This window comes from Eleutherodactylus coqui, chromosome 2, assembly GCF_035609145.1.
Source record: "Eleutherodactylus coqui strain aEleCoq1 chromosome 2, aEleCoq1.hap1, whole genome shotgun sequence".
Lineage (NCBI taxonomy): Eukaryota > Metazoa > Chordata > Amphibia > Anura > Eleutherodactylidae > Eleutherodactylus > Eleutherodactylus coqui.
The window spans coordinates 137,051,380-137,123,468 of NC_089838.1; positions in this window are offsets into that span (position 1 = coordinate 137,051,380).

The following is a 72,089-nucleotide window of genomic DNA, read 5'->3' on the forward strand; positions in this document are numbered from 1 at the left end:
TTTTGTTTGTGCAATTTTGTACAATTTAAGCCATGCTCCTTTTTTGGATGCAGCAAAAATGTCCAAAAGTGTCTGAAATACAAAGTAAATGTTACACAAAGCTTGTCTGACAGTTTTCTGGTTCAATCGGTGCCAGTAAAGTATTGCATTTTCAATAGTAAATAAGACCCGCTGATTACACATTCACAGTGCAGGGAGAAAAAGAAGTGCGCTCTTTGGAATTAACTGGATTTCTGCATTGATTACTAATAAAATGTCTGATTGCTATCCAAATCTCAATAACAGAATAACACACTCTAACTAAACAACACAGGAACAGTTGTATTGCACATGGCTTTTATTGAGTAGATTGAGTAAACATCCACAGTGGGAGGGAGAAAATGCGAGTGAATTTCTGAATTCCCAAATTTAATGATCAGTAGATTCCCATCTTGTTCCTGTAGATCCCCTTTAGCAACAATCAGGGCTGGCAGACAGTAACAAACACTGTGGAGTTAGGCTCTGTCCGCTCTTCCATTGGCCTCATCAACCCATCCTAGTTATATTCCAGAACACGTTTTTCACAGGTTGCAGATGGCAGCTATTTTTATCATTTCCTAGACTGACCTTTAAAGCCTGTAGCTAAAGATGAGCGAGCATACTCGCTAAGGGCAAATACTCGAGCGAGTATTGTCCTTAGCGAGTACCTGCCCGCTCGTGAGAAAAGATTCGTGTGCCAGCGGGGGTGAGCGGTGTGTTGCAGGAGGGAGAAGAGAGAGAGAGATCTCCCCCCCCCCCCCCCCCGCCCCCTGAATCTTTTCTCACTAGCGGGCAGGTACTCGCTTAGGACAATACTCGAGTATTTGCCATTAGCAAGTATGCTCGCTCATCTCTACCTGTAGCCAGTTTATCTTCAGGACTTCCCTGTATTCTGCTGCATTTTATTAAACCTTTTCCTTCAAATATTTTCTTTAATAAAATAAAGCATTTTTTTCTTTTTCATTAGCTAAAAAAATAACTTTATATCTAATCAGTCTACAGCCTTTCCCATGCAAGCCATGAAAACCTGTCATAGTCTGTTGAGCTTCTTCACTAGTGCCCTCCTTGCACAGTTCCTGCACTATGAATACTTATATCTGTGACATATTCTTTTTAGGTATTGACTAGAGATGAGCGAGCACCAAAATGCTCGGGTGCTCGTTACTCGAGTCGAACTTTCAGTGATGCTCGAGAGTTCGTTTCGAGTAACGAACCCCATTGAAGTCAATGGGCGACTTGAGCATTTTTGTATATCGCCGATGCTCGCTAAGGTTTTCATTTGCGAAAACCTGGGAAATTCAAGAAAGTGATAGGAACGACACAGAAACGGATAGGGCAGGCGAGGGGCTACATGTTGGGATGCATCTCAAGCTCCCAGGTCCCACTATTAAGCCACAATAGTGGCAAGAGGCAGATCTCACACACATGAATTTATGAATGGGTTAGTGACTGCTGCCTCTCATTGGCTCAGCGGGACCAATCAGATGAGTGGCAGCAGTCACTCACCCATTCATGAATTCATGAATGGGTGTGTGAGTGAGATCTGCCTCTCATTGGTCAGGCTGTGACCAATCAGAGGCAGCTCATTCAGCAGCCGGGGATTTTAAATCCCCGGCTGCTGAATACTACTCACAGCTGTTCAGAGCAGTTCAGGAGGACTGCCGCCGGCCGCGCTGAACTCCGTCTGCCGGGACCAGGTGAGTATATATATTTTTTTTATTTTTACACATTTCTGGATGAATTGCAGGGAAGGGCTTATATATTTAAGCCCTTCCTGACAATTCATCCCGCGATCGCCGGCAGACTATTGTATTCAATGGACTAACATCGTTCTGCCGGGACAAGGTGAGTATATATTTTTTTTTATTTTTACACATTTCTGGATGAATTGCAGGGAAGGGCTTATATATTTAAGCCCTTCCCGACAATTCATCCCGCGATCGCCGGCAGCCCATTGCTTTCAATGGAGCCGGCTGTATTGCCGGCTCCATTGAATTCAATGGTCAGTGCTCGTTTAATCGAGACGAGTACTGTGTGGTGCTCGTCTCTAGTAACGAGCATCTCGAGCACCCTAATACTCGAACGAGCATCAAACTCGGACGAGTATGCTTGCTCATCTCTAGTATTGACCTATAAGCCTAGAAATCCCTGAAAAACACAGACATGTCTCATTTAGAAATGCTCACTCATAGATTTGCAACAGAAGCGTGCTTGTGATGTCAGTAGTGGACTGATCCACATTATACTGCGATATGATTCTCTGAAAATCCCTCCTGGCAAATTAGTGATTCAATATGGTTCCTCAATAGAACATGGAAAAGTCAGTTCTGCTATAAATCAATGGCTTGACTTTGACACTGCCAAGTTGCTATTCCCTTTCTCAGTTGTCAGTAAAGTGCCAATCCACCTTTGATCTAAACAGCTGGTGCTGTGTTTGTCAGGGATACATGGCCTAACAGAAACACCCTTTAAGATGGAACATTCAGGCAGCCATGACCGTAGTACTTATGGGGCTAGGAGGTTAGGTAATATTCACACCCCAAATGTCTGTATATCTCACTGCATATAAATAAATGTGTGGAAATATTATGCGGAGTACTTGAGATGAATAACTGCAACTGAAATGTTTGCTCTTACTGAAGTGTATCATAAGTTAATTGGTTGAGAATACTTGGGCTTATAAAGTACAGATTGATCTGTATAAGCTAACATTGGACATGGTCTTAATCATCCAGTAGGCAGTAAAATATGTAAACCCTTATAGAGCGATTCCTCTAACAACATCGGGAATGCTGAAAGTTTAACATTATCAATAACTCATTACAACTAGGCCTTTCTTTTGAAGTAGCACAAAGTATCTGACCCTGTATTTCGACTCTTGAAAGCCACTAATCTCACATGTTATATTCTTGTGAGGTTTGGTTGGAATCCCTGTAGTTGCTTTAAATATTTGGAAAGCATCATAAAACTAGACAATCTAAAAATCTGCGTAGCCCAGCAGGGGATAGTAAAAGACTTTATAAAGAACACATGGGGTAAGAATAAAAATAAAATGTCAAACATTTTTAAGAGATGTTTGAAAGCCAAATAATTGGGTAAAAGTACTATTCCTGTGTTATCATTAGGTCATAATGTATTCATCTACATGCCAAAAGTGCGTATACGTAAATATAATACATATGTATGTAAGCATCTCCCAAGAAGAAATATTAACACTTTTGGTATACTTTTATTGCTGTGGAAATTTCTTTAGATTCGTGATGCACACGCTTAGGCTATAATCAAGCCAGGTTTCCATTACCTACTAGTATATAACATTTTAAAAGCTTTTCAGTGAACCTCTTATCAATATGTCACCTTTAGGTATAACATTCTGCACTTACTAAATTTCTTAATATGTTTTATAGCTGTTAGCACCCTGTTTTTCTAAAGCAGAGCAGGAAATCTCCTGCATAGATATAGATTTAAGGGTTACAAAAACTTTGCGCATGAAAAATCAATACAGTTAACGTACTAAGTACTTGCAAAAAAAAAATGATGCACTTATCTGGAGGTTTTTTTTGCATTAAGTTTACCTTCTCATGCATTCAAAAAGCCTCATACTTAATATGCAGGCTCTGTTATATTCAGGTTCCTGGCTGGAGGCATTCCCAGCAGTATCAGGTGGTTTCTCTTGTGAAGGTGGAAAAACTCAGCTACCCCTCCGGCCTCCTCTTTCAAAGGCTGTGAAGCATATCCATGCCCACTCAGAACTACACAATGCTATCATTCTATCTATCTCTTTACTAGTGGGGAATAGATTGGTAGTAATGGAACAGATAAGCATGGTGTAGATGGTTACAATACAATGCTATCTCTAAATCAAATGACAATGTGGGGGGAGAGGAGCTGGACTAAAAGCTGAGCCAAAGGGCCTTTTATATGGGACAAAAAATTGCTCAGATCGAGCAGGAATCTCAAGATTACTGTTCAGTGTAAATGTATGCCTCGACTGAACGAGGAACAAGAATTAATCTGCTTCTTGTTCATCATTCACTTTCTGCATGCAGAAAACTAAAAAGCAGATTGGCCCATGTAAACACGCAGTTGTTCACTGCCTGTTTATTGTGAATGGAGGTGGGTGGGCCAGAGCGATCCCCGGCCCGCTCTGCCTCCATTCACTACTGAAGCTCGTTCTTGTGTAAAAGTACAGGAACGATTATCGCTAGCACAACCTGTAGGGCAGCTGCACCTAACAGATCATCCTGTTTCATCCTGATCATTACTGTCACTGCAGAGAGCCCCTAAATCGTCATGTCTGAGAAACCCCTCAGTAATGTGCCCCCCCCACCCCCACCACCACCACCACCACAGACAATGTACTGACTCTTTACTGTCCCTGCAGAAAGCCCCTGCATTGTCATGGCTCAGAAATTCCTTAGAGTGCAAGACGTCCCCGCTCACAGCAGGTTGGTTCACCAAAAGGCAGCAGGCTAGTGGAGGGGCTGTGCTACCCAAACCACTGCCTCCGTTTGCAGTGGTGTCGTGAATGATGAAACTGGACTGCTACAGAGTGGAACCAGGTTGTCTTCAGTGACATACAAAGGTTTGGTTTGGGCACTGACAGTGGTTTTGTTAATGTCTGAAGACATCAGGGTGAGCGCCTCAATCCTGCCTTTGCTGTGGAGCGCCACACTGCCCCCACCGCTGGTGTGATGGTCTGGGAGGCCATCGTATATCACAGTTGGTCACACTGACAGCTCAGCGAATATGTTCAGGACATCCTGCAGCCACATGTGTTGTCTCTCATGGCAGCTCGGTCGCACAAAGTAAGGGGGTTACAGGAATGCCTCCACAACATTATCACACTTTCATGGCCTGCCCAGTCTCCAGATTTATTGCCAATCGAATATGTATGGGTATGGACACCCATAAATCAATTAGGGCCGTGCCTGCAGTTACCTGCACTGACCACTAAATGGGAGATTTAGTGGTCAGTGCAGGTGCGGTGACTTACACTCCAAATACACAGAGGTCGGAGTAGAGACCCCCACGCCGATCTCCTATATAGTGGCCGCTGCTCTGTTACTGTGTCGCTGACAGATTGCGCTCACACAGCTGATTGGTCGAGGACCCGAGCGGCATACCCCGGCCGATCAACTATTGATGACCTATCCAGAGGATAGGTCATCAATAGTATTTTTGACTGGAAAACCTCTTTAATTATGATCATGCAGCTAATTATTCTAATCTGTAAAATAATTACAAAGTCTATAAATACTTTAAAAAAAAACCAAAAAAAAACCTCCATTAGGCCTTAGTCAGACGGGCGTTTTTTTCGCGCGATTTGCGCATGCGCATGTGTCCGGCGATTTTTTAAAACCATTGCTTTGCAATGGTATCGGACACATGAGCGCTTTTTATGCGCTCGTCCGATAAATTATAGAACAGAAATCGCAGATCGCACCTATCTGCGATTCCTGTTCTCTTCTCTATATGCGCTCAATGGGGCCGGCGGCAGCAGCGCCAACCCCATTGAGAACATATAGAAGACAAATCATTCTTCTCTGCCACAGCTGTAACAGCTGTGGCAGAGAAGAACGATGTTTGCCCATTGAATTCAATGGAGCGGCAATACAGCCGCCTCCATTGAAAGCAATGGGCTGCCGGCGTGCGCGGGATGAATTGTCGGGAAGGGCTTAAATATTTAAGCCCTTCCCTGCAATTCATCCAGAAAAGAGTTAAAATAAAAAATATATATATACTCACCTGCTCCCGACAGCCGGAGTTCCGTGCGGCCGGCCTGCAGTGGGTGTGAAGGGGGTGTGAGTCAGACCTGCCCCCTGATTGGCTCAGCGCTGAGCCAATCAGAGGCAGGTCTGACTCACACCCAGTGGGTGTGAAGGGGGTGTGAGTCAGACCTGCCCCCTGATTGGCTCAGCGTTGAGCCAATCAGGGGGCAGGTCTGACACACCCCCTTCACACCCACTGCAGGCCGGCCGCGTGGAACTCCGGCTGCCGGGAGCAGGTAAGTATATATATATTTTTTATTTTAACACTTTTCTGGATGAATTGCAGGGAAGGGCTTATATATTTAAGCCCTTCCCGACAATTCATCCCACACGCGCCCGCAGCGCATCGCTTTCAATGGAGCGGGCTGTATTGCCGGCTCCATTGAATGCAATGCGCTGGACAGCTCCGGCCCGTTTCTAATGAAACGCGGCTAGGAGCAGATTTTCAGGCGATTTTCGGGCACCGGTCACGCGATTTGCGGATGCGCATCCGTCATGCGATCCGCAAATCGCGCAAAAAAACGCCCGTCTGACTAAGGCCTTAGAGGTGTGGGCACTGGATATACTTAAGTTGTGTGTTTACAGTCTCTAGCAGTAGTACCCTACCTTGATCAGAGGTATTAAAGGGAGTAGCTGGGGAAGACTCTTAAGGGGGCACTTGGGACAGACCGTAAGGAGCCTCTGTGGGAAAAACACTACATGGGCATCCGTTACAGATCCTGCCTCCCTCTACCGCAGAAAGTCACGACATCCTGAGCTTTTTGCCAGCTGTTATGTTATATATAACGATGACACTATTCTGCATGGAAATATGCAGCATTTACTATAGCAGCAAAATAGACACTAAATACACACTAAATCTGTGTGTAAATTCACCTGTGGTGCGGATTGTAAATCTGCAGTATGTCAAATTGTGTTGTGGATTTTAAGTGCAGATTGGCATGCAATGAATGAAATCTGCAACAAATACAAGGTTTCTGCACAAAAACCCACCGTAGATTTTCTGCTGTGGATTTTCCACTGTGACAAATCTGCAGCAGAACTGCAGCATATGAACATACCTCCGTAAGGCAACTCCATAGATTGTGGTTTGGGCACTTGTATGAGCTTGTCCAAGTGGGTCTAAAATAAAATGGAACTTGTAGCTAAAGGAAAGGGAATTTATTCTATACTACTTCTGCGTGTCTACAAGAGACATTGTCAGATTCATGAGAAGAGTGAGATTCTCTGTTAATTGTTGTAGTCGCTCTTACAACTTTTTCTTCATAATTGTTTTTTTCCCCATTTAGAACCTAATATTAATTTAAATATATTATTTTTCATGGTTGGAAGGAGAGAATGTTTATAATAGCTATACACATATATACCCACTCTTGTACAAATACTCAGTGGACTCCAGGCAAAACATTTTTCCTGAATTTATTACATTTATTTTAGCTTTATGTGGAAAGATGTTTTGTAGAAAAATTATCCCAAAGTTTTATATGTTACAGCCTAATTAACAGTGGTGATGAGTAAACTTTTCAGAAGTTCAGTCTGGTTGGTTCACCAAATGACGACAAATACCGGAAGAGGAGAATGAGGAGGAAAAGGTATTTTAGTAGATATGCGCAAGCCAAACTTTTAGCAAAGTTTGACCCAAAACAGGGCTCGACTATTTTGGTTCAATCAACACTAATTAACAGGGCAAAATGGCACACAAAATTTAACACTTTAAGGACCAGGCTGTTTTGCACCTTAAGTACCAGACACTTTTTAGGGATTTACCCATGTGGTGGTTTTACTGCCCTATTTTGTTTCCTTTAGCTACCAAAATTATTTTTACTGCATTTTTTTCCGTGACGTATAAGGCGATTTTTTAAACATCTTTTTTACTGACTTTTTTTTTCGTTTTTAAGTTTTATTGGGGGGAAAAAACTAAAAAAATGATTTTCTTAACATTTATAGTTTTTTTTAAATTAGTATAATTATGCTAAAGTAAAGTATGGGAACAGGTTCCTCTATTTGTTTCGGACGTTTTGATATATAGTATGTATGGTTTTGGTTTACAGGGCCCATAAGGCGACGGTTTTTGTTGGCGTCGGCTTTGTGTTATTTTCTTTCTTATGTATATATTGTTATTTTATTCTGTAATTTTGTTTTATTTGTGTGTCATCATGTTTTTTTTACTATCTGTCCCCCATGATGTCACATAAGACCTATGGGGGACACTTTTAATTTGACACATTCCCACTGTAGCTGGGGCATCCATAGGAGCCCCAGTTACAGGGGAAAGCAACCCCTGCAGTGACATTAGTCACTGGCAGAACTGCCCAGGGTCTAGTATCACCCTCCAGCTCTGCTGTAGCAGGGAACCCCGGCGGTCACATGACACCCCCCCCCCCCCCCCCAGCTCCCACAGTGGAAGAAACCCTTCCACTTTCACTTTCCAGTACACAGTGCTCATTGAGCACTGTGTACTCGGGGAAGGAAAAGGCAGAAAGGGTTAAAACCCCCTCCAGCCTTCTCCTCCGGATTATCACCTGTCACTAACAGCTCATAACCCGTCTTGCCTCTAATTGATTGCAAAGGCAGGAGGCTTAAAGCGCCACCTTAATTTTACTATCGGTGGGGTCTTACGCCCATTAAGGACCAGGCACAGTAAATTTATGGTGTCTGGTCCTTAATGGGTTAAGAAAAAATCCTATGAAGAAAATTAAATTTTCCAATGGAAATTATTTACATTTCTAAAAAAAAGAATGTGAAGGAATTATAATCAACAGATACTAGAAAGAATGAAATGTCTCTGCATGTTTTACAATAACTACATAGAAGATGGATACATAATATGAAGCATATCGGTGCTAAAGCAATATCTGTAACAGGGCCTCCTAACTGCCATGTGCTATCTATAATGCTGGAGGGTGCACCATGTTAGTGCTGTACAGTTACCAGGAACCTTATGTCTATTGACGACTTTTAAGTTATTTGGTGTCTTCCCCCCTATTCTTTTTCTCATTGCACATTTTTGTGCATCTAATTTACTTTTTTGTCCTTTTAATATTCACTTTTACCAGTTTTCTGGTGTATACTATGGATTTTTTTCCCATCTTTCACACTTGCTGTTTTTTTATAGTCACACTAGTGTTACATGCACTTACATTTATATTTACACTTTTCTTCTCTTTTTCTTACCATAGTCATTATAATTTTTTTTTTCATTTCCTTCACTTTTTTTTACAACTTCACATTTTCTTGTATAATATTTACAACATGAATTTATATCTCTGCCATATTTGTTTGTTGATATTTGCTGTTTTTTTATTGGTGTTATATGAACTTGCATTATCTTTGATTATGGTGTAACTTATTATTATTTTAATTCATTCATAATACTGCATAGTTACCACGAACCTCAGGGGTATTTATATTTTTTGATATTTACTTCTTCCACTGTTATATACAGGGGGTGGACAAAAATTTGGAAAGCCCAAACACCAAAGCTGTAGTCTGCTTCTTTTTCATCACAACTCTACACAATGATTGTCTATCTCTGTCACCCAACACACATTCCGTCCAAGCTGGTGTTTTTCGGATGTGGTTTCTCCAGTCTTATTGTATATTGTATGTGGTCATAATTTTGGATACTGCGCTTTGTGATTCAGCAAAAACGTCAGCTACTTTTATTACAATGGCTCCCACCATACGGGACCCAACAATTTGACCACGTTGGAATTCCATCAGCTCTGCCATGATTCCTTCACAACTGTGCAGAATGCTGTCTCAAAGACAAATGATGCTTACCACGTGTTGGTGCTGTTATACAGATCATTGCATCAGGCAACAACTACAGCAATGTCTACTAATGTCTCTGTAGTACATATGTATGGATCCCGGAGCATTGGGGGGATCTGTATGGGATTTTAATCATTAGCACTGAATTAATTGATATACTAATTGAACCTTTTGATATAGTTAAAATATACTGGTAGTATTATGAAATATGATTTATAATCCCCTGTAACTTAAGGCATGCATTTTGCACAGCATTTCCATATTTTTGTCCACCCCTGTATATCCCCCATTTGGACTTGGCTTACTCACATTTTCAAGCCTTTATTTAATATTAGTCTCTGCAGTTTGTTGTACTTTCTTTGCATAGTTTTTATATATTACATTGTTCAGATTTTTTATACACCATAACTTTACACCAATTGGATCTGTGACTTTTATTGTAGTCTCATTGTCTATTGTTTTTATGTAGGTTTCATTTATGTTCCTAATAAAATATTTGTGATTTTATTGTGCTCTACTCATTTCCTTGCTGTGTTAATCTATATAGAGCTGTCAGTCATTTTTGTATACGAGAACCACTTCATGCTATTTTGTAGAGCTGCTAATTGCCTTGTAGAGCAGAACATAGAGCTGCCACTCTAAACATTTCATATCGTTTGTGTTAAGCCTACCACTCGTTTTTAACAGTGAAAGAAAAAAGTTTGCTATTAGAGATGATCAAGTTCTGAAAAGTTATTTTATAGCCTCTATTGCCTTGCCTGAGAAAAATATAATTAACTTATGGATATTCAAAGTTAATCACATCTCTACTTGATGTGCAGACAGGGGCGTAACTATAGAGGGTGCAGGGGATGCGGTTGCACCAGGGCCCAGGAGCCTTGGGGGGCCCATAAGGCCTCTCTTCTCCATATAGGGAGCCCAGTACTATGAATAAAGCATTATAGTTGGGGGCCCTGTTAGAGGTTTTGCATTGGGGCCCGGAAGCTTCAAGTTATGTCTCTGTGCAGCATGGTTTAGGTATGGGTACAGGTACAGATACAGATAGACGGGGGCCCCAGCTCACGTTTTGCATCAGGGCCCCTGAGCCTTTAGTTACGCCCCTGTGTGCAGATATATAGGTAAAGAGACAGCTATAATCCTAATCATATTAAAAGGATAGGCTCATCACAGGCAATCCCAATAATATGAGAACCGCTGGCTCCTGAGATCTCCAACAAACATCTGAGCTTGTCTGGTGAAGATTCAGCTGACTATATCTCCTCTGCAGTGGCTATGACAGGGCAAATTCTGTATTATGTAGAGCCTTGTGTGGCGCAGAGTGTTAAGGCAGCAGAAATGAAGGTTGCGAGTTCAATCCCAGTATGGTTCAGATAACCAGCTCAAGGTTGATCAGCCTTCCATCCTTCTGATGTCAGTAAAATGAATACCCAACTTGGTTAGGGTTAATAAATAGATTACCCCAAAGCGCTGCAAAATATGTTGGTGCTGTACAAATAACAAGATTTATTAATTTTATTACATGTAAAGCAATGATGGCTTAAATCTGCCATTGACAGACCCACTATCTTTCAGCAGCTTTCCTTTCTGGTTGACATGGCTCAACACAACATATAAACTCATAATGGTACCTATCAAATTCTGCCATGGTGAAAATGGTCAAAAACAATGGAATCTTCAACAGAGATTTCAATGCATATGTGATGAGCCTAATACATTGTTCAACCATGAATTTACTATAATAATTGTTTTAGTTGTGTATTTATTTTCTTGCTTCACATGTTTTGAAGCCCTGCCACATACTTTACTAATGTAAGTGAAATTTTTTCATGTGATCAAATAACATTGACAAAGAGATACAAGCCAGACACTTGCATGCTTGAGCTACTCTGTAATACCACTTGTCATCTCCCCTAGAAGTTCTAAAGACTTTGAAATGAAATTACTCTAGCTTCAATATACAAACACTTAGCACTTTCTTCTCTTGATATAAGTTTTCCATTTTACTAATTACACTTTAAGCTGTCAGGATCTTTTCTTTTCTCTTTCTTTCCTTTAATTTTCTGCACCCTGTTCTTAAAGAACTGCCGCATCTCCAACCCATTGAATTAGTGAGAACATACTTGCTTGTTATTTCTGCACATTTATTTCCAATTTTACTCTAAACATTTTATATGCAGTGGCTATTGTACAAACTGAACATGGAAACTTGTAGACAGAAGATTAATCATATACAATATTAACAAACTGAGCTCCACTGTAGAATATTAGATTACTACTATAGTAGATCTGTCGTGGGTAGGTGGTGTCACAATATGTACCTAGGATTCAATGCAGCAGAAAGAGTGACAAAGGTAAAACATATTCTGAAGAAATTGGCACAACTGGACAGTGATATTTCCTTTTTAACCAAATACAAGAAGGAACATTTGTTCCCCAAAGGACTTTGCCTAAGGAATCCTATTCTGCACACCTATAATACACAATATGCTCACCATCTATGCTACAAGACGTCTGAGAGACTGCGGAACCACCTTATTTATGTCTTCTACAGCACCTAGAATAAGGCCCTAATGCGGATAAAAACTTTAAGGAGCACACTTATAAACAGAGACTTGAAACAGAAAATATAATAGCATTATGCAACCTTATGGTTCAGCTTAATAAAGAACAGCGAATGAAACTCCACAAATTTCTACTTAAAGCAGAGCTATACCCAAACACCAATCAAGAACACCCCAAGTCTGGAACAGAACCACCAACAGACACAGCACCTCCCTCCCCTAACAGTTCACAGACAGAAGTATAGCCCGTTATCTCACAACTGACTAATGTGGCTCTCAGTGTGCTCTTCAGAGGGCTCACATTCTGTCCTACTAAAACTCTTCATAAAGCAGAACTCTACAGAGATATTAGGGAATACTTCAAGAAACTAAGATTGAAAGAGTTCTTCCATGACAAGGAAGAGAAAGGACTTTTAAGTACCAAAATAAAGGAGAAACTACAGTCCAAGAAGAAGATCTGATTGGACACCACCACCTGGTCGCAATCTCACTTTGGACAAATTCATTGACTTCTATGTTGACAAATCCATTGACTCTTAAGAGACATATATACCCTGAAATACGCCTGCAGATAAAGTTGGTGCTATAGTACTCATGAACAGATCAGACTGCTTGGAAGAAGTAGACAGACAGCAGACTGACACCAGATACTACATTAAACTAGATCAAAACCCAACTCAGAAATATACAAGGGAGCTGAGAAGGGTTATCAGGAGTTTGTCTGTACAGTCCACAAAACTTTTAGACTTGGTACCTGAGAATCCCAGAGTTGGAATATTCTGTATGCTTCCCAAATGCACATACTTGACAATCCAGGAAGGCCAATCATCTCAGGTGCAGGAACCCTCATGGAAGAAATCTCAAGAAGGATAGAGGGTGTTCTCAAACTACTGGTGAGAAATACAATCATTTACTTACAGGACACCACTAAGCTACAAACAAACTATCCTCCATAAGTCCCCTCCCACATGGCACCATCCTCGCCATCATGGATGTGGAATCCTTATATTCCAGCATCCCACACAAGGATTGAATAAATACTTGCAAGGCACATTTAGAGGCTAATGGCATTGCCTCCTAATCTGTGCTACAGCTCACAAGATTTGTCCTCACATATAACTATTTCTCCTTTCGCAAAGAGATATATCTTCAAATCATTGGAACCTCCATGGGAAGTAAAATGACACCATTACATGCCAACCTTTTCATGGCAAAACTGAAGAGTGACTTCCATTGTCCTACTTCTGCTACATTGATGATCTAGACCAATTTCGAACAAGAACTAATAAATTTCCATGAAAGATTACATGCATTTCACCCCACCATAAACCTGGCAGTGAGCTACTGACATCCATGTACCGAAAACCTATTGATTGGTCCACATACCTCTGATGAGATAGCTTCCACCCCAAACACATCTACGGCCAGGCCAACACATATAACTGGATCTGCTCTAGCCCTACAAATAGTAATGAACATTTACAGCATCTCAGAAGGATATTTTTAAATTAGGGCTACCATCCAAATTCAATTCATGATCATCAGAGTCTCCAAGATACCTAGAAGTCAATTGATCCATTATAGAGAAAATGAAGAAAACAACCGTGCATTTCTAGTAGTGACCTACAATCTATAGCTATAGATATTAAGAAAAGCTGCAAAGAAACTCCACCATACCCCACACAAGGATGAATGCCTGAAAATAATATTCCCAGGCCCTCCTCTCCTATGTTACTAGCAACCTCCAAATTTGAGGAACTTTATGGTCAGGAGCGCATTGCCCTCAGACACACAAAAAGAAAATTATTTTTGCAATGTAAGGTGTGTAAAGTGCTATAACATCTGCTCATGTATACAGACCACAGACAGAATACAAATTTCCAAACACACAGCAGGACTATAGGATCCCTGGGACATTCACATACGTCTAATGTTGTGTGCGTGACTCTGCACTTAATATTCTATTGCGAGTCTTTATATTGAAGAAAAAGGATAAAAACTGGAAGCGAGTATGAGATCTCATCACCACACAATTAAAGAAAGAAAGACTGTGTTATCTGTGGCGGAGCATTTTGGTAGCCAAGGACACAACATAGAACATATGAATGTTACTATATTAAAAGGGAACTTCAAATCTCAACATCATAGAAGAATTTGGGAGTACAAGTGTATGAACATCATTGATTCTCACAATACAGGCATAAATACTTCTCAGGGTTTGATGATGGGGTGGGCTATTTGATGGATTTGGTGCACAGGTAATACACAGGCATCGTGACCCCCCTAATGCCAAATTTAGAGACCATAAAATAATCACATCCTTATCAGTGAACTAATTAAGTACGTTTTTACTGCTCTCCCCATCCTGTTCTGTTACTGTTTTAGTGTATCACACCATGTCATTTTGTATATATATATATATATATATATATATATATATATATATATATATATATAGTTTTTCAGATATTTCCTATTATTGCCTAATGAAGAATTCCAAGTAGATTTGAAAGCTCGCTGTAACATCATCTCTTCGTCAGCCATTGCAGGGTATCATATCTACAAGATTACTTGGTTTCTCTTACTGAGAAGAATCACATTTCACAAACAAAGGAATGAAAATGAATACAGTTCTAATAACAAGCAAGCAGTTTACCTTTTAGCATGGATTTTCCAATCACTAACTATGGCTAACTAAGCACTAGGATTAATATTGCATTATGCATGATAAGTAAACAATAATACTTTGTACTTAGTATGAACTAATATCAATGTGGGCAAACAGTATAATAGTATCAAGAATGCTGAAACCAGATGACTACTGTTAACCCCTTCCCGCTCCAGGGCGTACGTTTATGTTCTGGCAGTAGGCTACTTCCTGCAACAGGGTGTACACTTATGTCCTCGGAATAGCGCGACATCAGAGGAGATCTCACGCTATCCGGCACTGATAGCTGGCCTCCCTCTGCAACAGCGGAGGTGCATCGGAGCAGCGACCACCACTGTTAACCCCTTCCCTGCTGCAATCTATGTAAATCACATCATGGGAAGGGTTCACAGAGGGAGCGCGCTCCCTCTGTGATGTCATTGGACTCTTGCGATATAATCGTGGAGAGCCTGACTGTTTATCATGGCAACAAGATGCCAGATACCGGCGTTCTGTATTGCCTGTGCCTATGATCACTGTAAGGGTGACTACCCACTACATCTCTTTCTCACAATGAAATTCGCAGGATTTTTTTTCTCCAGGGGTCTATGGGACTTGTTAATGTTAAAATCGCGCAAAATCGCAATTTACCGCAAAATCGTGATTTTGCGTGATCGCGATTTTAACATTAACAAGTCCAATAGACCCCTGGATAAAAAAAAACCCTGCGAATTTTGCAGTGAAAAAGAACTGTAGTGGGTAGGCACCCTAACAAGCGATAAGGCATTGCAGGAGAGAAATCCTGCAATGCCTTATCATAGCGATCATCGGTGCTACAGTGTAAGTCCCCCAGAGGGACACAAATCGTGTAAAAAAAAAAGATAACAACAATGTACAAAAAAGAAAAATGTAAAGAAAAAATGTTAAAACGCTTTTTTTCGTGTTTTTTTCTCACATTAGCATAAAATTTTGAAAATGAATAAAATCCCACATATTTGGGATTGTCATGTCCGTAACAATGCGTCCAATAAATTGAATATGCTTTTTCTCCTGCACGACAGAAAGCGTAAAAAAAAATGCTAAAAAACTGAGGTAAAATGCACATTTTTAACATTTTGTCTGCCAAAAAACTAAATAAAAGGGAGCAAAAAAGCTGTATGTTCCCCAGAATGTTAACAATCAAAAAACTACAGCTCGTCTCAAAAAAATAAGCCCTCACAGAGCTCCGTCCATGGAAAAATAAAAACGTTATAGGACTTTGAATGCAGCGATTTAGAAAGAAAAAAAGATTTCCAAAAAAAATGTTTTTTTTATTGCAGAAAAGTGGAAAAGCGTAAAAAAAATATAAGAATTTTGGTATGGTAATTGTACTAGCACGCAGAAAAAAATGTATTATCATTTATGCTGCATAATTAACATTGTAAAAAAAAAAAAACAAGGCAGAATTAATGCGTTTTCTCTCCCTGCTATCATAAAGAAAAAATAAAAAGTTTTACAATATAGTCTATGCACCCACAAATGGCACCGATAAAAACTATAGTTAGCTACGTAAAAAACAAGCTCTTATACGGCTGTGTCGACAGAAAAATAAAAAAGTTATGACTTTTAGGAAAATGAAGATGAAAATCCAACAAAAATCGTTGTGTCCTTAGGGCTCAGTCACACGGGCGCCTATGCGCCCGTGTTTCTGCACGATAAGACTGCTGCACTGCAGGTGCGGACGACTCTCCGCACTGGTCAGAAGAAAGAATACATGGCCGGCAATGGAGCCGGTCATGCAGAGAGTTGTCTGCACGCGGTGCGGCTGTATTATCGTGCAGAAACATGGGCAGATCGGTGGGGTGTCTTTAGGATAGTTGTATGTTCATTAAGTGTAAGCTGTTTTTTATGTACATGTGTGCATCCGTGTTAGTTTGTGGTCTGTCTAGTGCTAACAAGCTTTCTTGTGGCAGTCTTGTAACACTTAACTTCTTCGTTATGTGTTGTATTGTGGGAATATAGCAGAAGTAGGTGGTGTCAGAGGGAGTGAGAAGGAGCGTGTGCAGATATGTAGTTGGTGGAGGAGGACGTGTCTGCGGGAGGCTGAAGCTTGCTTTTGCTTATACCTATGCAGAGCTGCAGGCCTATCTCATTTGCCGTGAGATGTTCTTCCCTTCAGGAACTGAAACACAGCATAGCAACCCCTGCTATCATGAGTCATGAGGAGTAGCTAGAAGCAAGGAAAGGACACAAACGTTGTGTGTTGCCCCACAGTGTGAGGAGAGGACCCCCGGGGATCATACCTCAGATAACTGGGACTGAGGACATCTAGATTTCGGGAAGGAAAAGTGCCTCCTAAGAGTGTGTGTGTGAGTAACCAAATGGAAGTAGAAGAAGCTTGTCAGAAGTGTTGTATCTAAGACTGTTAACTTGTGTTGTTCCTGAAAGAATCAAAGTTGGATTCAGTGAGTAAAGAGAAACCATGTACCTCTGGTTTGAAACCTATCTTTTTGGTTTGCGGACTCTTATTTAACAATGAGCATTCTTTTGTTGGAACAGAGGTACTGGTGTCACGTGACAACACCATTTGGGAGTTATTATTATTGTTTACCATTTGACTGTTCTATTTTACATTGCCTGCGACTAAGCAGGCCACATTTCCCCCTTTGCCGGGGAGAGATCGCAGAGCCCCTCGTGACAACCACCTTAAGAACCACATGGTCTCACCCGCAACAGCCGGGTCCACAGCTCGGCCGCCACAAACGCAGTCCAGCACTCTTTTACTGTCCTCCAAACTACTCTTTGCTTTGATTCCTTGCTTTCTCTAAAACAATGGAGCAGCAAGCTATACAGTACCTAACAGTCTTTAGGCCACCTGCAGACCCACACTCCTGGCTCTGCAGACTATCCCACTCTCGACAACTCGCAGACAACACCTCTGCTTAATTAATCAGTCCCTACACTCCCCTCTTTATGGCACTGCAAGAACTCCTTTGATAGGGTGCTTACAGGGTGCTAAAAGATTTGTGCTTGTTGTCTAAGGGGATGGCGCTTAACACATCAGCACTGTCAAGGACTGTCATTTTCTTCAAGCGCTTAATGCACTTGATTCTGCTGCCCAGCAAGTCCTCTGCTCTCTACTTCCCCTTGCTCTGTCTAGTGCAGGGTGGCGGATCTTAGCGTGGCCTGGAGCCGCTGTCATCTGGTAAAAGGGCATCACTCCCTCACTTACAGGTCAAAAGTGTATTTTACATATTCTACAATTCTCACAAATTATATCTCAAACCACAGTGAAAGGTTTTCAAGGCAGGGTCGAGTGTTCAGGGATAACAGCCTAGATTTTATATAGCACCCCCTTATAAGTTAATAACATCATTGATACCTGGTTGGTACCAGACCTAAGAATTTCATTGTGAACATACTGGTACCTGAAGGACAACAAGTAGATATATAAATATTTTACCAGTTCAGCTCTCAGGGATTAGTCACAATAGGATTTAGGTTTACAGGCAGCCAGCAGTAAAGATGAGAGAAACAGATCAAGGAGTTGGTAACAGGAGGCAGGCAATTAGCTCATAGTTCCAGGTCAGACGGATGTGATGTGTTTCACCTGTGCAAACCACATGGCCAAAACCACAATGCAAACTCAAGGCAACTCTCTACAAACCTGTGCGATTCTTGCCTATTCAGTACATTATAGCTATTTGTACAGGCACCCTTAGAAGACTACTAATTGACCAAAAGGAGATCTTATATGTACAGTGAAAGTTACAAGTGATTGCAAGTACATTACACCTGTATGTGGAAGGTCTAGTACTCATGACAGCAATTTCCTGGCAACAATGGCATCATATAGATGAAAGAAGAGTCCTCTTACAACACAGAATATAATAGTTCATTGGTGGATCGTGTCACCTAGTATACCCCCCAGCCAAATCATTAGACCCATTTTCATCACAGTGAAAGTTACTGGAAAATTGTGACGCCAAAAAAGTAAAAGATATCATATAAGTAAATCTCCACCAGAGAATATATTAATAAACCATCACCGATTACACCTTAAAAATTAGTCCTAGATATACTTTAAAGAACCCTATTATACTAAAATATTAGAATACCACTCCCAGTTATAGCTTCTGCACTCCGCATATCTTTGTGTACATGATTGGTGCTATGAAATGCAAACTATTCTTGTTGCCGACAGCCGTCTATCACAGCGCCACTTTCATTTATCCAGAGTAGTTTAGGAAAAAAATCTGGGCTCTTTTAGGTGGCTATGCCAAGGCCAGTTTTGAACGCCCACCCCCATCTCCACCATTATTTTTTCTGGATGGACTAAAGCTGTAAAAGCCATATATGCCATTTCGTAACTCACCGTGTGCCCTATGCTACATCCCCACTTTCCTGCATGCTTTATATCTTGCAAAGAGTCTTGGAGACCAATGTTTTAGGAAATATTTATAAAGTGGGAAGGATTAGATTTCTTTGTATAGTATAACTTTTCCCACTTGAACGTTTCCCACAACACTGATATTTCAGAATAGTCATGAACTAGACACACTTTTCACATTTCTGTCTACAGATTATTTTGATTATTGGATTCAGGACCACACAAGCTGTCTGTTTGTTATTATGACTTCAGTCACATTCACTCCATGCAAATTCAGTTGCCAATTAGATTAAAACCGGTTCATTCGTGTTAATGATTTTTTATATATACTACAATATTAATATTATTGCCTTTTCAATTATTTGATGGACATCATTGATATCAGAAGAGTATTGTGCATTCACTGAATATAACATTCCGGGTTATGAGTTCTTAATATTCTTTTATATCCTATTTTATTCCCCAGAATAGGTACTACATGTTAGATTGCTGGGGGTCCCACCAATATTCACCATTATGGCGGACCTTAGTATCCTGTTTCTCAAAACCAGAATGTCCACAGTGAGAATGAGTTGCCGACCTGCTGCTCCATAATACACCTGCTCATTGTGCTTGTGCTCCTATGGAAGAACAGGGGACTGAGGTCCTTGGTCTGGGGATTATGGGTGTCCCAGTGATGGGGACTGCAGGGATCCTAAATTTTGCACATATTCTATGACTAAATTGTACTTTTATTTGTTTACATTAATTAATGCTACCTCTCCTTTTCTATTCTAATATCTTATTTCATGTGGCCTGTTAAAGTCAAAGTGCCCATAAATTTCCCTTAGATTATAGAGCATGCCCATGTTAACCCTTTCCAATCCAATTTGTATTCTGGTTTTCCTAGGGGGCTTACTGTTTTTATGCCGTTATACAACTGCGCTATCTGCTGACTAAAGCCAGTTCTGCATGAGGTGACACGTTGGATAGGCTCCGACAGCAGAGAGGTTGGCAGTGTACAGTAAGAGAACCCCTGACGGACGTCTTCCAACATTGGAGCTGTACAGCCTTAAATCATAATGTCTTCAGACATCAGACAGTGGATTGGAAAGGATTAAAGATATCCTTACTAATAAGAAATGCTATACATTTTGCTAAATCCATTATATCTGTTTCTAGGACCACGAGATGCGAACAAATATGGTCGTCAATATAATTATTATTGGGATTATCATTCATCTTGGTCATAGGAAGGGTGGGAACAGTGTTGAGAAAGCTTGATGGCAATTCCTGCAAGGGCTGTATTGGTTTTTATGCAACAGGTGTTAATATTAAGCTGTTAATTAATTGTGTGATCTTCTAATACATATTTTATGTATGTCACTTTAAGCTGGCAGCCATGTTTTTGGAGGCAATGATATGCTCTCACATTGGCTGATAGGAAGAGCTCTGAGGGCAGAAGCTACTGATATAAAAGGCATCCCAGAAGTTGTGAGACTAAGCAAAATTTAGTGTGAGTGCATAGTGAGTTGCTGTAAAGGCCAATGCTGTCAAGCCTAGATCAATCGCAGACCAACCCCAGGTAAGATCATCTGATACCTTGTTTCATTTTGGCATGGTTCAGCAGGATGAGCTCTGAATATGTAATGCCAATAGATCCTGCCATTGAAGTCAGGGACCAGGAGGCTATGTGACAGACTGTAAGCTATGGGGTGGAAGTTTCCCACACAGATGCTAAAGAACAAGGGGAGCAAGAGGTTATTTGAAATGAGCTGTCACTTAAAACCCCTTCTCAGGAGAAAGTTGACTGGTTTGAGATGTATAAGCTAATGCCAGAGTGGGTGTAAGAGAAGCAGTACTGATTTCAGATTGAATCAAAGGGTCTGCTTGGGATATGGGCTGGGGCTGTCGCTCACCCTCATGGACCAAGTTAGAGCCACCCTGGATTGAGAACTGGGACTGACCAGATTTGGAGAAGTCACTTTGTTGGAGACTGGAGGTGACGCCAAAAGAGGTCCAAAACGTACTGCACTATGACAAGAATTGTCTACTGCATAATGTATTTGTAACAGTAATTCAAGTGATGTCAGGAAAGGAAAAGTATTTCCAAACAGAAGGGCTACATCTAGAGAAGTCGCCATTATGCACAAAGTTGCTCCAGGGCTTATGTAACTTCTAACCCCATAATAATGCTAATTAGGATGGGTCCTTTCTTTTCTTAAGGCCTGTTTAGACACACAGATGATCGCTCAAAAGATGGATTTTGAGTGATCATTTTGCATAATCCACTAATTGGTACTAATGCCTATTAGTACCAATTAGCAGTGTGTGAGCCACTGGGAGCTGAATTTATTCAAAGGACCGCCCGCTGTCTCTGAATAAATTCCTTTTCTGCCAGCGGGGGTTAATAGCTGAGAACAGCTGAGACAATGCAGTCAGCTGTTATCACCGATCCCCTTGCAGAGCACAGTGTGCGGTCCGTTTTATCAGCTGTTCTGCTGAATGACAGTTTTCAAGCAGAACCGATAACTGTTGTTCGGCAGAAAACTGAAAGATGGGCACATTTAGACCCAACGATTATCGCTCAAAAGATGGCTTTTGAGCGAATTTTGAGCGATAATCTATGTGTCTAAATGGGTTTTAAGTGACTGAGTCTCTGAGATTTGTGTTATTGTTGAGTTGGACTGTCAGTTGTAAGACTTTTTTTTCAATTATAAGAAAAAAATGCCTTACCGGGATGGCAGTAATAAAGAAGGTGTACCAGCTATCACCTGATGCCTTAGGGCAATGGTCTGAGGAACCCCATAGCAACTTGTCCATGGACTGAGACTCATCTAGCCAAGTATTAGTTTATACTCCATTGTTTTTTAATAACTAAGTTGTCATGCCCAGGACGGTCACAGAGAAAGAAGGGGGGTATAACAGGTGTTAATATTAAGCTGTTAATTGGGTGATGTTTTAATATATGTTTTATATAGGTCACTTTAAGCTGGTGGTCATGTGTTTACAGACCAGGATATGCCCTCACAGTGACTGGTAGGAGGAGCCCTAAGTGTTAGGGGTAGAAGCTACTGATATAAAAGGCTGCATAGAACTGATGCAACTGAGTAGAATTTAGTGTAATACATAATGAGGAGCTGTAAAGGCCATTGCAAAGATAGATCTGCGTAGAAAACATGTTGTACAAGTTTGCTGAACAGAAAAGTTATTAGATGAAGAACTACTTCATCTAATCTAACGAGAGCATATTTTGATTTCTGATTCCTGAAGTTAATGACCAAGATTAACACTGATATTTCAGAATAGTCATGAACTAGACACACTTTTCACATTTCTGTCTACAGATTATTTTGATTATTGGATTCAGGACCACACAAGCTGTCTGTTTGTTATTATGACTTCAGTCAAATTCACTCCATGCAAATTCAGTTGCCAATTAGATTAAAACCGGTTCATTCATGTTAATGATTTTTCATATATATTACAAAATTAATACCTATATCTACTTCATTACAATATTGCCTTTTCAATTATTTGATAGACATTATTGATTTCAGGATAGAATTGTGCTTTCACTGAATATTAAATGATGTATTATTAAATATTTATTATGAGTTCTTCTTCTATCCTTTTCTTATCCAATTTCTAGATTGCTGGGGGTCCCACCATTTTCACTAGTATGGTGAACCTTAGTATCCTGATTCTCAAAACCAGCATGTTCACAGTGAGAAGGAGTAGTATGGAAACGCAGAGCAATGCTCCATAATACGCCTGCTCATTGTGCTTGTGCTACTATGGAAGAACAGAGGACTATGGTCCTTGCCCTGGGGATTGTGAGTGTCCCAGTGGTGGGGACTGCAGGGATCTAGAATGTTGTACTTATTCTATGAATAAATTGTGCTTTTATTTATTTACATTAATTAGTGCTACCTCTGCTTTTCCATTTTAATATCTTACTTTATATGGCCTTTTAAAGTCAAACTGCCCATACATTTCCCTTAGGCCGGCTGCACATGGCCGTGATGGGCTCCGCCGCGAAATTCCGCGGTGGAGCCCCGTCACGGTGCCCCCCAGGAGACCCCAAACTTACCTGCGGATCCGGCGTCCTCGCTCCCGCATGACGCTTCCCCGCCCGCCTCCGCCGCGTCATGTGACATGAGGCATTAAAATGAGAATTTAAAAGAATTAACTCACCCGCAGCGGGCCGGGCACGTCTTCTCTTCCTCTCGGCCGGATCTTCTTTCTTCGGCTGGCAGATGAACTTGGCACGTCGGCGGCGGCGTGCCACGTGCATGCGCCGGGCACATCCGCCGAGCCAAAGCAAGAAAGATCCAGCCGTGAGGAAGAGAAGACGTGCCCGGCCCGCTGCGGGTAAGTTATTCTTATTTTAGGTCTGCCGCGGATCCGGATGGCTTCCATAGACTTCAATAGAAGCCTGCGGGAGCCGTCCCCGCGGGAGACCCGCACGAAAATGGAGCATGTCGCGTTTTTTACATGCTCCATTTTTTTTAAATTCACTTTTATTGACCATCCGCGGGTATTTATCTACCCACGGGTGGTCAATGCAACCCTATGGGGTGTGGATCCGCGGGCGGGAGAAGAGTTAAAATCCGCTGCGGATTTTAATTCTTCTTTTGCCCGTGGACATAAGGCCTAAGGGACTGACAAGAAGACACTCAAGGTGCCCCCCTTTCCCTCCCACTTCCTTTTTTTTGTCTATGTGTATATGTGCTTGGTGTGTTATTTGTTCTTCTGTCATATTTGTTTAATTTGCTTAGATTTTTTTCTATATCTTTTTCCTTTTATTTTTTTTTTCCCTTTCCAATGAAAGGGATTTCCATCTTATAAATAGTAACATTCATTATTACACAGACCCCACCTCTATTTTCAGTCAGTTTTGCGCTGATATGGTAAGAGAATAGTTGACCTGAGGAAGGTGGTCTGGGGAATCATTTTTGGGCCAGACGAATTGATTGTTCTTTTTATTGTTCACATGAAGATGTGCCTAATTGTTGTACAATGTGAATTGAAGGTCCTTCGAGACCTGCTTCCATTTTTTTTATCCCTATATTTTCTAATGTTTGTGAAATATTTTGAAAACTTAATAAAAAGAGATTGAACATATTTTATGCAGGTCATTTTAACCTGGCAGCCATGTTTTTGGAGTCCAGGATCTGCTCTCATAGTGGCTGTTCAGAAGAACTCTGAATATTTTGGGCAGAAGCTACTGATATAAAAGGCTGCTTAGAATTAGTGTAGAATGCAGTGTAATACACAGTGAGCTGCTGTAAAGGCCAATGCAAAGGAGGGATTGTGCAAAAAACAAGCCATGGTTGTACAGGTTTGCTGATGCACAGAACTACTTGATGAGAGCATATCCTGATTCCTGAACTCAACACTGAAGTTAATACCCAAAATTATTTACTGAAGCTGCCTCCTGATGTTTTTACCAAAGTTGCCTATCATTATTGATCACCAAAGTTATCTACTGGATGTTCGGGGCGAAGTTTGCCATTCCTGTTTCCAATAAAAGTTGAAAAGTATGTAGCCCCGAGCCATGCCTGTACCTTCACACCATCTGACACCCCAGAACCCCTGATCCCAGGAATTCTTCCACTGCTTCCTGCAAGCTGTACACCAGCCCAAAACAGGCCCTGCCAATCCCAGATCAACCGCAGACCAACCTCACCCCGCCTCAGTAACTTAGATTAACAATAAATAAATAACTAAGAAATAAATCATAAGAAGTTGGTGTTTTGTTATAGGCAGACATGGTGTTTAAAATTCAGCTGCAAATAAAAACAGCATTATAGATTTATGTGAATACGGTGTGAGTAGTTTTTCATTATTCTACTATGTGTACAGGTGGCCGTATTGAGTTGTCTTGAAAACTAAAAAGCAAGAAACAGAGAAGGTATGTTCTTACATGAATAATTTTGTTGTAAAACAGCAAGAAAATATCAGCACTCAGGAGAATCTTCGATAGATGAAAATAAGAGAGTGGAACTTACTCTGCTAAGGGGGATAGTAAAACCAAGTCATCTACCCTCCCCCCTTATTTCCAGGACTATTTGCCAATATCCAAAAAGGAGCCTCCAAGCCAGCAGCTATAAGTAGAAAATGTTTAACAGTCTGTTTATTGGTAGCCATGATGTGAAGCATGCAACGCATTTTGGAGGGGGACAAGATAACTTCCTTTAAAAGGACATTCAGAAGAAAACATGTATAGACAATCCACTTATTTGTACCTACCTGCATTGGTGACAATGTGTTAATACACGCAGATTTACAGCCGCTGGTTGGTATGCATTTTGCATATCGGGAGCTGGAAGGAACATGAGGTTCAAAGGCAACATTTTCTATGTATGGTTGCTGGATCTGCGGCTCTTTATTTGCATATTGGCAAGTGGTTGTGGAAGACAAGGGGGGATAGATGACTTGGCATTCACTATTTCCCTAGCAGAGTAAGTTCTGCTCTAAATATATTTCTTTTATTTTGTTCTACTGAACATTCTGCCGAGCGTTGATATCTTCTTGTCTATTTATTACCGTAATACCAAGACCTAGTGTCTGTTGGGGGGATACCTACAGCGCTCTCCACATGGATGTCCTGATTGGAAAGGGGATGTTTGAGGATTACACATGGCTGCAGATTACTGGAGCTCATACTGCCCTGACAGGAGTTGTAATGCGTCTCTTATGACACTACTGGAACACAATAGTGGGCTACTGTCACATTTCCTTTCCGTCTCCCTTTTACCCACTTCACCCAGAGCACGGTTCCTCTTTTGATTGGTTTTATTACTTGTAAAAATTTCAGTGACAATCCATTCTGTACATGTAAATGGGGTTATCACTGCAGCTTGTGCATGGACTTCTGCAAATCCCATTCATGTGAATGGGACAGCCACAGAAATTTGGTGTGAAAATAGCCTTACAATTAATCAATGGGCCAAAATGAGAACTTATCTCTCATTGAGTTTGGTGTTTTCTTCATTTATTAGCCACTTACTATACTTTCCATCCTTTTGTAGCTGGGCCCTGGAATTAGTGAGAGCAACAATTTAAGTGGCTTTATTACTGTCACAGCATCACATATTCCTGATACAAATAAGTTAATTGCACCCCGTATCTTATCCACACTGTGGCTTTTCTTGTTGGAGTTTATACAGAGGTGATCTATGGCAGCCTAGAAGTAAATTTAATTTATATATTAGTTACCTTGATACATTATTTCCTTATGTACAGTACCAAAGAAGCATCACAACTACAAGTACAGTATTCTTGTTATGTGACGTTATATTAAAACCACTGCTCTGGTCCCCATAAGGATATATGCGATCTAAAAATGTCCGCTGTCAAAACATCACACCAATTTTGCACTTAGTATCTACAAATGATAGGTAGAAGCATTCTCTCATTTGGCATTGTAAGACATTTTCAAGGACACACTGGGCCCCTTCATTCCTTCATGACATCATTGTTTATAGGCCATGCTTTAAACTGTAAAATGTCTACATTAGTAAAGGTTCACTTGCAAAGCAAATTTATCAAACACATTTACATTAGAAGTCCCTTGGTGTGAATCACTTAACCACATTTCTTCACTTTCTTGGCTTTTCTATGGACCATTAAGTATATATTTTTATGTGATTTATATGCACTGTATATTTTAGTATATGTTTTATCTGCATAATCTGTTTCTATTGGGAGAAAATTGTGTCATATCCATTCTAAATATTTTCGCAGTGGCATTATAGACCTCCTTAGTTGAAATAGTCAATAAGCACAGATCTAGGATTTATCAAAAATGCATTAAATATGGGATATTTAATTGGATCAGTAATATACATAAAAATGACTCTGTGACATAGTCCGTGTACCAAGATGGGCACATAGAATAGAACACACTAGGAGAGTCTTTTTGTTATCTTTGGGTAGTCTTGCAGAATGGATTTTCTTCATTAAGTAACGGCTTTACAGCCTAAATGGAACAACGTGTAACTTGTTTTCACATTCATATTTATTGTAGTATTTTCAAATAATCTACAAATATGTAGCACAACCACTATAAATGTTGTATAAACAGAAAATAAACATAAAACCAGAATAAAGAACATATCCCTGTCAAAGAAGTATATTACCAGCAGAAAGTCTCCTGCACTACTTCATGGAAAATAGTAGTAAACATGAGTATTCTATTTATGTTCAAAACCACAATTAAAGTGTGGTAAATGATTGTGGTATTCGTGTATCTTGACGCCACCATGAAGAAGTGGTGGAGTCAAGGTTGACAAGGAGGTGACGCCCCCTCTACCTGATTGGCTGCAGGTCCTGGTAGCCCACGAGCGTTGTATAGGGGAAAGACCCCCGTTGCAGCCAGGCCGCCCCAGCAGCACAGCAGCGTTAAGGTACTTGCCGGCTGCCGGCAGTGACCCTGCGCCTCCTGCTGCAGCCACTCAGAGCCAGCAGCATTAAGCTACTTCCCTACCTACCGCTGCCAGCGACCTCGCTGCAGCCAGGCAGCCCCGGCAGCACAGTGGCGTTAAGCAATAGCACAATCACCAGAGGGCCCATTAACCGCTGAGGGGGAGTCTCAGCAGGGACAGGACAGTGCGCTTTATCTCCTTCCACGCCGGCACCACATTGACACTGAGTGTAGCCCTGAGCAGGGACCCCACAGAGGACTGAAGCGCCTTCCCTGCCGCTGCTGCAGTACTGACACAGAAGCGCCGTGGCCCACACACAGAAAAGCGTCCCACGCATGCAGAAGGAGGAGGGGGAAAAAGGAGATCAGGGAGGTCACTGCACAGTCAGCGGACAGCAGGGAGCCTACAGATCAGGGAAGCCCATACCACGTGGGGGAACACTGCCTACTGAAATTGAGCCTTTTAGGACCTTGACATCTGCCATCAATCGGGAGGTAGGGGTGTGACTGGGGCGTTCCTTATGTCAAACCCCTACCTTCCAGTGGTGTCAAGGTAAACTAATATCAATGATTGTTAAAGGACCACAGTATTATGTTTGCATGACAACCAAGCATCTTATCTGTCATAAAACTGCTGTTTGAGGAAGAGGCAATCATGAATTTATAGTAACAATTTTGATTAATACCTTAAATGATTTTGGATATTGTGCTATTTTGTTGGATTTCCAATATGTAATCATTTTTTACGTAGTAGCTAAAAATGCATAAAATAATAATGTTTTCTGAGAGAAAATGTTTTAACTTTTAATGCTAGTAAAGCCAATGCAGCATCTAAGATAACTGGAAGATAACATACAAATAAAAGGCGTCTACCTATTTTCCTCCACAAGACTAAGGGCCCATTTAGACACAATGATTATCACTCAAAGTTCCGTCAAAATGCATCTCTTGAACGATAATCGTTGTGTGCATTTACAGGGCAAGGTGATCGCTCAAAATTCACTCAATCGGCAGTTTGAGTGACAGTTTTGAGTGTTCACTTTGCTTAAGTGTGTAAATGAAGGCTCACGCTGTATGCAGAAGACAAGCAGGACTACTATCTTCTGCATACAGTAGTTGTTGTCTTCTCAGAGCGCTCAGCTGGTATACAGCTGAGTGCTCCAAGCAGGGTATACAGAAGACGGCTGGAACGCTGCCTATTGCATGCTCCTGCTGTGTTTACAGAGCGCTCAGCTAGTATACAGCTGAGCGCTCCGAGCGGGGTATACAGAAGACAGCTAGACTGCTTGTCTTCGGCATACTCCGGCTGTGTTCTCCGAGTGCGATACCAGCTGAAACAGTAGTATCAGAGGTATCCCGCTGAGAACTCAGCGCTTGGTCCTGATAAGACTCAGCGTTAATGAAAACTGCACGATGTCCGTGTATTTAGACCCAATGATTCTTGGCCAACAATTCTCACTCAAAAGACGGCTTTGAGCGAATTTGAGCAATAAGTGATTTGAGCATTTTGACACAGAGGCAAAATTTGAATATGCACAACGCCAAGTCATTTTTCCATTTAACTTTGTATGGCCTGAGATCATTTGGATAGGAATCCAACAGGAATTTATAGCAGTGAACTATTCCCCTTTAGATATTGAATTAATTGAAATCCAATTTTGTAAAAGGGGGAGGAGGGATAAAGGAAAATGAGATGGTTTCAAGCATCTTACTTGCATAAACTTGTAAAAATCATGTGTATTTAGTGAATAATCCTTTGAAAGATTTTCATAATCGGCTACCATGATAATCTTCTCTGTACAGTTCTAATTTTAGTATATGTGCTGCTAAAACTAGCAACTTTTGATTGAAAGGAGAAAGGTCATGTCACGTGGGATACTTAAAATATAAAAACTTTTTACATGTACTGCTATTAGAACACCTACAGTATTTTTAAGAAATAGAGAATGAAGATATCCTCTTTATTTGTCCAGTGGAATAATTGGGACACTTTATAGATAAAAATGTTGGGTATGTCAAAGAAGGTCAACTCTGTCTAAGGTATTATACAAGCTGGTAGAGCATATGTCTGGGCTTAAGGATCAGCCTGGTGGGTTTTCTTTCAACTAATCAGTACTCACTTTATTATATTAAGAGCAGTTTATTGTTTGTAATCTCTGATATACAGACTACCTTAATTTCGGTTTGCACGAAAAAAAAATCAAAAATAGTCAGCAGCACAATCCAAACACCTCAGTAGTGGGGCTATGATGCAAAGTTACAGAGAACCAGAATCCAGAGATCCGAAATGCAATCATTAACAAAGATGTGACAGCATCCCAGGTGCAGCAGAAAAGCAAACTTTATTCTTCCATACATAATGTAACATTTCGACCAAAGGTCTTTATCAAGCATAAAGCAGTCTCATGTATCACATATACATAGTAAATTGTGTAGCTGCAAAAAAACAATTAACCAATCAAAGACAGCATGTACAAGTGCGTGAAAATTAAATAACACCTACTGCCCATGGAGGAAACCAGCACCTAAAACCAATGTGCTTCCTTTTAATGGCATTCATCGCTGGGGGTTTTCCGCTGCTCATCGCGCATGTGCCTAGGCCAGCCAAGAAGAGAGATTGTCAGGGCCTTTCCTGGTAAACTTCCAGTCAGCTGATCACTACTGATCACATAACCAGAGAGCCGTGCGCACGTCACAATACGAGCTCCAGTATTACCGTTTACTAAGTAACCAGGTGACAAGGAATAGTCAAACCAGCATAAGTGCACATAAAAAGAGTAATATTAAAGAGGCCCTACGATATGCCACAGTAAGTTGGAAGTCAATCTGTCTACAAGCTAAGAAAACTAACACCGCAATGGTGTCAATCTAATACACCTTAGTGTCCAGGCCAAGTAATCCTCCAATCACCAACCACATGATATAACATATGGACAGTGACATCTAAAGATGCTTGCATCAGACAATATTTATCTTTCATTATTAAACAGAATAAACCATGCCCCGATGTACAATCCAAAATTAGTGAAATCTTTGCTCATTCGCAACTCCAGACGCTCATATTCAATAGGGCAAATGCGGGTTAATTCCATGGAATCTAAAAATCAGAAGTAAACATACAATTAAAAGCATTGAAGGCAAATGACTAAAAAAAAACCGACATAATACACAGAAGCATTAGCCAGTCTCCTCAAATATATGACTTACATTTACATTCCGTGTTAAGTTGCCCACCCCCTAGCCACAACCTGCCCATATTAACAAAACCCACCGATTCAGACACCCATTTACATGCAATGATCTCTAATATAGTAGAATATTTCTGGCAGTAAGTCTGACTGTAATCTCATTCAGAAGGGATCTCAGTTTTACACTTTTAGGTTTCGAGTTTGATTAAGACTGGGGTATGCACAGCCAACAACTGAATCTTTTCCTGGCTCGAGCAGCTCTTCCTAGCAATTCTGTTATTTGTCATACTTCGACCTTTCTAAATGGATGGCCCTATATCTTTTGGCACAATACATAATGATGTGTGGGGCTGTGTACACATCTTTCTCACTGTTTGGTGGTCCTTTCATTCAATACATAAATGCAATACATTACAATTTAATTTTATTGGTTCAGTTAAAAAGGTTACTTAACCCCTTAAGGACATGGCCTATTTTGGTGTTGAGGACCAAACGATTTTTGGTATTTTTTCATCTCCATTTTTCAAAAGCCGTAACTTTTTTTTATTTTTCCGTCGACACGGCCGTATAAGAGCTTGTTTTTTGCGTGACAAACAGTAGTTGTTATTGGTACCATTTTTGGTTACATAGACTACATTGTAAAACTTTTATTATTTTTTTTATGATCGTAGGGAGAGAAAACACATCAATTCTGCCATAGATTTTTTGGTTTGTTTTTTTTTAAAGTGTTAATTATGCAGCATAAATTACAACCTACATTTTTTTCTGCGGGAAGGTTCGGTTACAACGATACCAAAATTCTTATATTTTTTTTTTCGGTTTTTCCACTTTTCCACAATAAAAACCCTTTTTTTGGAAATTATTATTTCCACTGCATTCAAAGTGCTATAACTTTTTTATTTTTCCATGGATCGAGCTCTCTGAGGGCTTATTTTTTGTGAGACGAGCTGTAGTTTTTATTGGTACCATTTTGGGGCACACAATTTTTTTAATCACTTTGATTGCGTTTTTTGGGAGGCAAAATGCTAAAAATTAGCATTTTGCCTCAGTTTTTTAGCATTTTTTTAAACGCTTTTTGCTGTGCAGGATAATAAGCACATTCAATGTATTGTACACGTCGTTATGGATGCGTCGATACCAAATATGTGGGATTTTAAATTTTTGAAAATTTTTTTATGCTAATATGAGAAAAAGCATAGAAAAGGGTTTTTTAACATTTTTTTTACATTTTTATTTTTTGTACTTTATTTTTCTCTTTTTTCTACACCATCTGTGTCCCTCTGAGGGACTTTTAATGCAGCACTACAGATCGCTACGATAAGGCATGGCAAGACTTCTCTCCTGCCATGCCTTATCGCTTACTATAGCAATCACAGGTTATGGCAATACAGGACGCTGGTATCTAGCGTCCTGTTGCCATAGCAACCAGCTAGGCTCTCGCGATGCTATCGCTAGAGCCGGCTGGAGTCACAGAGGAAGCGTGATCGCTCTGTGAACCTTTTCCCTGCCGCGATCTACTTAGATCGCGGCAGGAAAGGGGTTAACAGCGGGGTGGGGGGCACATCTCCGATACCCCTGCTGTCACAGCGGGATAGCGCCAGATCTGCTATGATCTCGCGCTATCCCCATGACGTAAGGGTACGTCATTTTGCGGGAAGTACCCCGCTCCCATGATGTACCCTTACGTCATGGGGCGGGAAGGGGTTAATAATGAAAATAAGTATATTCAGATACAGTTTGTCAGTCTGAATGAAAATTAGCTACAATTGAGCCACATGTCTGGACTCTGTGCAGAGAAATAAATGATTGGACATTGCTAAACAAAGGCACAGCAAAACCCTTGAAAAGCTTTATTCAGAAAAAAATAATGAATGCTTTTTGATTGATTATTGCTTTGATAAAGCAGTTTTAATTGGAACACTAGATCTCACTATAACTTATGAGATCTCATGTTCTGTGACTGTCTAGAGCCACAGAGCATAGGATAAAAAGTAGGGCATGCCAGGAGCCTCAAAATCAAAGTGCCCGGTTTCCTGTATGGATCCTTTATTTTTTTTCTTATAAGTCCCAATTAGTTATAGTTGTATTGGGAAGGGATAGTCATGATTTTCAAATATTGTGAGAAAAACAATAAATTAAATCAAATGCATGTTTCACATCTTTGAAACTAAAGATGTCGCTAAAATGCTGGTAAAAAATGCTATGAAAAATTTTCAAAATTCAGAGTCAATTTTACAAGTCTCTAAAAATGCTGAAAAAGTTATGTGCGTGAAAGAGTTACTATATTTTTACCATTTCTTTTTAGCTTTTTAATGCTCCAAATTTTATTACCACTCAGGACGTATTGGACAATAGACCCTAAATATGTAGAAAGCACAGGCTAATTTATTGTATATTGAGGCAAACTACATAAGGCAGCCTATTCATATCATTAAGCAGCACTGAATCCAGACAGAACACATGGGCCTGGATCACAATAAACTTGAGATGAAAATCTATGAAAATTTGCCATTGGCAAAATGCCAGCAAAGTACATTTTCCCAGGTTAGTTATTTTAAGTCCGTGTAATATGGATTCTTGCCTGCAAACAAAAGCTTAAAGAAAAACCCAAGCAAACCAGATGGAAATGGCCATTCATGGGATCTTCTTATATTCAACTTGTCCTGAATGTACTATATATCAATATGTCTTATTTTATACAGAATGTGAAAATTAATTTAATAAAAATCCCGTGATTGTTACTCACTAACATAATATATCTGGCTGGAAATCTCCCAAAGTATGATGACAATCGGCATTTATCGGCAGCGGTGTTGGTGTGAATTGATGTGGACCACTGGCATCCCAGTGATGTAACTCTCAGTGAGTGATTAGAGTACATGATCTTCCCTGTCATGTACATTACAAAGGAAAACAGTTGATATATTAAACACAGTTGTTACATTCTTTCCTGAGTGAGTATTCAAGAAGTCTCTTTGATGTGCTGAAATCAATGGAACAATCTTTACAAATTGTCAAAGACAAAAAACTATGAATTATGTAAATGACTAAATATATATTACTTTGTCAGATTTTTACAGTTGACCTCTTCTGCACTAACATAGGAATTCTGCACCTAAGCAAAATCCTATTTAGCTCTTTGCTAGAATCATCACTTTTCTATGCAAGCATTGCATCATTCTTTGACTTGTGCTAACCTGCGGTAACTAACACCTGCAAGCTGTGCTTTTTATTGTGTCAACATCGCAATGAGCATGCTCACAATGTTCACATGACCAGATTCTGTTCATTAGCAGCTGATTCTTTAAATTCTGTAAAATGAGAAGTAGATTAGATTTGTTTTGCCAGTATATCTCACAGAAGCTCAACCGCGCAATTTGAAGACCAAGACAACACCTTGAATTCGTTATGTTCCTTAAACCATTCCTGAACAATTTTTGCATTGTGGCAAGGCGCATTATTCTGCTGAATGAGGCCACTGCCATTAGGCAATACCATCGCCATGAAGGGGTGTTGTTGGTCTGCAACAATCCTTAGATAAGTGGTATGTATCACATGAATGCCGGTGCCCAAGGTTTCCCAGCAGAGCATTACCCAAGGCATTATACTTTCCCTGCTGGCTTGCCTCCTTCCGATAGTGTATCCTTGTGTCATCTCTTCCCCAGATAAGCAACACTGACATGTCTGGCCATCCACATAATGTAAAAGAAAACATGATTAATCAGACCAGACCACCTTCTTACATTGGTCCATGGTCAAATTCTGTTGCTCACGTACCCATTATAGGCACTTTTAGCAATGCACGGGGGTCAGCATAGGCACTCTGACCAATCTGTAGCTATGTAGCCCAATACACAACAAACTGTGATGCACCGTGTGCTCTGACACTTTTCTATCATAGCCAGGAGTAATTTTTCAACAATTTGAGCTATAGTACCTTTTCTGTATGATCAGACCAGATGGACTAGTCTTCAATCCAAGTGCCGATCAATGTGCCTTGGGCACCAATGTCACTGGTTTACCAGTTATCTTTTCTTGGATGACTTTTGGTAGGTACTAAACCCTTTATACTGGGAACATCACACAAGACCAGAGATTTGACCCAGTTGCCTAGCCATCACACTTTGTCAGTTATCAAGCTCACTCAGATCCATAAGGTAAAGTTTACTCAGATCCTTATATTTGTCCATTTTTTCTGCTTTCAACACATCATCTTGAAGAATTGAAAAATGTTCTAGCATGTCTAGCAGTGGCTTATTCCACTGTCCATTGAACATGCAGTTTTAGACCCCATATTCTGCTCAAAATATATATTTAAAACCAAGAGTGGATTATAAGAAGAGCAACAGCCACAGGCCCAAGGCTCCAGGTGGGTCCTCAGTAATCCAAATTGCCCCTATTGATAATCTGCCGATCCTGTGCTGCTCCTCCCACTCACAGACTCTGCAGTCTGTGCTGCCCACACTGCTAATCCACTGAGTTCCTGGTAGAGAGATCATCTGACACGCAAACTTGTTTATTGCAGCTGGGAAATGGCCTCAGCGATCACATGATCGCTCTACCCATAAGTGAACGTGTGAGCTGTGTGAGCAGCATGGACTGCAGAGACCAGGGGTGGGAGGCGTGGCACAGGTGAGAATAGCTTTTTTTTTACTATTCACAAAGGGTCCTGCTACTGACTGGGGACGCGCGGCATTATCGTTGATTAATGGCCTTTAAGGATATTATTACTGAGTGGGGGTGTTAGTACTGAATGCGAGACTAGGAGGGTGATTATCACTGAGTGGGAGCCTGTAAGGAGCATTATTACTGAGCGGGGACCTAAATGGGGCATTATTACTGAGCGCAAGTTGTGTGGGGCATTATTACTGAAGGAGGCCTATCTGGGACATTATTACTGAGTGAAGCCTGTGAAGAACATTAATCAGTAGAGGCATAAGGGGAGCCTTATCATTGAGTAGGGGCACTTTTACTGTGTGTGGGACATTAAAAGTGACACTTACTATATGGTGCCTACAGGGAACAAAAAAGGGGGATACTATTACTGTGTGTGTCACCTCAGGTGGCATTACTACTATCTTGGGAGATTATGTGGATGTTTGTAAAACAAAGCTAGGTCCCTGAAAAATTGAAGAGTTAAATATGCTTGTATGTCAAATTCTGCAGAAACAAGTTATGACAGGGAGAAGTCATCATGGCGGTCTGGGCTGGATGGAGAAAAAGAGAAAGTGAACAACTTCAGTCAGAGGAGATGTCACCTGTGATTACTGGATATAATAGTACTGTAATTATTTTTATGCTCTGTAAAGTACCTGTGTAGATCTAGTATAGACTATATGGACAAATGTATTTGGGCACTGCAGAAAATCAGCAAATATGCAAATACTGAGTTTGCCGAATGGCATGCTGGGAAGGGCATGGGTAAAATAAAAAGCTGCTCATTTTATAATAACTGTTCATTCATCCCATTGAACACTTGTGGGACAAACTGGAGCGACGGGTACGACACCGCCACCCACGCCCATCTTCAGAATCTCTTCTCACAGCCTTGTACGAGGAATGGCGAGCTATTCCTGCCAAGACTTCAGAGAACTTGTGGAAAGTATGTCTTGACGTGTTACCGCTGTCATACAAGCAAAAGGAGGGCCAACACATTACTAAATAATATAATAAAGCACTTTTTCTGAAAAACATGCAGTGTCCAAATACTTTTGTCCATATAGTGTATACTGCTATATGGTCATTGTATGAGGAAGGGTTATTATTGGTCTTTGTATAGTGTTGTTTTTCAGTAACACTATGGTGATGTTATGTGGTCATGGTCTGGGGGTATTATTTGGCTAGGTTAGTTTAGGAGATTTGGTACGCTTCTTTGAAGAGGTGAGTTTTTAAGGTACATCTGAAGTTTCATGCGTCGGGGGTGTTTTGGGGGTAGTTTGTTCCAGAGGACCAGAGCTGCACTGAAGGCGAGAATGTGAGGTTCATATTACAGGGGCGTTAAGTCTGAATGGATTAGCTATTAGCAGAATGGAGTGCGCGGGCTGGGTGACGTTTGGACAGGAGGGAAGTGATGTACGGTGGCTCAGTGACATGGAGAGCTTTGTGGGATGGGCAGCCAATGCAGTGACTAGCACAGCCCAGCAGCATCCAAGAAACGGCTGGACAGGAAGATGAGTCTAGCTGCCACCTTTAATATAGATTGGAGAGGGGAGAGTCTGGTGCGGGATAGGCCGATTAGCAGTGAGTTGCAGTAGTCGAGCCGGGAATGAATGAGAGTGACTACGAGTGTCTTTAGCATGTCTGTGGTGAGAAATGCACGGATTTTTGCAATGCTCCAGCAGGTTATGGGGGTGCCAGATACTGAGATGGAGATATTGGGGGGAATTCGGCTGGTAGAGGGCGGAAAGACGAGAAGGTCAGTTTTTGAGAGGTTAATTCTGAGAAAATAAGAGAAGTAATATAATTTCTTACTTTATAGTAATTCCTTTTGTATTCACTCCTGGCCTTGATTTAAAAAACTTGGACCAACAACGGCATCAAAACTGCATGTCTGAATCTGGCTATAAATAAGCACACATTACTTCAAAATACAAACTTCTAGAAGATAAACACATTGTTTTCTACAGTCAGGATTTTTTCCTCAAGGAGATTTTCTATGTATTCAGATGTAAAGAAAGTATAGCTTTGTGCATCAGTATTGGTTCAGACAAATTAGGTGTTTGGAAATAGAGATAAGTAAAGAACATCTAGAGACTTTCAGTCCTTAGAAGCTCCTTGAATATCCCTGTGTCTACTCTGCATTGAAAGAAAAGCATATGGGAAAATAGAAAGATATTTGTCTGATGAGGTGGGAGAATATACAAAAGAGAAATGTATTGGCAGGCATCTGGTAGCTGCATGGAAAGAATGGGATCTCATTGTGATAAAAATATGAAAACCGACACCAAAGAAGTGTTTGAGAATGGCTGCATCTACCATGAAAAATTATTTCAAACAGCAGCCTCTTTTATCAGCCTGAAGTTACGGCCAGATGGCAACATTTCTGCCCAGCCGCCGGTGCTCCGTCTTACTCTACCATTGCAGACACTGATGGTTTCTGTTTACTGGGAGAGTGCTCTCTATCCTATATACCTGAGATCACTAGGGACAAAGCAATGAAATCCATACATCTTATACTAGTAGTAGATTCAACCTTCAAGGTCATTTCTGTCTTTCTGCAGCTTTGATCTAGTAGAGTTGTAAAAAGAAAAGAAGCATTAAGTGTGGCAGAAAAATGAAGGGAGTGGAGTAAAATGTAACATATTATGAATGATAAGCCCGCTGCCATACAGATAATTTTGTTGGATGTTTTCAATGAGCTCTTTGTTTGGAACAAAAGAATAAAAAAATCACCTCAGCTCACCAAAGTGCTAATCTTTACAACGCAACATGAACTGCAGGTAAAGTGGAGTAAAGTATCCTGTAATATAATCAACATTAACTCTTTCATTACCAAATCAATGTATCAAGCATGAATATGTATTTCTGTTGCTTGCACGGTACTGACATATTCTGCAGCGCTGTATGGAGATCGCCACCTTCATTTCAGTCCCTGTTGCCATTGGGGTAGACGATTAAATGTGTCTTTTTTCTAACAGACATTAGAGTCAATTTCATAAGAAATCAATAAACCTTTTAGTTTGTTTTTGTAGAGTAGGAGGAAAGACACAAAAACAGGGATAGAATATACAAACTCTAAGCATGCTGTATTTAGGCTAAATTGACTCCCAAGAGCACAGCGCTGCAAGGCCACAATATTAAGGTATTATAGTATCTTGACGCCACTAGGAAGCTAGGGGCTTGACAGGGCTTGGATGCAGGAACGCCCCTGTCACACCCCCAGCTCTTGTCAGGCTGACGTCTGTAAGGTCCTAACAGCACAGTGTTTAGAGATTTGTGCAGCCCTGGACGGTTAGGGTTAGGGTTTGTTTTCCAGTGAGGGTTACTTTATTAGTTGTAAAAAGTTCCATGTTACAGGTGTAACATGGAAGCATTTACAGGTAATAATGTAACCCTCACTGGAAAATAACCCCTAACCCTAACCATCCAGGGCTGCACAAATCTCTAAACACTGTGCTGCTACAAGATGCTGCAATGTGTACTTGCCATCCCCCTTCCATGTGCTCTGGGCAACCACTCGCTCTGGACAGAAGGGAGATGGAGAGGGGGGAGCAGCAGCACCGAGGAAGGGCCGGACTGCACTGTCCTGCCGCCACTGCATCAGCAGGATGTCAATGTGCGCTGCAGCCGCCACTGCGGAAACAGCAGGCAAGGGGCCGACGCCACTCTCCTGCTGCCACTGCCTGAACATACAGTCCATGTCCTGCCGCCACCGGTCGGAAGACTGACCCCGTGGATCAGCAGCAGCAGTGGGGAAGGGTCGCCCAACAGAGAACACCAGCAGGGAGGTAATGTACCCCGTGGATCAGCAGCAGCAGTGGGGAAGAGCTGCCCAACAGAGAACACCAGTGGAGAGGCAACATAATGGGCAGGGAGGCTGGGAAACTGAAACCAGCATCAGGGAGGTTAACATCTGGCCCAGCCCGGGGAGCCTGGCAGACTGACAGCAGCGGGGAGGACAACTTTTGCCCGGGAACAGAGGGGAGAATAATACTCACCTTCCAGGACCTGCAGGGGAGCCATCTGTGCAGCCAATAAGGTACTGGGGGTGTCACCGGGCTATCAGTGCTCTCTCTAGCAGTACCTCCTGGTGGCGTCAATGCTGAACCCTTAGGGCTTCTTCAGACGAACGTATTTGTACATGTTTTTGCGTGTGTAAAATATATACGTGCAATATGTAGAGAATAGCACCCATTGATGTCAATGGGTTCTTTTACATGAATTTTTTTGTGCATTTCGTGCACTTGTAAAAAAAAATAGTACCTGCTCTAGCTTTCTGCCTATTTGCACACCAAAGGTCCGCCATAGAAGTCTATGGGAAATGCACAAATGCACACAGGCCCTGTGTGTGCAAAAAAGTACAGTTCTATGCACGAACACACATGCAGATCAACCTCGTTCACTGCACAAATACGTTGGGCTTAGGCGAGAGTATTTGTACATACGCTTGTCTGAAAAAATCCTTACCTACTGCATTTCACTCTCATTTTTATTTCATTGACTATAAGGGCTTATTCAGACAGGCGTATATCGGATATACGCTGCCCCTCTCTGCAAGGGGAGGAGGCAGGCCTGGCCAGGAGCTAGTGCACTGAGCTCCTGCTCCCTCTCCGCCCCTCGCCACTGTTTGCATTGGGAGGGATGTGGGCAGAACTAAATTGTGACTGCGCCGGCCGAAAATCTTCACGCTCATGTGAATGAAGCCTTAGACATGAAGATTTTCATGGAATATTTCGCCTTGTATTGCAGATTATTCTGCCATCTGTGAAAGCAGCCTAGTGGCACATTCACACAGCAGTTATCTGAATTTTCACACCGTTTTGTTTGTTTGCTTTCCTACGCTGTAGCCAGATATCTGTTGGCAGAATATAGGAAAATCTAAAAATGCCTTCCTACACTATGTTTATTTATTGTGTTTTAGTGGCATGTTTTGGGATCAGTGGTGTTTTTATTAGAACCTAATATGGTAATGGTAGTGCTTTCTAACCATTTTCTCTATGGCCTCTTCAGTATAACTTCATCGCAAAGCTGTCCAAAGCTCCAGGGTGTAGTTAGAATAACTTGTCTCTCCAAATCATCCTTGCATTACATGATACTACGGTTATTAAAGTAATGATTAATAACTTTAAAGAATCTACTTTAAATTAGGTGTTTAATCACTTAGAGAAACCCTAAAATCGAATTTACATTTGTGCTCACTGTTGTCTACTCTTTATTTTGATGTATCACATGACCTAGGTAGGGGTACTGCATCAGAGCTAAGGCTCCAGGTATAATTGGGGACAGTTACTAAGTTCTTACATAGTACAAACCTCATGGCTGATGCCTGCCAACATCTGATTAGCATTATATTGCAATGCATTGATGAACACTGCTACTTGGAAGCATTTTTTTCCCTGTTTCGCCACAAGGTGGTGTAGAATTAATACAATGCAGTACAACACATAGTATGGCAGGCGTCAGTATCATCAAATGTACGTACATATTGTGTATACATTGATAAGCCATAATAGCAAAATTGTCTGCATATTTTTGTGCAGGTCCCCTTGTGCCACCAAAACAACTCTGACCGATTGAGTCACGGACTCCACAAGACCTCTGAAGGTGTCCTCCGATATCTGAAAACAATCTATTAGTGGCAGGTCCTTTAAATCCTGTAGCTTGCAAGGTGCCACCTCCATAGATTGGAGCTGTTTTTCCAGCACATTCCATAATTGCTTGATCAGATTGAGATCTGAGGAACTTGTTGTCCAAGTCACCACCTAGAACTCTTTGTCATGTTTCTCAAACTATTCTTAAACAAAGTTTGCATTGTTGCATTATCATGGTGAAAGATGCCACTGCCATGAGGTCATACTGCTGCCGTAAAGGGGTGTACCTACTGTTCCTTCTTCCAACACATCAACTTCAAGATCTATTCACTTGTTGTCTAATATATCATACCCATCTACAAAGACCATTGTCAAGACATCACCTATCAGTGGTTTTAATGTCATGGTATTTAATAGTTGTGGTCTGAGAGTTACTACCTAACTGAAAGAAAACTATTTGGGCATTCTCTAGCAAAATCCTATCAGAACAGCTGTTGTCACTTCTCTAGGTGCAGAGGGCGAGGCCAGCTATAATGTTAGGCAGTGGTGCTTATTTACTTAGTTAAAGGGGTTGTCTCGAGGAAGCAGTGAATTTTTTTTGTTGCCCAGTCCCCCTAATTAAGCATACATTACTAAGCCCCCCTGTAAATGACTTTTCTAGCTGGTTTGTACTTACAGTTCCAGCGTTTCAGCAACTTATAAAAATTTTCCCAAGATGGCCGCCGGCTCTTTTCCCGTCGCTTGCTGTAGCCCGACGTGCGCGCTCCCGAGACGCTACCAGCTGTGTCTCCCTGACAACCAGACGCCCCGCAGCCGCCGACCGGACCCCTGGATTGAACGCGGCCGACCACGGCACACAGTCACCCACCGCCAGGCAGCAGGTAACCGGCGCTAGACCCCTGACAACAGACGAAGGCCCCCCCGGCCCAGCGGCAGCCCCCCCCCCCCCCCCCGGCACAGCGGCAGCCCCCCCGGCACAGCGGCAGCCCCCGGCACAGCGGCAGCCCCCCCGGCACAGTGGCAGCCCCCCCGTCACAGCGGCAGCCCCCCCAGGCACAGCGGCAGCCCCCCCGGCACAGCGGCAGCCCCCCCAGCCCATCAGTTACCTGGGCGGCAGGACGGCGGGAAAGCTGGGCGGCTTCTCGGGACAGCTGGGCGGCTCTGCACCTTCCTTTAACAGAGGATGGTACAGAATGGCCGCTCCAGCGCGCTCCCGAGCAGTGACAGCTCATCTGCGCATGCGCAGAAGAGCTGTAGCGGGGAGCACACTGAAGCGGCTCGTGCTGAGAGGAGAAGACCGGACTGCGCAAGCGCGTCTAAAAAAGCAAGCTGCCAGCGAATTTAGACGGAACCATGGAGACGAGGACGCTAGCAACGGAGCAGGTAAGTGAATAACTTCTGTATGGCTCATAATTAATGCACGATGTATATTACAAAGTGCATTAATATGGCCATACAGAAGTGTATAGACCCACTTGCTGCCGCGGGACAACCCCTTTAAGTATATTCTAATTTGGTACGTTTTTTAAGTTTTGGCCCTAAAGCTTAGTTAAATATGTTTGTAAATTCTATGAAAAAATATGCCATGGGAGATGTGGCTAAGTGCTGAACTGTGAGGACACATGACTCACTGCCTTTATCTGCAATTACTAGCCCCTTCCATGTGCCTTATACACCTGTTGGGAACCGCTGTCAAAGCAAGCTACATTTTCAGGGGTCCTGGACTCCTGTACTGTATACTTGAAAGCCTCGGGCCTGTGTGTGCGACGCTGAGCGGAGTGAAGGCAGGCTGCATCTTGAGGACTGGAGATTGCGGGCTCCTGGGGGGCTCCAGCTGCCCAGTGCTCCTGCTCAGGCTGGCTTAAGCCAGTTCTGAGGCCCGTAACACAAGGGCCTTTTGATCATAGGCACTCATTGCTGCACCGCTCCTCCTTCTGGGTCTGCGGGGGTCAGCTAGTGGTGGGTGTTCTGGGATTGCGGCCCATGTCCTCCCTGGCCCTGACATAGATTCCTGGCTGGGAACAGCACAGGACATGCAGACAGCTGCAAGTGAAGCTTCTGCTTTGGTGGCAGGATAACGGGCTCCAGAACTCCGAGCTGAACTGTCCTACATTCAGGCAGGCCACCCTAAAGGATAGCAACTACACCAGAGGACCAACACAGATATTGTTTGTGGAGCTTGGTGCAAGAACCCCAGCATTTACAGCATTCTCCACTCCACTGTGCAGGCTTCCCTACTGTAATGGCCCCCTCTCCTTGTGGGGTGTCATTTCCTTGGGAGCCATATCAGAGCCTCATAAGGCCATTAGCCTGTGCCTGTAACCCCCTCCATGTTTGGAGGCACCAATACCAGAGCTATGAGATCCTGAGCTACTTATTCTATTATATGCTCAATGTCCTCTCTGGCGCCCTTCAGCATGCCATGATTGACTGATTAAAATCTGCATTTCTGTTCATTTATCGCTCCAAAGCGGCTCAGATCAAGACCATTCAAAAGAGGTTTAGAGGATATTTTGACCCATTTACTTGACACTTTAAATAAAAGAAGCATTACCATTTTTTCACAGAAATTCATAGAATCATAGAACTATTAACCCTTTGCAATCCAATTTGCTGCCATCTGCTGCCTAGAGCCAGTATTGCAGTATGGGACATGCTGGAGAGGCCCCCCGTCAACAGAGCGGCCAGTAATCTACAGTAAGAATACCCTGCCGGACGTCTTCCGATATCAGAGCTGTACAGGCTTCAATCAGAATGTCTTTAGACGTCAGACAGTGGATTGGAAAGGGTTAATATCAGTTAAAAATGGGTCAAAGCATACTAAATCTACAGGAACTAGAAATCATAAAGACTTTTTTTCCTTGTGGCCCACACGGCATCATTTGAGATATGAATTTTTACAACAACAGTTTGGAATCAGATCAGATGGCAACATCTCAAGAACGCTGTTCCCCTACATGCCAATCCTCTGAAGGATCTCCTTCACCTGAAACTGCGGAACATAATATCACTTTCAGGGAAGTCACTAAAAAAGGTGTTCCTGGCTCCTTACATGCCTTTCCTTAGCTCTAGGGATTTTCCTCTAAAAATGATCTCATGCAGCTACTACTGATGATCTAAACATGGAAGACCTCTCCTGTACTCTACAATCATATCCAGGCACAGATAATCCCTTAACCACTAACACACTGAAAGAACTGCTTTTGTCTATTCAGAAAGACATTTCTAGAGATATACAAAAAATGTCTTCTGAACTACCAACTAATATTGAATCTCGCCACATGTACAGCTTATATTGAACAGAAGAATCGCGAATTTTCCTCTACACATGAGTTAATGGATGCTCATAATGCCCTGGAAGAAGAGGTCTCTCTTGTCTACACTTAAAAGTTACAGATCTTAAAGGGGTTGTCCCACGATAGCAAGTGGGATTATGCACTTCTGTATGGCCATATTAATGCACTTTGTAATATACATCGTGCATTAAATATGAGCCATACAGAAGTTATTCACTTACCTGCTCCGTTGCTGGCGTCCCCGTTGCCATGGTGCCGTCTAATTTCAGCATCTAATCGCCCGATTAGACGCTCTTGCGCAGATGGGTCTTTTCCCTTCGTCTCGGCTCGGCAGCAGTGGCGTTCTGGCTCCGCCCCATTGTACGCGTCATTGCGTAGCTCCGCCCCATGACGTGTACCGATTCCAGCCTCCTGATTGGCTGGAATCGGCACGTGTGACGGGGCGGAGCTATTTTTTTTATTTTAACACTTTTCTGGATGAATTGCAGGGAAGGGCTTATATATTTAAGCCCTTCCCGACAATTCATTCCACACTTGCCCGCAGTGCATTGCTTTCAATGGAGGCGGCTGTATTGCCGGCTCCATTGAATGCAATGCGCTGGACAGCTCCGGCCCGTTTCTAATGAAACGCGGCTAGGAGCAGATTTTCGGGCGATTTTCGGGCACCGGTCAAGCGATTTGCGGATGCGCATCCGTCATGCGATCCGCAGATTGCGCGAAAAAACGCCCGTCTGACTAAGGCCTGATACTGCATTTTTGTTTCTTGATTTGCTTTTCAGTTATCTTTGTTTTTGCTATATTACTGAGAAGTCTTTTCCTATGCTATGTGTCCACCATTCTCTGTTTGCAGAGACAGCACAGCTTTTTGGTTTCCTTACCATTCCTATCACTATTTCTTCCTTGAACATGAAGTGTAGTTTTCTTTGGCGTGAGGCCCTTAAACTACACAACAATATATATTTTGCCCAGGAAATACATTTTCTAAAGGATAAACATCCCAAGTGCTCACATCCTAAATTTCCACACCTTCTTCTTGCTCCTAAGGTCGCCTGCAGATAGCTGGGTCAGATCCCGCTGCAAGAATTCTCGCAGCGGGATGCATTCCCGTTCCCCTGCACAGCCCTGCGGCTTAACTGCTTCCGGTGTCTCCTCTCTGTGCTGTGTGCTGGCCAGGCGGCGCATGCGCGGAGTGGAGCCGGCCCATCACCACTGACATTTCTGTGCGGGCCTCTAGGACATGCCATGATTTGTTTTCCGCGTATATTTCCACGTGGACAAATCACGGCCATCTGCCTAGGGTTGTGTTATCCAATGCAATCCTATGGCAGTAGGCACGGGCGGAAATCCTGCCGCGGAATTTCCGCCCGTGTGCAGGGGGCCTACCTCTGATAAAAAAATTGCAATTAATAATCCAGTATCCTTTTTCCCAACTGAATCTTTACCCAGACCCTTTAGGTAGATTCATGGTTCTAGTTTGTGAAATCAATAACACCCCTTTTACACTAGTGAATGTATAATATTTTTCACATAAGCAACAAGTCAGATTGTTTATACATTTCTTGAAAAAAGTACTAAGATCCGAAAAAGCACATTGGTAATTGGGGGGCGATTTTAATTCAGTCGTGGATCCGTGTCTAGATTCCTCCTCCAGATCTAGACTACCGTCCTCTATTGTCCCTTTTCAAAGTGATGAACTACACAAGCTTGGCGCTGTCTTCCTGGCTCTGAGGAGATTACACTTTTGTATTCTTACCTCATTCTTCTTATTCAAGAATTGATATGTTTTTCTAGGATGCCATAGAATTAGAGGAAGTTACACGGACTGAGATCAGAACTATTGCTTGATCGGATCACACACCAGTGTCTCTGTCAATACATGAGCGACATTCTCACTCCCCCTCGTTCCCCTGGAGACTTAAAGGGGTTGTCCCGCGGCAGCAAGTGGGTCTATACACTTCTGTATGGCCATATTAATGCACTTTGTAATGTACATTGTGCATTAATTATGAGCCATACAGAAGTTATAAGAAGTTTTTCACTTACCTGCTCCGTTGCTAGCGTCCTCGTTTCCATGGAGCCGACTAATTTTCGCCGTCTAATGGCCAAATTAGCCGCGCTTGCGCAGTCCGGGTCTTCTTCTTTCCTCAATGGGGCCGCTCGTGCTGGATGCCGGCTCCTTGTAGCTCCGCCCCGTCACGTGCCGATTCCAGCCAATCAGGAGGCTGGAATCGGCAATGGACCGCACAGAAGCCCTGCGGTCCACCGAGGGTGAAGATCCCGGCGGCCATCTTCAGCAGGTAAGTAAGAAGTCACCGGAGCGCGGGGATTCAGGTAAGCACTCTCCGGTGTTCTTTTTTAACCCCTGCATCGGGGTTGTCTCGCGCCGAACGGGGGGGACAACCCCTTTAATAAATATATTCTTCCTATCCAGAGTATGAATGTAATTGGAAGACTGAACTAGAAATGTTTTTATCATTAACTCTTCGTCAGTCCCCAGCATTTTTTCAGTGTGGAATGCTGACAAGGCTTATAGTATATGAGAGGGCTGTTTTTAAAATATTGTTGCAAAGCTAAAAGTTAGACAGGAGGAGCTGACTCTCCTGACCTCTCAAATTAACACCATCTCCTCCTTAACTCCCTAATGCCTCAAGATGTAAGTTTACATCATAGGCGCATGATATGTAGCACAATAGCCTGAGTTCATGCTATTTACAATGCAAGCTCTCTCTCCAACCAGTGCAACATGTTATCGGTGTTTGGAGAGAAAGGTCTGAGGAGAGAATTGTAAATGAAAAAATATAGCGATCAATGTTAGTATAGGTGTAGTGTTAGTGTAGGTAGTAGAGTGTGATCAGTATATTAGTGTAGATAGTAACGTGTGGTCAGTAAGTGTAGAGTGATCTATCACACTATTACCCTTTCCAATCCACTATCTGACATCTTCCAACATTCTGATTGAAGCCTCTGCAGCTCCGATGTCGGAAGGCGTGCGTAAGGGTATTCTAACTATATATTGCTGGCCGCTTTGTTATTGGGGGCCTCTCCAGCATGTCACATACTGCAGTACTGGCTCTAGCCAGCAGATGGCGCCATTGTATAATGGCAGAAAGAGAAAGCCCCCTAGGAAACTATGAATCCAAAATTAGATTCCTTAACCCCTTAAGGACATGGCCTACTTTGGGCATAAGGACGCAGTGATTTTTGGTGGATTTTCATCTCCATTTTTTAAAAGCCATAACTTTTTTATTTTTTTGTTGATGCAGCCATATATAGGGTTTGTTTTTTGCAAGGCAAACTGTAGTTTTTACTGGTGCCATTTTTGGGTACATAGACTATATTGTAAAACTTTTATACACTTTTTTTTCATGATAGCAGGGAGAAAAAACACATCAATTCTGACATGGATTTTTTTTTACAGTAGTAATCATGCAGCATAAATGACACAATACATTTCTCGGGGGGTCCGTACAATTACAACGATACCAAAATTCTTATATTTTTTTTAGGTTTCTTCAATGGTTCTTATAAAAAATACCGTATATACTCGAGTATTAGCCGACCCAAGTATAAGCCGAGTCAATAAGTTTAACCACAAAAAACTGGTAAAACTTATTGACTCGAGTATAAGCCTAGTTATACTCAAGTATATACTAGGTTAAAAAAAATGCAATACTCACCTCCCAGTCGGCGTCTATGTCCCCAACGCAATGGTCTCCCCGGCAGTGCGGCAAGCTGCTTGAGAATTCTCCCCGCTGTCATCTCCCTGCTTGGCTTTGAATTCCCCCGCTGTTAGCGCTCTGTAAGTAAGCGCTGTGATTGGACTGAGCGCCAGCCAATCACAGCCGGCACTCGATAAACCTATCACAGCCATTCAGTGATGTCATCCACTGAATGGCTGTGAATGATCGAGCGCCGGTTGTGATTGGCTGGCCCTCAATCCAATCACAGTGCTTACCTACACAGCGCTGACGGCGCGGGAATTCAAAGCTGAGCATGGAGATGACAGTGGGGAGAATTCTCAAGCAGCTTGCCGCACCGCTGGTGAAACCATCACACCGGTGACACAGATGCAGGCTGGGAGGTGAGTATTGCGGGGGGTTTTTTGCTGTTTTTTTTTACCTCACTCAAGTATAAGCCGGGGGGGCTTTTTCAGCATTAAAAAATGTGCTGAAAAACTAGGCTTATACTTGAGTATATATGGTACTCTTCTTTTCTGGCTCCTTAAACAGTATTGGTGTACAATGCGACAATAAATAATGGTGCCTTTCCCTCAGAAATGTTAGAAACCCTTATTGTTACCTTGCCCAAACCTGCCAAAGAAGCTACTTCTCCAGCTAATTTCATTCTAGAATCATAGACTCATAAAATGGTAGAGTTATAAGGGACCTCCAGGGTCATCGGGTCCAACCCCCTGCTCAATGTCACTAAATCATCCACAACAGATGTCTGTCCAGCCTCTGTCTGAAGACTTCCATTGAAGGAGGACTCACCACCTCCCATGGCAACCTGTTCCACTCATTCATCCCCCTCACTGTCTAATATCTAATCTGTCTTCTCCCTTTCAGTTTCATCCCATTGCTTCTAGTCTTTTCTTGTACAAATGAGAATAGGGCTGATCCATCTGCACTGTGACAGCCCTTCAGAACTGGACACACTATTCCAAATAAGGTCTGACTAAGGAAGAATAGAGGGGCAAAAAATATCTCACATGATCTAGACTATATGCTTCTCTTAACCCCTTAATGCTGCAGGGCATACTGTTACGTCCTGCAGCTCTGGGCTATGTATGAAAGGATATCACTGGTGGTTCTCGCTCCATACATTGCGGGTGCCAACCGTTTCTTACAGCTTACACCCTTTTGTCATATTCATAATAAAAGAATCAAAATATTGAAACAAAAAAACATATTTGGTATTGCTGCGTCCAGAGTTGCGCTTTTTTTGGTCACCCCCATTTCTAAGTATATAATAAAAAGCTATCAAAATGTTGTATGTATTCGAAAATGGCACCAACAGAAACTACAAGAAATCCCACACAAAACGAGCCCTTGCACAACTATGTTGATGGAAAAAAAAGACTTTATAGATGTCAGAAGATGGCGACAGAAAATGATTTTAAAAAAAGCTCTTTGAAAAATTAAAAGTGCAGCAAAAAAACTATATAAATTTGCTATCGCAGTAATCGTACTGACCCATAGAATAACTTATCATGTAATTTTTGTTGCAGTTTGTACGCCGTAGAAACAAGATGGCAGAATTTTGTTTTTTTCCCATTTCACTCTACTTAGAATTTTATTTTTAAGTTTTTCTGAATATTATATGGTACATTAAATAGTACCATTGAAAAATACAATTTGTACTCCAAAAAACAAGCCCTCAGACATCTACTTCAATGAATAAATAAAAGAGTTATGATTTTTTATAAGGGGAGAGGAAAAAACGAAAATGGGGGAAAAAATGCTGCGTCCTTAAGGGGTTGATACATCCCAGAATTGTGTTTGCTTTTTTTGCTGCTGCATCACACTGTTGACTCATGTTCAGTCTATGATCTGTTAGTATACCAAAGACTTTTTCATATGTGCTGTTGCTTAGCTCAATTCCTCCCATGCTGTATGTGCTTTTTTCTTTTTTTTTGCCCATATGTAGGACTTTGCATTTCTTCTTGTTAAATACTATTCTGTTAGTCAATGATCACTGTTCAAGCTTTTCTAGATCTTTTTGAATCCTTTCTTTCTCTTTCCTAATGTTAGCTATCCCCCCAAGCTTTGTGTTATCAACAAATGTGATCAGTTTCTGCACAATTTGCTCCTGTAGATCATTTATGAAATGTTGAACTACACTGGGCCTAGGACAGAGCCTTGGGGTCCTGTTTCCTTATTGAATTCTGACCTCAACATTTATGCTAAAATTATCTGACTTTTTTCTATCCTCCCAATATTGGTTGCTGCAAATCAAGTGGAATTTGTTCCACAAATGCAAGCTCCTGAATCTTACTAGAACTGTTGAGTTTGGTCGCATACCCTCCTTATTTCAAGCATTAGATGCAGAAAAGATGTTTGACTGGATTCACTGAGGATATTTAGAAGCTACTTTAGAAAAATTTGGATTCTCAGGCCCCAACAGATCTGTGATTCTGTCATTGTATTCGGCACCATCTGCTCAGTTTTTTTATTTATTTCCCCTTTACTTACAATCTCCAATGGCACTCAACAGGGCTGTCCTCTCCCGCCTCTCATTTTTGATCTGCCTATGGAACCCCTAGCTGAACAGACTAGCACTAACAAAATTATATTTTTATAGATATGTTCCTAAATCTTCCATGCTTTCTTAGACATTTTAGACAGATAACCTCACCAAGAATCTCTAATGAGTATTCATGCTATCTATATTGTTCTGTTGAAGAAGAAGCATTTCTGGTTCCGGGCCTGTAGGTTATATAATGCAATACCTTGAATTGTTTAACCCTTCCTTCTGGCCTCAGTCACACGGGCGCATCGGCATCCGTACACCGGCGCCGATAGGCCCGTGTGACTGAACAGTTAGAAGACGACCGTACCTGAAGACGGCCGTCTCTCTCCAGAACTGCTGAAAGAACACATGACCGGCAATAAAGCCGGTGACATGTTCTTTCCTCCGGCGCTGCAGAGAGACGGCTGTCTTCAGGTACATCCGTCTCCTTCCTGCGCCGATGCACCCGTGTGACTGAGGCCTCTATCTGTTTTATTTTTCCTTCTTCTTTTCAACATACTCAGTAGTGGTGGACACTTTACTCTCAATACATATTCATCTACTCCCTGTATACACATACGTCTATTTTAATGGTATACACTTTTTCTTGTTTTTTTAAATATCATTGTGATATAGAGACAGTTGAGATGTCAGCCATTTTGCTGCATGTGTCACCCATTTTATGTGTAATTAGATTGCATTTGTAGTTCCAATCGACCTTTCTCCAATTTCCTCACTCCTGTCTGTTGAATATTCACAATTAGAAAGGCAACTGGGCTCACCTTGCCTTGGATAAGAGCTGTGATGTAAACAAGCACCTTCCTTTCTTCTTTGCTCTTGTCTCCACCTGTCTGTTTGGTTTAGAATTAGCATGAGGAAACTATATTGTGTGATCAATTACTTGTGAATGAAGTCTAAGGAAAATTATTCAACTAGGATCTGGATTCTCGCAGGCGTTCTGACTCCGACATTCAAATTAGGGGAAAGTCTTTTAATAAGGATTATTGGTCGTGTGAAGATCCAAGCCTGATATGAATTATATTTACAGAATCAGGCAGGCCAGCTGAACAAAACACATCTGAACTCATTGGGGTGCAGGGCACAGAATACCTCCAAATGGTGTATCCATGTACCTGGTAATAATTACGTGTCACGTTTGATATTGCTGAGTAGATAAAATCATAACCAGAAATATGCCATTCATATATTACCGATCTGAGGATCTCCTGTGGAGACATGGTTGAAAAGGGGAATTATGTTTATTCACAGGTACGATGCATTTACCCCTCCCTTCTCTGAATGACCTCAGAGGGGGCGGGGGTAGGTGTGTTCTGGTGAAACTTTTAAAACTAGGGGCTCAGAGAGACCGGGTATCAGACCTTCGGAGATACGCCACAGTGTAAGGACTTTCCTGTTTGCTTCCCATGACTCCGCACAATCGGAACCTTGGGCTGAACAACCCATATCTGGTATCTTTTTTTCTCCCTTGTTTATTTGAAGTACTGTCTGTTGTGTATACCTGTAAACCTTATCTCCACTGTAACATCTTTTTCTGTATATTTTTATATATATATATCAATATTTAGCATGGCTAGTCTTTTTTAGAATAAACCTGCAATTTATTAGTCAAACCTTGTAAGTTTTAAAACGAACCATAACTGTGAAAATTATGTTAATAATTCCTAAGTGTGGGTTGCAGCTTACCTGCAGCTGGTGGTGGCAGCGAGTGTATGTAGGTAGTGTAGAGTGTTGGAGCCATTAGCCTGGATCAAGTGGTGATTTAAGCTTTCATTTTGCATGTGTGCAGAAGCCTGGCAAAGCTGGGTACAAATCCGCCTGTATTCTAACTACTCCACGCTTTTAATTTGCTATTAATTTCACTAGTGATCGATCAAGGCTCTGCCGTGACAGGTGTTCTCAGTGGTGAGAGCGCTCGGAATATTCGATTTGTGACAATTGATGATAGAGGCGAGATCTGTCAGGTCTCCCCTCTCCCATCCGTGACAATCACCTTTGGGTTGTTACCTCTCAAATTTGTTCTTTTATGTTGTTTTTTCCTGAAGAGGAATTTCAATAAAGAAAGAATTATTGAAAAAAAGATGTCATGCTTTATTTTTTGATAGACGCCCTTCTAAAATAATACATCTTTTCAAGAACTGGGTAAAGAATCAATCCCATGGTTTACTTATCAAGTTGTGTTTATAGAAAGAGATGTATTGATTTATTCACATTTATGCTGAAATCACATCACATACAATACTAAACATACATCATATAAAATGCCCACAACACACTGCAAGGCAAACAACATTTTCCATGTATTTTGTTTCCACCAATTTAAAAATAATTGAATTCCCCAAGTACATTCCAAGTTATGCCTGAGCGACAAAAGATTTTGCTGCCTCTAATTTAGTTTAACAATCATCTATACTCACATTGTAAGGATTTTTGTCACTTAAATTAAGGAAAGCATATAGCATGAATTGTATATGTAAAGGCTTTTGTAACAATGATTTCATTTCTCTGAGGACTGCAGTACCAATTAAGATCTGTTTAAATATTGCTTTAAAGACACAACATGTTTGGCTCATTGGCAAAATAAAACAGTTGACTGTATCACGCTGTTAAGAGTAATGGGGCGTGCCACAATAATAGTAGATGCCTGCAAACTAGAGAAGAAAGTAAATGTAAATTTACACCTTTGAGTGAAAACTTGCCCAAGGTAAACTCCATTTAGTTGCAATGCTTCACTAAACACAATCCCACTTAATATACATATTGACCAACTATTTCACAGTCAAATGACAGTTATGCAACAATGGACCATATTTGTAAATGGTCTTTGTACACAGCCTGAATGGACTTTTATCTTACTACTGTGTTCAATCATTTAAAATAATAGTTATTTTGTGCAATATTTATGCTAAATTCTTGAGGATAGCTGATCATCTGATTTAATTTACAAATACTCACCCACAGGCTGTAGAACAAATCAGCACAGATTTTATGGCATGTTGTCGATTTTTAACCATGTTTGCTTACCAATTGAACTTAATCGCCAAGGCAGTGCATTAGTATCCCATAAAGCTCTACCTGTACAACCTCCAAGCTGGCATGATTGTGGAGGAATTCCCTACTGCAGGGTTGGTATTGGGCTAAATAGGACACCTGAAGACACTCTCAACGACTCCACAATATGCAGGATATCTTTTATTAACTCATACACTGCAGTCCAGCAGGGAAAACAGGTATCAGCTAAGATGGCGAGTAGTGGACAGTCTTTAGGAATTGGTTGGCTTTAGACTGAATGATTTTCCAAACTACAATGAGTTCCCTTCTATGGAACTTACAATGAGTTCCCTTGTCCTTCTGTATCTCTTAGTAGCAGGTCTCTCTTTCTGCCACTTCTTATACTAGTGCATGGGAACTCTCTTTTGCGGGTCTCTCTGTGGCTGACTCAGCAACTCTACTGCGCCACACAAAATAGCACTGGCCAACTTCCAGTTGCAATTTCTCAGAATAGCCATTACTGCCCTAGATAAAAGAACATGAATAATAGAATAACATTTTAAAGAAACAGACACACCAAAGTAATTCCTCTTTTCCTCCTCTTTTTTTTCCTTTCGACCTCCTGCTGCTGGGAGGCAGTCCGGTTGTTGAGAAGATCAGGCATCTCTCAGTCATTTCATCACACTAGCTTTGACCAGGTTTGCTTATCATATAGGCCAAATCACCAAGGTCTCTCTTCGCTGCCAATGCAGAATCTGTTTCTCAGCTAGCGGCACTGGTATCCCATAAAGCTGCATGATATCATATGCTTCACAATATGCTGAATTCACATGCTGTAGTCCAACATAGAAGACAGGTATCAGTGAAGATGGCAAGTAGCAGACTGACTTTAGGAAGTGGCTAGGTTTAGGCCAAATTCTTCAACAAGATTTTTTTCCTTCTATATGTCTAGGTAGCAGGTCTTTCTTTCTGCCACCTCTTATATTGGGGTATGAGAGTCCCTTTCTGGTTGTCTCTCCTTTGCTGACTCAGCTATGCTTCTGTACCACAGAAAGTAGCGCTGGCAAACTTCCGGTTTAGGTTCCTTAGACCACCCACTGCTGCCCTAGTTAATATAATACAAATAAAAGGATAACATTTTAAAGAAACATACACACATAAAAGTTACACATCTTACAGTTGCATATTACTTCAGGATTTTTCCAATGAATTTCACTCATTGCATTGAGGAGTAGGAGAAAGAATAGACTGGGGCTGCTTTGAAGTGCACAGCGAAACTTCTGTGATGAAAGATAATGAGGAGAATCCTGGGGGACAGGAGTCCAGCTGGAAAATTCGGTGTCAAATTCCAACATGTGAACACTGCCTTAGGGCTCAGTCACACGGGCGCATCGGCACCCGTACACCGGCGCCGATGCGCCCATGTGACTGACAGTTAGAAGATGGCCGTACCTGAAGACAGACGTCTCTCTCCAGCGCTGATGAAAGAACACATGACCGGCAATGAAGCCGGTCACATGTTCTTCCTCCCGGCGCTGCAGTGAGACGTCCGTCTTCAGGTACGACCGTCTGCTGGCTGCAGTAACACGGGCGGCGATGTGCCCGTGTGACTGAGCCCTTATGGATGCAGAAATGCAGTTGTAATACACTTATGTGAAACTGGTCTAAAGAGAACACACGGCAGAGAGAGTAGAAATCAGAATTGCAAGTTTATTGTCCAATCAGATTACATTACTTAAAGGGGTATTTCTAAGACTGGGCAAAATGTTCCTAATGTTTCCACTTATTGCCATTATGCCAAATGTCCATCTATATTGTCAAACTGAACTCCAGTACCTTTTTCGCTGACCAGTGTTGTCACTGCTTTCCAGCCAGCTTTAGATTTCCACATTTTTATTTAAAATCGCCACCAGGGAGTGAAAAAACTACATTTGCCACAAACGGTGTCATCATTACAGAATGTAAAGGCACTGAGCATGCCCGACCAGTAAGACAGCGGAGCTTACAGGACGCAACCATTGGATACCAATGGAGAACTAAGCTGGCAAAGAAGAACCACAGGTAGACTCATATCTCTGCAGCTTTGTAAAGCAAGTTATAACATTATATTGAAAAATTACATATTATTGCCTTATGAAGCATATAACATTCACTTTGAATCGCTGGAATACCTTTTTAAGACATCCATATGCAGAATATATGCTATTTATCACTGGATAGATCAATGTTTGCCTCCTGTGCCTGTGCACATAAGACACCACAGACAAAGGGCATGTCAGTACATACTATTCTCCCACATGAAACAGCCAGCTTCAATGCTAACATCCATGACATCATGAAGGATAGTAACACAGTGTGGTTGGCTTATTTGTTGTTACACTGTGCGAAGAAGACGTTCGAACCTGGCAGTGTCACGCCATGTCATAGCAGTTTAACTTTCAGCCTATAACCAGTGAAACAATTTGCTTCGTAAAAATGGAAACCGTGGCGATCCGCACAAATATTCACTATAATCCTTTGAAGTTCTGTTTGCTTAATTTACAAGTGAAGTTTTTTCTGTTAGTTTTGGCTACTGCAAGGCCATTCAAGCAAAAGAAAAGGTTTCCTTCTTACTTGCATATATCATCAACAAAAGTAAACAGTGAGAGATGGGAATCACATTTCCTGTGTTTGAACATGGAGACGGAGAAGGCTGGTTGGTTACGAATATACTGTATATATACATAAAATTGTTTGCCTTCAAACAAACTCTTGCTTTGATTGATCTTGCTCTGTTATGTTTGAAAGTAATTCATTGAGCGCTTATAAGAAATTAATTTAGACATGGACAGCAAACAGCGGGTTTCAAAGAGATGACATGTACAAACTTTGGTCAGAAAATTAGTAACAAAATATGAAATGCGGTTAGTTACTCATATCAAAAATTTCAGATGGTAAACAGGTTTCAGACTTACCAGACTCTTCAGATTCTGGATGTTTTATTTAGGTTATATGCTGCACTTAATGTATAACTTTATGAACCCTATGAACTGGGCAGTGCAGAGGCACTATGGTTAGCACAAATCTAACCAAGGGCAACATCTGCATGGAATGTGATTGGCTTTTCTCCTACACACCGAGAGTATACTGATGGGGTTAATTACCTTCCTATAAAATTAGTTCTAGTGTGCCTATTATAGGGAAAATGATATTAGGAGTCCAATGGGGTCAGGGTCTGATGTGACTGGTGACAATCTCCGTGCAGCACTGTCGTATAAGTAATGGGAAATAAATAAATACAAAGTACACATATAGCAGTATACAATACAGTGAAATCACCTTTGATACATTTAAATGTATGTATATTCAGTGTTTCCTCAAGCACTGGTTACAAAAAGGTAAATTGCCAGTGAATCAGTGCATCACATTGATGGCAAGATGAGCCAGTCAGCAGGGGCTGTACTACTGAGCTGAAGGCATTCACTGCCTATTAGCTATTCCCTGAGATACAGTACATTGCTATATATTTGCACTACATATATTGTACTACTCTCTACCTGTACTACATATACTATACTGTTATCTACCTGTTTTACACATACGGTACTGCTAGCTACCTGTTCTACATGACCTGCATTGCTCTATACTTGTACTATGTATACTTATTGTTACATCTCCTTCAGATGTGAACTAGAGAACTGCAACGGGACTTACGGGCAGACATTACCCAACCACTGGAAAACACCCAAAACATTTACCTAGCATACTTGCACGCATAAATAGATGGAATTGCTATAGTATGTACGAGGTATTGGTTTGTATTTTGGCCAATATACTTAAGCCCCCGACAAGGCTCCTCGTTGTCTTGTAAGTCCCTACACTCACAAGACAACCTCCCCATGTATCTTGCCTGCAAGCAGGACGATAGTCCCAATAAGGACGGCCCCACTCTGGAACCTGAGGATCTAGCTCACCCTAGATGGTAAATGATCCAAGCTGAACAGGACACAATTTGCTGCAACACACAAGAGAATGCATAGCACACAAAACATGACTGGGGAAGGCAATGGCAAAGCACTCCGCAAAAGCAGTCTGCTGAGAAAATGTCACGTTGTGACATCATCCGAGGAGTCAGTCAAGACTCCAGCTTGCACCAGGGGACTTTACCTAATCCATGTATAACGTGAAATTCATAAGCTTCAGTTTAATTACCTTACGAGTGATAAAAACCAAAGCAGGAATGCTGTTACCTATAGTACCCTCAATTATGCAAAGGTGCACCGGCACCTTTGCCAGACATGCGCATTAAACTCCACAAGGAGTTCTGGGGCCACTGGTACCCCAACTTATGCTCTTGCGCAGCCCAGAAGTCCACTGTGCTGGTGGAAGTAGTGCCAACATAAAATGCATATAGGATGAAAATGAACACTATTACCTGTAGTTGCCTCAGTTATGCGACCGCAGAAACAAATGCTTTATCAGGAGCAATAAAATGCCTGCAAGCATTGAAAATGTGTTGGTTAGATGATCCCTATATCATTTAGGTGTTACAAAACATGTATTTTAGACTTCCAAACCATAAAATTTATCCCAAATTGTGCACTCCGAGATATGACTCACAGACTCAGTGTTACAATTGATGTAATTTTTAATTGTAAAGTTACGATTATTTTCAGAAGTTGTTTTGAGGGCTTATCAAAGGTGCTCTACACGTATGAAAAAAACACTGAGATGTAACCAAGTACTACTGGAGTTAGGCGAGGTAAAAAGACTTGAGGATAAAATGTTGACAAGCGTAGGTTCCCTTTCTATACACAAATTTGAACCCATCATGTAAAATTTCTCAAAGCTTATCATCATCAAAAAGGACCGTTAAGTACCTACAAACAATATTCTTGATTGGATATACTCGGGGCTATAACCAATCACACAAACTGGTGACTTATTTTTATCTGCAAAACCTGAGTTGGGTGAATTTTCCAACAATCCCTTTCATGATTTATTTTATCAACTATATTTTACCCCTGTTTTACCATCCACAGGGAATATCCTATGTTCCTCAGTGTATGACAGACTACCTCACATTCATCTATGTCGTGCTCGTAGCCTTTGGCTTAGAAATGTGGGGGTATGAATATAGTGGGACTAGAAACCCACATTAGATTTAAATCTAAGAAAGAGATAGCGCTATTATTGAAATTGGACATAAACTGTAAATAAAGTTCATTTCAGTTAATATAGAGTTATAGGACCCCTTCAAATTAGGAAGAGCTTGTCAATGTACATGCCATACAAATAAATAATTTGGGAAAAACGATTATTAAGGGAAAAGAAGTAAAATTCCTTCCATAAAAGACATTACTAGATTTGCTAAGGAGGGGAAATGCTTAACCCCATAGAGACTCTGTCAGGATGTACTGCTGGGATCTGCTGTACTATGTACTCCTAGCAGCACAGCTACAGGTGGTTGAGGGTTAATTGAGCTGGCTGGGTGTGGTACTTCCTGCTAGCCAATCTCGGTTTTGTGCTCACATATAAACCCAGCTCCTGGTCAGTCTTTGGCTGGGTCCCAAGGTGAGCAGTCATGTTACTTTTGTGTTATGTAACTTATCAGTCATGTTCAGCTTGTTCCCACTCTGATCTGTGTTTGCAAGTAGGTCTGTTGTGTCTCTCTGCTTCCAGTGTGTCAGTTGGTGGATCCCTGACACAGTCCCCTATGTCAGCTTTGTGGCTGACTGTCTATCCCCCCTGGTATGAGGACACATAGACTTGCTGTGAGTTTCATCTGTGCTCATGTGAGCTCTGTGTAGAGTATGTGCCGGTAGAGTCCGTGCCCTGGTTGTCTGTCCTGTTGCAAGCTTGCTGTGTGATCTGTGTCTTGCTGGTTCTTGTCCGTTTGTACGTTTAAATTCTGTCAGCTTGGTGTAAGTTTGCTGTATGACCTGCTATCTGTGTCCTGTTCTGTTGCAGCATTCTGTGTGAACTCTGTCCGGTTCTGCTCGACTCCTGGTTAGTGTAGGGACTAGCGGTATAACCAGGAGTCGTGAAGTGGCCCGCTAGCTTTCATGTTTTACACAAAATGTCAACTAATACCTGGTATTTATATTCAGCTTATTATCTGTTACTAGTGGTTGCATTTTGTATGCTGTGTATTCTGGCTCTGTGTGTCCTGTTCAGTCCCTGTAATGTGGCATGTGAATGTGTCTTGTTCTGGAGCGTGGCTCCAAGGATCAGCTAGGGCCCAGATCCAAAGATCTCTCCCCCGCCGCTCCCCGCCCCCTGAATCTTTTGAGATGAGCGGGCAGGTACTCGCATAAGGCACTACTCGCTGGAGTAGTTAGCCTTAGCGAGTACGCTCGCTCATCTCTAGGTATAAAGCATTGTATTTAATCAGTCCATACTATGATGAACTACTGCCCCTAGCAGGGTGGATTTTAAACTGTGTGTTTCCACAAATTGAGGCATTAATGGCTCCAACCCCCCACATGGGTTTCAGAGCACGTTGGGCAAATGTGCTGGTGTTTTAGTGATACTATTGCTCCCAATAAAACGTATTGTCAGGACGCGGGGTCCGGGAAACTGGAGGTCCCTGAAAATACCCGCAACCCCTGTCCCTTCCTACTTGCCCCCCTGGGCTAAGCCCCAGGGCGACAACTGGGCGACGGTCCCTACACTCACTAAGGAAGGGGAACACTGGGACTAACAAACAGACAGACACTGGAACAAACAACAGCAAGGAGAGTTAGACAATCCGGGTCAGCAACGAGAGGGTACACGGTACAAGAGGGTCAGGCAAAAGCAACGTCAGGTCAAAAGGCAGAGGGTCAGTATCAGGAGTCAGAAATACAAGGTACGCTGGTGTAGCAGGAAATCCAAAACTAACACTGGCACTGGTCTGCAGACACCAGCAGGTTTAAATGCTGTCAGAGCTCCCACCCCAGCAGCTGATTGGGGCGGGGAGCCTGACAGCAGCTGAGTGCACCCAGCAGCACTGGGGAACCCGCCCCCAGCCCTGCAGGAGGCAGGACAGGAGACACATGTTTGGTTGCCAAGTTACCTAGGACGCGACGCGGGGTAACACCCACCGCGTCCCTGGCAACCCGGCGGCGAGGCGGAGCCCGGCGGCCAGGGGAGATGAGGAGGACCGGGGCCCCCCTGTGCCACACAGCAGCCGCATGTGTGACAGGACTGGCGGTGCGGGCACGACGGACCCGCGAACCGCCAGTCCTTACAGTACCCCCCTTCTACGCGTGGACACTGGACCCCCACGGCCCGGAGCAGGCTTGAGGGGAAAGGCTCTGTGGAACCGTCGAACCAATAAGGGTGCATGTACGTCCCGGCCAGGAATCCATGTACGGTCCTCAGGGCCAAAACCCTTCCAATGTACAAGATATTGCAAAATACCTCTCACACGCCGAGCATCAATCAAACGCTCTACCTCATACTCCAGTTCCCCCTGTACAAGAGTAGGAGAGGGCGGGCTCTGGGCAGGCAGAACTGGGGTTACATATTTCTTCAGCAGCCCCTTGTGGAAGACGTCATGAATCTTCTACGACTGCGGAAGAGATAGTCTGTACGAAACAGGATTGATCACCTGGGAGATGGTGAACGGACCAACAAAGCGGGAAGCCAGCTTTAGGGATGAAACCTTGAGTCTCAAATTTTTTGAGGCCAGCAATACCTGCTCCCCAACCACGAATGGTGCAGAGATCATGCGTCTTTTATTTGCTTGACCAAGAAGTTTATCCTGGGAACCCTGAAGGTTCTTACGAACCTGGGCCCAAACTGTGCACAGTTCATTAATGGCAGAGTCCACGGACGGCGTGTCAGAAACTGAGGGCGCAGAAAAAGAAAATAGAGGATGGAAACCATAATTACAAAACAACGGCGACACATGAGAAGACGAATTTACATGGTTGTTAATGGCAAACTCGGCGAGAGGTAGGAAGTTAACCCACAGATGTTGATTGTCAGAAACGAACAGTCGCAGGTATTGGATTAATTCTTGATTCATCCTCTCAGTTTGCCCATTCGACTCGGGATGAAAAGCAGACGAAAAGGACAAACCAATATTCAATTTCCTGCAGAAAGCTCGCCAGAAGCGAGCGACAAACTGTACACCTCTATCTGAGACCACGTCCTTAGGAACCCCATGCAACCGCACCACCTCCTTAATAAACATGTCAGATAACAGTTTGGCGTTTGGTAACTTGCTCAGAGGAACGAAATGTGCCATTTTGGAGAACCGATCTACAATGACCCAAATGACCGTATTCCCCTGTGACGGCGGCAAATCTGTGATGAAGTCCATGGACAGGTGTGTCCAGGGCCTGGACGGAATGAGCAAGGGAAGAAGAGGCCCCTCAGGACGTCTCCTGACACTCTTCCCCCTGGCGCACACCGGACAAGCAGTGACACACGCCCGAGCATCCCTACTCATATGAGGCCACCAATAAGTTCTGGAAAGTAATTCCTGAGTTCCCCGGATACCGGGGTGCCCCGCAAGGACCGAGGCATGCGTCTCTTCTAGCACCTTCAATCTTAATGGTAAGGGAACAAAGAGTTTGCCTTCTGGAAGTGCTTCAGGAGCTGATTGCTGCGCAGCCTGAATTAGCGGCGACAGGTCCGAGGAGACAGCTGCGAGAACCACCCCAGGGGAAAGGATAGTTTTAGGCTCTGACTCGGGAGGTTCCGGAATACCAAAACTCCTAGATAGAGCACCTGCCTTAACATTCTTTGAACCGGGTCGGTAAGTAACCAGAAAATTAAAACAAGAAAAGAAAAGAGCCCAACGAGCTTGTCAAGCATTCAACCTTTTAGCAGAATCTAAATATATAAGGTTCTTATGGTCTGTGAGTACCATGATCTGGTGGCGTGCTCCCTCCAAAAAATGCCTCCACTCCTTGAATGCCCATTTTATAGCAAGTAACTCACGATTGCCTATATCATAATTTTGTTCAGTAGGGGAAAATTTTCTAGAAAAGTAAGCGCACGGTCTAAGATTTGTGAGTGTAGACGGCCCCTGAGAAAGTACCGCCCCTACTCCAAACTCAGAGGCATCCACCTCCACCACAAATGGGCACGACAGGTCTGGTTGGACAAGAACGGGTGCGGAGGAAAAGGCAGCTTTCAGGGTAGCAAAGGCCGCCAGCGCATCTGGAGACCAGGTACTGACCTCTGCCCCTTTCCTGGTGAGATTCGTTAAGGGTTTAGCCACCACAGAAAAGTTCTTAATGAACTTCCGGTAATAATTAGCGAAGCCCAAGAAGCGCTGGAGGGCCTTTAGAGTGACTGGTTGGGCCCACTCTGTGATGGCTTTCACCTTCCCCGGATCCATCTGGATATCCCATGGAGTAATGATATACCCTAAAAAGGTTATTTTCTGCACCCCAAAAACACATTTTTCAAGCTTAGCAAACAGCTGGTTAGCCCTGAGTCGAGTCAGGACCGTTTGAACATGTACCTGGTGAGTCTCCCAGTCGAAGGAAAAGATCAGAATATCATCTAGATACACTACGACGAACACCCCCATGATGTCCTGAAAAACTGAGTTCATGAACCCTTGAAATATAGCAGGGGCGTTACACAACCCAAAAGGCATGACCAGGTACTCAAAGTGACCGAGGGGCGTATTGAATGCTGTCTTCCACTCATCCCCCTCCTGAATACGAATGAGGTTGTAAGCTCCCCTTAGGTCGAGTTTAGAGAACCACTGGGCACCGGTGACCTGGTTGAGGAGGTCAGGGATGAGCGGAAGGGCGTACTGGTTCCTGACAGTGATTTTGTTTAAGTCCCTGTAATCAATACAGGGTCTGAGACCCCATCCTTTTTCTCCACAAAGAAGAAACCAGCCCCTACTGGAGACTCGGAGGGCCGGATGTGCCCCCGGGACAAACTATCCTGGATATACTCCTTCATAGACTCCCTCTCTGGAACCGTAACATTATAGATGCGACCTTTAGGAAGTTTGGCCCCTGGAATCAACTCTATCTTACAATCCCATTCTCTATGGGGAGGTAAGGCTTCTGATAGCTGTTTAGAAAAGACGTCCGCAAACTCGGAGAGGTAGTCAGGTAGTTCAACTCCCTCGCAGGTGGAGACACCCACCCCTACTGGGCGCACGTGGCTGTCACAGCAAGAACCCCACTTGACCAGTTCCAACGTGTCCCAGTTAATTACAGGGTTGTGCTCCCTTAGCCAGGGTAGCCCCAGCACAACATCCATAGACAGGTTCTTCATAACCAAAAATGTACAGGACTCCGTATGTAAGGCCCCAATAGTGAACTGTAACTCCGGGGTAACCAGATTTACAAGACCAGCCTGCAAGGGAGTAGAGTCGACACCAGAGACCAGGATAGGGGGGTCTACACGGAAAAATACTCAGACAGTTTAGCAACAAAATCGAAATTAACAAAATTAGCAGCAGCTCCAGAATCAAGAAACGCTTGCCCAGCACGGTAGAAAGACCGGAATTCTAAGGTGCAGGGCAACAACATTTTAGACTTTACAGGAAGTACCTTAGCTCCTAGACAGTCCTCCCGACAACTGCCTAGGAGCGGAAGTTTTCCCGACCACGGCTTTTTCTCGCAGGTCCCAATACGATGACCTGGCTCCCCACAGTAGAGACAGAGGTTCATCCTGAGACGATATTCCCGACGTTGCTTCGGGGTCATGGTTCCCAGCTCCTTGGGTTCTGTGGAGGGAGGGGTTAAGGTCGGAACCACTGAGGATGTAGACATACGGACAGGGCTGGTCTGAGTCGAGCGTCTGGCCCTCAAGCGTCGGTCAGCCTGGATGGCCAGAGACATGGCTTGCTCCAAAGTTCTAGGCTCCGGGTGCGCCACCAAGAGGTCCTTGAGGCCCTCCGACAGACCGGCCAAAAACAGATCCTTCAAGGCCGCGTCATTCCACCCAGACTCCGTGCAGTGTTGACGAAATTGTGAACAATAATCCTCAGCCACCTTCAGCCCCTGTCACAAGGCCAGGAGTTTAGAGACTGCGAGGGCAGCACGGTCAGGTTCGTCATACAGCTGGCCCAAAGCAGAAAAAAAGGCGCCTAGTGACTGTCGGGTGGGGGAGTCAGCTGATAAGGAGAAGGCCCAATTTTGGGGTTCTCCCCTCAGGCGAGTTATCACGAAACCCACCTTCTGGTATTCTGTGCCAGAGGTGTGGGGTTGGAGGTCAAAATAAAGCTTGCAGCCTTCTCTGAACACAAAAAACTGACTTCTCTCCCCGGAAAAGAAGTCAGGAGGTGTTGCTCGGGGTTCAGAAACCGTACCAGGAGTGGCAGGGAGCTGCATCATATTAGAAGCCCCTCGCTGCTCCTGATGCTGCAGGCGAGCAGTCTGGTCCTGGACCAAATCCGTCAGAACCTGTACCTGGTTGGCTAGGGCCGCCACAGCCTCCATAGCGGGTTTCAAGGTTGCTGGTCGGATGTAGGGATCCAACTTCCGTTCGGCCAGTGTTACTGTCAGGACGCGGGGTCCGGGAAACTGGAGGTCCCTGAAAATACCCGCAACCTCTGTCCCTTCCTACTTGCCCCCCTGGGCTAAGCCCCAGGGCGACAACTGGGCGACGGTCCCTACACTCACTAAGGAAGGGGAACACTGGGACTAACAAACAGACAGACACTGGAACAAACAACAGCAAGGAGAGTCAGACAATCCGGGTCAGCAACGAGAGGGTACGCGGTACAAGAGGGTCAGGCAAAAGCAACGTCAGATCAAAAGGCAGAGGGTCAGTATCAGGAGTCAGAAATACAAGGTACGCTGGTGTAGCAGGAAATCCAAAACTAACACTGGCACTGGTCAGCAGACACCAGCAGGTTTAAATGCTGTCAGAGCTCCCGCCCCAGCAGCTGATTGGGACGGGGAGCCTGACAGCAGCTGAGTGCACCCAGCAGCACTGGGGAACCCGCCCCCAGCCCTGCAGGAGGCAGGACAGGAGACACATGTTTGGTTGCCAAGTTACCTAGGACGCGACGCGGGGTAACACCCACCGCGTCCCTGGCAACCCGGCGGCGAGGCGGAGCCCGGCGGCCAGGGGAGATGAGGAGGACCGGGGCCCCCCTGCGCCGCACAGCAGCCGCATGTGTGACAGGACCGGCGGAGCGGGCACGACGGACCCGCGAACCGCCAGTCCTTACACGTATGTGTTCCTGCTTTGGTTTTCAACATCTATATATGCAGTTTTATATATATATATATAACCTCTAATTTTCTAACTTCCGGATGTCATACAAACATGAAATTTGGCAGGAGCATTCTTTAGGTCCTAAATAGGAAAAGTAAAGGGGTCACAACTTGATTATTCAATTCTAAGTGCAAAAGTATTGGCACCTCTATGTAATGTACCTCTGTGTGTATATGCTGAGGAGAATCTACCTCACCTCTATAAGTATATACTGAGGATTAAAAAAGTGAGGTGAGTGGGAGGGGTGGCACATTCTGTAGAGGGGCATCGGTATATGCAGTCTGAGGAGAATCTAATGCTACTCTATGTGTATACATATTTTATTACTCGGTTCCTCTAAAGTAACCATGACTTCATAAAAGTTTTTGTGCAAACAACAGATAAACACCTGTACCAAGTTAACTCGGGCAAACCCGGGTATATCAGCTAGTATATGTATATTATGGTGGGGCTACTTCCAGCACAGTGGATCTTTAGACTTTGTGTATGCACAAGTTGGTGCACTAGTGGCCCAGGATTCCTTGTGAAGTTCAGTGCGCATGTCAGGGGAAAGTGCTCGCGCACTAGCAATATTTGTTTTCAGTGAATTGTACATTTTTGCAATCGCATGATTGAGGGAACTATAGGTAACAGCTTTCCTGCTTCAGTTTTTATCATACGTGTAAGGTAATTAAACTAGAGCTTTAGGTAATATGTGTGGGTTATTTTACGGTAGCACAACCGATACTTGGTGTGTGGTATCCATGTTTGGATCAATATATGATGTTTATACTTATATATTTCTATGTGATTGAATTATCAATTCTTGTTTATGAATTTCATGTTGTACATGGATTATTATAGCTTTTGTGTCGGGCTATAGTAAATATATCTAGCTATTATGCAAAAAGGAGGAGCTCTATACAAATACACTTCTGTTTACTTTACCACAGAAAGCTCTGTCATCTACCTTTAGGCCTTACGGACTTTATTAGTCCATACACCCACGTGTGTTTCCTCTGGAGGCAGTCACAGTCAGAACCGTATGGGTCACCCTGAGCGCAGGAGTTACTTTTTTTTCTCTTTCATTTGTAGCTAGTATGCAACAAATTTGAGATGTGATTATGAAGCTGGTAACTGCTCTATCATGCGACCTGTTAATTGATGCCCAAATGCCTGTAATTATGCATGTGCTTTTTAAACGTCGAGTTGGTGGTTTACCTCTGCTACAACTGAGGCTGGCGACCCTGTGTACCTTATTTTCCTATATTGCGGATACAGTTTTTTTGTTCAATATTTGTATTTCCTGTGCCGTAACTAAGTGATGACGCAGCTACCCACAGCCCATACGCAATGTCATATGGGCTGCAGGTCGGACGGCCTCTATTAACTCTATTGATTTCAATGGAGGCTGTCGTATCCGCAAGTATGAGTGAAAAAAACAAAAGTACATGCTTTTTAATGCCTGCTAGAGATGAGCGAGCACCAAAATGCTCGGGTGCTCGTTACTCGGGACGAAATTTTCGCAATGCTCGAGGGTTCGTTTCGAGTAACGAACCCCATTGAAGTCAATGGGCGACCCGAGCATTTTTGTATTTCGCCGATGCTCGCTAAGGTTTCCTTGTGTGAAAATCTGGGCAATTCAAGAGAGTGATGGGAACGACACAGCAACGGATAGGGCAGGCGAGGGGCTACATCTTGGGCTGCATCTCAAGTTCACAGGTCCCACTATTAAGCCACAATAGCGGCAAGAGTGGGCCCCCCCCCCAACAACTTTTACATCTGAAAAGCCCTCATTAGCAATGGATACCTTAGCTAAGCACCACACTACCTCCAACAAAGCACAATCACTGCCTGCATGACACTCCGCTGCCACTTCTCCTGGGTTACATGCTGACCAACCCCCCCTGCACAACCCAGTGTCCACAGCGCACACAAAAGTGTCCCTGCGCAGCCTTCAGCTGCCCTCATGCCACACCACCCTCATGTCTATTTATAAGTGCATCTGCCATGACGAGGAACCGCAGGCACACACTGCAGAGGGTTGGCACGGCTAGGCAGCGACCCTCTTTAAAAGGGGCGGGGCGATAGCCCACAATGCTGTACAGAAGCAATGAGAAATATAATCCTGTGCCACCGCCATCAGGAGCTGCACACGTGGGCATAGCAATGGGGAACCTATTTGCCACACACTATTCATTCTGTCAAGGTGTCTGCATGCCCCAGTCAGACCGCGGTTTTTAATTCATAGACACAGGCAGGTACAACTCCCTATTGTGAAGTCCCTGTGGACCGACAGCATGGGTGGCTCCCTGGAACCCACCAGCGGTACATAAAAATATCCCATTGCATTGCCCAACACAGCTGAGGTAGTAATGTCGTGCTTAATGCAGGTGGGCTTTGGCCCACACTGCATGCCCCAGTCAGACTGGGGTTCTTTAGAAGTGGAAACAGATGCATTTATAATTCCCTGTGGACCCACAGCATGGGTGGCTCCCTGGAACCCACCGGCGGTACATAAAAATATCCCATTGCATTGCCCAACACAGCTGAGGTAGTAATGTCGTGCTTAATGCAGGTGGGCTTCGGCCCACACTGCATGCCCCAGTCTGACTGGGGTTCTTTAGATGTGGAAACAGATGCATTTATAATTCTCTGTGGCCCACAGCATGGGTGGGTGCCAGGAAGCCACCGGCGGTACATAAATATATCCCATTGCATTGCCCAAGACAGCGGATGTAACGTCAGCTGTAATGCAGGTGGGCTAAAAATTCATTTGATTACACTGTAGGCGAGGGCCCACAAAAATTGCTGTATCAACAGTACTAATGTACATCCGAAAAATTGGCCATGGCCAACCAAGAGGGCAGGTGAAACCCATTAATCGCTTTGGTTAATGTGGCTTAAGTGGTAACTAGGCCTGGAGGCAGCCCAGTTTAACGAAAAATTGGTTCAAGTTAAAGTTTCAACGCTTTTAAGAGCATTGAAACGTATAAAAATTGTTTAGAAAAATTATATGAGTGAGCCTTGTGGCCCTAAGAAAAATTGCCCGTTCGGCGTGATTACGTGAGGTTTCAGGAGGAGGAGCAGGAGGAGGAGGAAAAGGAATATTATACACAGATTGATGAAGCAGAAATGTCCCCGTTTTGGATGGTGAGAGAGAACGATGCTTCCATCCGCGGGTGCAGCCTACGTATTGCTTAGGTATCGCTGCTGTCCGCTGGTGGAGAAGAGAAGTCTGGGGAAATCCAGGCTTTGTTCATCTTGATGAGTGTAAGCCTGTCGGCACTGTCGGTTGACAGGTGGGTACGCTTATCCGTGATGATTCCCCCAGCCACACTAAACACACTCTCTGACAAGACGCTAGCCGCAGGACAAGCAAGCACCTCCAGGGCATACAGCGCGAGTTCAGGCCACATGTCCAGCTTCGACACCCAGTAGTTGTAGGTGGCAGAGGCGTCACGGAGGACGGTCGTGCGATCGGCTACGTACTCCCTGACCATCCTTTTACAGTGCTCCCGCCGACTCAGCCTTGACTGGGGAGCGGTGACACAGTCTTGCTGGGGAGCCATAAAGCTGGCAAAGGCCTTGGAGAATGTTCCCCTGCCTGCGCTGTACATGCTGCCTGATCTCTGCGCCTCCCCTGCTACCTGGCCCTCGGAACTGCGCCTTCTGCCACTAGCGCTGTCGGATGGGAAGTTTACCATCAGTTTGTCCACCAGCGCCCTGTGGTATAGCATCATTCTCGAACCCCTTTCCTCTTCGGGAATGAGAGTGCAAAGGCTCTCCTTATACCGTGGATCGAGCAGTGTGTACACCCAATAATCCGTAGTGGCCAGAATGCGTGTAACGCGAGGGTCACGAGAAAGGCATCCTAACATGAAGTCAGCCATGTGTGCCAGGGTACCTGTACGCAACACATGGCTGTCTTCACTAGGAAGATCACTTTCAGGATCCTCCTCCTCTTCCTCAGGCCATACACGCTGAAAGGATGACAGGCAAGCAGCATGGGTACCGTCAGCAGTGGGCCAAGCTGTCTCTTCCCCCTCCTCCTCATCCTCCTCATGCTCCTCCTCCTCCTCCTGAACGCGCTGAGATATAGACAGGAGGGTGCTCTGACTATCCAGCGACATACTGTCTTCCCCCGGCTCTGTTTCCGAGCGCAAAGCGTCTGCCTTTATGCTTTGCAGGGAACTTCTCAAGATGCATAGCAGAGGAATGGTGACGCTAATGATTGCAGCATCGCCGCTCACCACCTGGGTAGACTCCTCAAATTTTCCAAGGACCTGGCAGATGGCTGCCAACCAGGCCCACTGTTCTGTAAATAATTGAGGAGGCTGACTCCCACTGCGCCGCGCAAGTTGGAGTTGGTATTTCACTATAGCTCTACGCTGCTCATAGAGTCTGGCCAACATGTGGAGCGTAGAGTTCCACTGTGTGGGCACGTCGCACAGCAGTCGGTGCACTGGCAGATTAAACCGATGTTGCAGGGTCCGCAGGGTGGCAGCGTGCGTGTGTGATTTGCCGAAAAGTGCGCAGATCCGGCGCACCTTTCCGAGCAGGTATGACAAGTGGGGGTAGCTTCTCAGAAAGCGCTGAACCACCAAATTAAAGACATGGGCCAAGCATGGCACGTGCGTGAGGCTGCCGAGCTGCAGAGCCGCCACCAGCTTACGGCCGTTGTCACACACGACCATGCCCGGTTGGAGGCTCAGCGGCGCAAGCCAGCGGTCGGTCTGATCTGTCAGACCCTGCAGCAGTTCGTGGGCCGTGTGCCTCTTCTCTCCTAAGCTGAGTAGTTTCAGCACGGCCTGCTGACGCTTGCCCACCGCTGTGCTGCCACGCCGCGTGACACCGACTGCTGGCGACGTGCTGCTGCTGACACATCTTGATTGCGAGACAGAGGTTGCGTAGGAGGAGGAGGAGGGTGGTTTAGTGGAGGAAGCATACACCCCCGCAGATACCACCACCGAGCTGGGGCACGCAATTCGGGGGGTGGGTAGGACGTGAGAAGTCCCAGGCTCTGACTCTGTCCCAGCCTCCACTAAATTCACCCAATGTGCCGTCAGGGAGATATAGTGGCCCTGCCCGCCTGTGCTTGTCCACGTGTCTGTTGTTAAGTGGACCTTGGCAGTAACCGCGTTGGTGAGGGCGCGTACAATGTTGCGGGAGACGTGGTCGTGCAGGCCTGGGACGGCACATCGGGAAAAGTAGTGGCGACTGGGAACCGAGTAGCGTGGGGCCGCCGCCGCCATCATGCTTTTGAAAGCCTCCGTTTCCACAAGCCTATACGGCAGCATCTCTAGGCTGATCAATTTTGCAATGTGCACGTTTAACGCTTGAGCGTGCGGGTGTGTGGCATCGTACTTGCGCTTGCGCTCAAACTGTGGCGCTAGCGACGTCTGGACGCTACGCTGAGAGACATTGCTGGATGGGGCCGAGGACAGCGGAGGTGAGGGTGTGGGTGCAGGCCAGGAGACGGTAGTGCCTGTGTCCTCAGTGGGGGGTTGGATCTCAGTGGCAGGTTGGGGCACAGGGGGAGAGGCAGTGGTGAAAACCGGAGGCGGTGAACGGGCATCGTTCCACCTTGTGGGGTGCTTGGCCATCATATGCCTGCGCATGCTGTTGGTGGTGCCTCCCCAGCTGATCTTGGCGCGACAAAGGTTGCACACCACTGTTCTTCGGTCGTCAGGCGTCTCTGTGAAAAACTGCCACACCGTAGAGCACCATGACCTCTGCAGGGTGGCATGGCGCGAGGGGGCGCTTTGGGAAACAGTTGGTGGATTATTCGGTCTGGCCCTGCCTCTACCCCTGGCCACCGCACTGGCTCGGCCTGTGCCCACACCCTGACTTGGGCCTCCGCGTCCTCGCCCGCGTCCACGTCCTATAGGCCTACCCCTACCCCTCAGCATGCTGTATTACCAGTGATTTCCCAGGCAGCAAATAAATTGGCGCAAGCCTGCAGGACAAATAGAATGTTTCCCTTTTTGGGAAACGGAGGGCCCACTGACTATATTCAATCAGATAAGATATGTGTTGCACAGAAATGCAGTTATATGAAGTGCAGCAGAGCAGTTACTTTTCACAGGCAGCAAATAAATTGGCGCAAGCCTGCAGGACAAATAGAATGTTTCCCTTTTTGGGAAACGGAGGGCCCACTGACTGTATTCAATCAGATAAGATATGTGTTGCACAGAAATGCAGTTATATGAAGTGCAGCACAGCGGAGACTTTTCACAGGCAGCAAATAAATTGTCGCAAGCCTGCAGGACAAATTGAATGTTTCCCTTTTTGGGAAACGGAGGGCCCACTGACTATATTCAATCAGATAAGATATGTGTTGCACAGAAATGCAGTTATATGAAGTGCAGCAGAGCAGTTACTTTTCACAGGCAGCAAATAAATTGGCGCAAGCCTG